We start from the raw sequence: 72,089 nt of genomic DNA on the forward strand, positions 1-72,089 counted from the left end.
TATATCTGTCTGTCTGTCTGAGATAAACAAAAACAGAGGGTTCGTGTAATCGTGATCTTTCCATGGTGGCTGGGAAGGTGAGAATGGCAATGGGGCTACAAAAGTCTCCGGCGAGTTCGAAACGGGAAACGCCACCGAAGCCGCCTCCATCGCCGTCGCCGAATCCGAGTCCGACTAATAAAGCTCCTCCGAAAGCTGTGTTCTCACGCTCCTTCGGCGTGTACTTTCCACGCTCCTCCGCTCAGGTTCAACCTCGCCCACCCGACGTCACCGAGTTGCTTCGCGTCGTCGAAGATCTGCGCGAGCGAGAGTCGCTGTTGAAAACCGAACTCTTGGGGCACAAGCTTTTGAAAGAGTCGGTGGCTATTGTTCCTGTCCTGGAGAGCGAGATCTCATCCAAGAACGCAGAGATTGATAGAGCTTCGAAGCGAGTGGATGCGTTGGAGATTGAGAACCAAAAGCTGAGAATGGAACTGGAGGAGTTGAGGACGAAGATTGAGTACGAAAGAGAAGAAAGCGAGAAAAAGTTGAAGGCAATGGAGGCTGAAATCTCAGAGTTGAAGAAAACGGCGTCGGATCGTAGTAGTAGTAGTATTAGTAGTAGTATTCTAATAGAAAGTGAGGAGCTCTCGTCTTCGCAAAGGTTTCAAGGCTTAATGGAAGTCGCTGTGAAATCAAATCTCATCAAGAACTTGAAAAAGCAACACGGCGCCGTTTCGAACTTCGAGAATAATAACAACCAGAAACTTGAAGTGCAAGATTCGAAGAAAGACGAGGCTGATCAACACGAGAGACCAAGGCACTCGAGGTGTAACTCGGAGGAACTCGCCGAGTCAACTCTGTCCAGTCTCAGATCTCGCCCTCCTAGGGTTCCAAAACCACCACCTCCAAGGCCATCTTCAACATCATCATCATCATCCTCATCATCATGTTCATCCAACGGTTCTTGTGGTTTGATGACAGAGCAAGCGAATATTCCTCTTCCTCCACCGCCGCCGCCTCAGCCTAAGATGGCTGCTCCACCGCCGCCACCACCTCCGCCGCCGAAGGGGATGAAGATGGGGGCAGCGAAGGTGAGGAGAGTGCCGGAAGTGGTTGAGTTTTACCATTCTTTAATGCGGAGAGAGTCTCGCCGTGACTCCGCCACCTCTGACGTGGCACCGGCAACCGCCAATGCCCGTGACATGATCGGCGAGATCGAGAACCGGTCTGCTCACTTGCTCGCGGTAAGAGTTCCCGGTAACCGGTTATTATATTATTTATGGGTTGTAATTACGGCTTTGACACTGACTGGAGTATACTTTATGTCAGTGAGTGAGTGACTGGTCCTAGTGTCTTTATTGTTTGCTTGCTAGATAAGACAGTGTTTGGATTCGATATGAGATTTCATTGGGGGGTGGGGTGGGGATTGTGTAATTTTGATCAAGTTCAGTGGCAATTTCGTACCTGACAGTCAAAAAGTCATATATCAAATTTCAATTTTTTACGGTGGTTTTCTTAATTTTATTACTGATATTGATTTGTCACAATGTTCCTTGTTTCTGTCTTTTAATTTTTGTTGACTGACTTATGTTTTGTAGTCCTACATTGTTGAATTTGACTTGAGTTTTTTATTGGAATCGTGGTTGTACAGATAAAATCAGATGTAGAAACTCAAGGAGACTTCATAAGGTTTCTGATAAAAGAGATCGAGAATGCTGCATTTGCAAACATTGTGGATGTTGTGCCTTTTGTTAAATGGCTAGACGACGAGCTCTCTTACTTGGTACATTTTTTTATTTTTGTATTTTATGTTCTTTACAAATCTCAGAGAATCTGTTACTTTAATTTTGGCCTAAACTTTTAGTATTTTTTTAAGGGGGTAAAATGTTGTACTGAGCGAGGATGTTTTTGTATTCTTTTCAGGTGGATGAAAGAGCAGTGCTGAAACACTTCAATTGGCCAGAGCAGAAAGCGGATGCACTGCGCGAGGCAGCATTCGGGTATTGTGATCTCAAGAAGCTCGAATCCGAGGCTTCAACCTTTCGTGACGATGCCCGCCAGCACTGTGGACCTGCTCTCAAGAAAATGCAGGCTCTGCTCGAAAAGTATGCAAATTTTCTGTAGTCTTGCACTTTGCACATTACCATTTATATCATTAAAGAAAATACATATTAGATTCTATTGTGTTGTGCTTTAATTTTTTAGTATATTTTATGTTCACTAATTTTGCCACAAATATGGTTATTACAGGTTAGAGCATGGTTTGTACAATCTCTCACGAATTAGAGAATCTGCAACTAAGAGATATAAAGTTTTTCAGATTCCAACGGATTGGATGCTGGATACTGGTTTTGTAGCCCAGGTAACTTCATTGCTTTGATATGCTTAGGATTGATGTAGAAGCAAGAAATATAGTTCCACATTTGTCTTAATAATTTTGGAAAGCAAGAAGCAACACATGCCTATTTGGTAATAAGAAATTCACATTATCGCATATGCCTAATGCTTACAAATATTGAATGGTCCACTTTAATGGGTCATACTTTAGAAATTGCGGAGACAATGGAAAGGTTTTGACAGAGTCTACAATGTCTATGTACATAACTATGTGTAGTGGTTGCTAGCTGACAAAAGAGTGGTTAGATTTTTGCCTCAATTTCTATGTGCATGCCCGCATGCGCACATGTGAACTCCCAGATTTCTTATTGCATCAGCTTGTCTACTTCCTTTTTTATTTTCTTAAATGGGGGATTTATGATTAGAGAAGAGAATCAGATTCTCCATGTTGACCTTTTCAGACATTGCCAAATTGTTTAAACTATTTATGGGAAGATGCAATAAATTCTTTAATAATGCGAAGAAAGACCTGGAGCTTCCTCAATCCAACTGATAAATTAAATTAATTAAAAAATGGAAAGTAGGTTCTCCCTTTCTTTTTAATTGGATATTTAAGCTATATGGATATTGACCTATTGTTACTAGTTCTCATTATTGTTACTTGCAATAGTTTTATAAGTTGGGGGGTTATGCCAGTTGCCACATAAATGTTTACCTTTACTACTTACAATACCTCCACAACTTTTTTTTCTTTTTAATGTCGAAGTTGGGTTATGAATTTAATTTAGTGTACGCCCAATGCTACAGATCAAGCTGGCTTCTGTGAAATTGGCCATGAAGTATATGAAGAGAGTATCTGCAGAGCTTGAAACAGTTGGCGGTGGTCCCGAAGAAGAAGAGCTGATAGTACAAGGTGTTAGATTTGCATTCAGAGTACACCAGGTAAAATTCAAACTCCAAAACTTAAAACTTTATGGTCAAGTATTTTGATCTGTTTTTTTAGGTGCTGATGAGTAACCTGCTTGTTCTATTTTCCAGTTTGCAGGTGGTTTTGATGTTGAAACTATGAGGGCCTTCCAGGAGCTTAGAGATAAAGCCAGAGCATGCCATGTACAATGCCAAAGCCAGCAACAACAGAAATTTGTGTGCAGGTCTACAGCTTGTTAATCTGTAGCAAACTCAGCTGCAGAATTGCTAGTTTTTGTTGTAAAGATACAGCTTGTTTGTGAATATTATGGCGGCGTCAGCTTTTTATTAATTCATTAATTACTTGGAAACAAGATTGCAATACTGTATGGTTTAGTTCTTTCATCAAAGACTTTGAGGAATTATTTCATTTTTCTACTCATCTTTTAATTAGTGTCGTGTCATTTTTCTTTGAAAAGAAGTAGCGCTAATATTCATTTAAAGTACCACCCAAACATCTAAGCAAAAAAAAAAAAAGTTCCACCCAAACAAAGATTTTAATGAATTATTTGTATTCAATTTAAATTTTAATAAAAAGTTTGGGCAGCAAACTTAGGTCTTATTATACTGTAGCAAAAAAAAATCCAAAATGGTTTTGCCAAAATCTAAATATACTAATTGTGTTGATTAAATTTTCAAAATAAAATGTTTAGAGTGCGTTTGGATATTACTTATATTATTAAAAACAACAATAAAAAAATAATTTCTGATTCTTCTCAAAAAAAAATTTTGGTTACTGTTTACAAATGAAAATACTGGTCATTTGTCTTAATGCACTGTTCACAAATGAAAATACTGGTCATTTGCCTTAACGATGTTCATGGAACATGATCAGTGTAAAAGGAGCTAGTAAAAAAAAAAAAAGGGCAAAACGTTAAAACGTGGACGTGTAGACGCAATCCAAACGTTATCTTAATATATGTTATTCTAAATGTCAGTGCAAGAGGTGCTAGTAAAAAAAGAAGAAAGGCAAAACGTTAAAACGTGGATGTGTAGACGCAATCCAAACGGTACCTTAATATATGTTATTTTAAATGCATAATATTTTGTCATGTGAATGTATTCCTTGAGAACGAAGTAAAATAAGTTTTATTTCATCCATATTATCGGGTAGAAATATGTGTTGCATATATAACAATTTTAAGCGGGAAATATTATACAAAAGTATTGTGAAGGGAGGAGTGTCATCTAAAATCTCAAAAAAAAAAAAAAAAAAAATTGTGTACTTGTAAAACCACCCCAATTGCAAAATTTTGACGTGCAAAAATTAGACTACCAAAGTGTAAACCTAAAAAGAGTTCAGAAGCAAGTATCTTGAAATTGAATAGTTTATCAATAATTTCTACGAGCAGATTATATTGCCTACCCAAAAAGTAATATTTTCTATTATTTTTTTTGCTAGGTAATTATGGGGGATAGAACTCCCGAGCTCAAAGATACACATGGTACCGGATACTACCAGGCTACAAGGCTCAGTGGTTAATATTTTCTATTATTAAAACAAGTGCCCCACTCATGTAGTTTTGCCGGTTGAAAAATATAGTGTTTTACTAACGTGTGCCATTTTAGAAAACTTTTTACAAAAAAATAAAAAAGTGATTTATAGAATTGTCAATTTTTTCAATTCCTTATAAAAGCTTTTTCAAAATGAGTGAGGACATACATTAACCGACTCATACATATATAATAAGAGGAACATTGACCAATCAAAGTGGTTAGTGAGTATTCATTTGCTTGAAAACTTTAAATTCTTAATTATCTTTTTAATTGTTTTTTTTCCCTCTACAAATGGATTTTCCTAATTGTAATTTGACGTTTCTCTTTTAAATTGGAATCATTGAACGATTGGGAATAATAGGTCCATGATGCATAGTTAAGTTTGGTTGTTGAGAGAGAGAGAGAGAGAGAGAGAGAGAGAGAGAGAGAGAGAGAGAGAGAGAGAGAGAGAGAGAGAGAGAGAGAGAGAGAGAGAGAGAGAGAGAGAGAGATTCAAATTCTATAATAAGTTTTAGCTTTCTCCTTTTCTCAATCTTCTTTAGCTCTATTTAGTCATCAAATGCACGAAGAAAGCATAGAAAACTACTTGTAATGATTCTTTTAAAACACTTGTGGAAAGTATAACATAAAGAGATGAGATGAATTCAAGTTACACCATAATAAAGTTACACCTTTTTAAACCATTGATTTCCATTAAATCTAATGGTTAAAAAGACACTTGTGCCATGTCATTACTTTTTAGAAATTAATGAGTAAGAGCATTAAATGATTATTAAGGGCTCGTTTGATAGAGGAGTTTGAGTAATATTATTTGGGTGTTTTTGATATACATGTGGGTGAAAAAGTGTGTAAAAACATGTGTAATGTTATTTAAAATGTGAAAATATGTGTTAGAACTTACTTGCCAAACAGGCCCTAAGCCTCTCCACCCCATCTCTCTCATCTCTCCCTCTCTCGGACAACACAATAAACCAAAACTATCATTGGACAAAGAGAATAAAATAAAATATCCTTATGTATGGACAAAGAGAATAAAATAAAATAAAAATGAAACTAATTATAAGGATATTTTTATTTTATCAAAATGATATTTTCATTCTTTAGTAGGCATGAAACATGCCTTTCTTCACCGGTCATTATATTATGCAATTTTCAAATTTGTAAACTTATATAGTATAATCAGATCACTACACCACTCTAATTATTTTTCTATTTTTTCTATAAAATAGAACACTAAGGAGTAAAGACTACAATTTTTTTTTAAAGATTATTAATATATTGAAGTATATTAATAAGAAGTTAGTAATATTTATGCCCTGAAAAGTTTTTCATAATCTTAGACAATACAACTTGAATATGAACCATCTAAGCACCATTTTCCAAATATCATCCCAAAAATATATCAGATTTATCTTCTTAGGTGTTGCTTGTTATTTTGGCCAATTCGCTGGTGGTTTTGATTTGGAAACAATGAGGGCCTTCCGGGAGTTGAAATATAAAGCTAGATAATGCCATGTACAGAGACAAATCCAGCAACAACAAAAATTTGTATGCAGGTCTACACCTTGCTAATTAACCTTTAGCAAACTTAGATTTAGAATTGCTACCTGTTTTTGTTGTAAAGATAGAGCGTCTTGTTTGTGAATATAATGGTGGTAGCCATCTTTACTTCAGCTTGTTCATTGATTATATCTTTTATTTTGAAACAAGATTGCAATACTGGGTAATTTTCTTGTGAATTATTCTAGTAGAATATGAACTAATTATGCAAGCTTAATTCCTATGCACTGGGGGGAAAAATATTCTTATGGACTCTTTGCTGCTCATAATAGACTAACTTAATGACAACTTTGGTCCTCATAAGAGCATTCACAACTCAAACTAAATCTTATCTCTTATTTTTCACATCAAAACCATGACTATTCATCTCTCTCTCTCTCTCTCTCTCTCTCATAATTCTACAATAGCAGCCACTACCCTCTGCAACCAAAATTGCAACCCAGCAACCACCAAACCCACTATTGCAGCACCACGCACCTCTGCCAACAACTACCATCATCACTCAAAGACCCAAATCCAAAACTTCCTCTCACTTCGATTCACCACTAATAGAAACCCATAACTCCACCACATCAACAACAAACCTACAAAACCAGGGACGGACCCACTAAGGGGTTGAGGGGGGCCATGGTGCCCCCCCCCCCCCCCCCCAAAATTTTTTTGAAAAATTTAAATAGTATATAGGATGAACAAAAAAAAAAAAAAAAAAAAAAAATCCCCAATTCACCAATATCATAATTCAATAATTCATAACCAAAAAAATCTCATAGAAAAAAAAATTCTCTTATGGGGGTTACAACAATTTATATGACTTTTTTAATTGATTTATAAACTACGAGAAAGTGAATTACAATATTTATATTTTTTTCAAAAGATAAAATGCCAAAATTCTTTAAGAAGCCAATATTGATGATGTAGCATTGCCAACTCTTAATATTGATATATCAATTTTTTTAAATCCTCAAACAAAGTTTTGAAAAACTTCATTAGTGTGATTTTCAGTTGCATCCAAAAGTATGGGATTATCATATTGGTGAGTTGGTCAACATGATAAAATCAACATATTAATTCCAATTACCCAAAATTTGGAGATCTGAAGTCCTCTTCTTCTTCGAAAAAGGTTAGAATATCATGTTATAACTTTCAACTTTTTTGTTTCATATTATATCCTTCTTGACTTAAATATTTAGATAATAAAGTGCAATTTTTTATCTACCATGATTTTTTTTTAATAAACCATGTCACATGAAATTTTTTTGGTTCATACTTTGGCCCTCCTTAGGTTCAAATCCTGGTTCCGTCCCTGCACAAAACCATTGCAAACCCATCAACAAACCCACAATCCTTCCAATTTCAAACCCTTCTCTTACACTAATCCACAACCACCACTATCATTGTCTTCTTTGTTATCATGAGACAAAGAAAGAGAGTTTGTTTAGGCTCTCGAGTTCCTTCCAATTTTTGGGTTATGGGGTTTTGAGAGAGAGAGAGAGAGAGACATATGTTGTAAACGTAGTATAAACTTTGTTCATAGATGCTCTCAACCTTGGAGTGTGGGTATGTGGATATGTCTACTATGGGTGTGGATATGTCTACTTTTCTGTGGATAGGTCTACTCTAGGTGTGGATATGTCTACTTTTTCACTCTCTGTGTTGATAAATTGTGCATGCTATGTATGTTGTAAAAGTAGTCATGCACTTTGGATGATGGATGTTCGTGGTTAGGAAGGCAACCCCTCCCTAATCATAAATTCTCTTGACCTTGGAGTGTGGATATGCATTCAAGGCTCAATATGATGTGGGCGCAAGTGCCCCCATCACATTGAGCGATAGTGGTTTCCTCATAGAAAGTACACCTGAGCCTAGGATGGACCGGGCGAAGGGTGTAAATGGAGTCACCACTTAGATTAGGTTTAGGAACCATATATATAGCTCTCTTGTGGAAGCACTGATCTTTACTAGAGCATGTGTCCAAAATTTAGGTATAGGGATGGGAAGGTATTAGGCACCCAACCCCACCCGACGCGTAGGTCGGCCTCCACTCATTGTGTTCCAAATCTTAATCCCATCAAAGGATCTTCTAATATGTTATTTTAAATTCACACACACTTTAACATGCATTTGAAGCAAACAACATGACATATAGTCCCCAAACCCTAGCATTCATCTATCAAATTATTCAAACATATTGTCCAAGGGTAGCAAACAACACATGCAAATAATCATAGGGCAGTAGCATCATGTAGGCATTAACATCAAGCATATTCATCATGTTCATCAAATAAACATATCCATCATCCAAACTAAGGACGCATGTTCAACAACCAAATCAAATGCATATTCATATGGCTTATGCATGATTTATCTCACAGCATCTATGCATCAATGCATGTTCATGGCATTCAACAAAGCGTAAACCCTAACCCATAATCTATCAATTAAACCACACAAAACATGTTATTCTACTGACTCTAGAATTTAAACATGTGAAACTAGAATAAACATAAGCCAAATACATGGAAAAAAAAAAAAAAAAAAAAACCTGAATTAGGGTTTCTAGGCATGAGTATGAGTGTGCATATATAAAGAATGCTTGTGCACCCCAACTGTATGTGTACACATACTACGATTACGCGTTCCCATGCATGAAGCATGCGCATGCATACACGCTCAGAAACTCAAACCCAGTAACATAAAACAGAAAGAAACAAAACAAGAAATCTAGCAACCTATCATGCTTTAAATACAAGCAAATAAGCAAAGAAGTGAAGAACCAAGTTTGAACCTTTACTTCAACACAAGAACTCTTTAGAGCTTTGATTTGACTGTTCCCTTTAGTCAATCTAATCAAGAACAAAACCAAGAAGGTTAGTAAACTTTAGAACTCAAAGGCCAATACCAAAATAGGTCCCAACCAAGTAAAATTTGACTTTAGGATGTTTTAGTGTAAAAACCTCCCTCTTTGATTCACTATTTTCTAGTTAATTTTCTGTATTGCATCCCACTTTGTAAAAGTGCATTTTTGGGCTTTTCATAGTGGTCATAGAAACACCAATTTTATTTTATTATAAACTTTCCTCTACTAATTTATCACTTTTAAGATTAATAAAGAATTTTCCTTTACTAATTTATCAATTTTTTTTATCAATACAAAAGCTTATCATTATTGAAGCTAAAACTAAGATGAGCTTGGTTGTTAGAAATCCTGGGCACCAAGGAATGAATAACACCCGCTGCCACCAAAAATAGGTGGTCCCCGCGGGGAGGGGGGGGGGGGGGGGGTGGGTAGGGGGGTGGTTGAAACCATCTCATCTATTCATGAGAAAGCCCTAAATTCAATAATTAATAAATAAATGAAAAATCAAAAGTTGAGTAGGGAACAGAGAGAGACGTTGATATTGATTTCCTTGTAAAAAAAAAAAAAAAAGCAAATAATTTTTTTGACCAAATATTGTATATAAGTTTGAGCTGGAAAATATTTATAGCATATGAGCTGGATCAAAAAAACAAAAAAAGTATACCTTACTTGTAAAAAAAACAAATAATTTTTTTTGACCAAATATTGTATATAAGTAAGTTTGTGCTGGAAAATATTTATAGCATATGAGCTGATTAAAAAAACAAAAAAAGTATATCTTACTCTTCTAACAACAGTTAAATGCTTCTAATCTTTGTTGGACAACCTTTTCTATTAATCTATGTTGATGCCCATTTTTGGCAAAAGGGCCCAATGGCTGAAAAAGCTTAACAATATGAAAAATGTGGAGAAAGAAAACAACAAAGTAAAGATCATTGGGTCAGAATGGCAGAAATAATGGTCCACAGGCCTACAAAATAGTAAAGTGGCCCCAAAGAAAGCAAACGGGCTAAGCAAGCCCCAAAGAATGAAGTAGTAAGCCCATGAGAATAGTAAGAAATAGAAAGAAAGCAAAAAGGGGCCGGAGGTGCTCAAAGAAAGGAATTGGTAAATGAGATTGGTTCGAAGGCCAATAAACTCAAAGGTAAAGGATGTGGTAATTGGGCTAGGGGAGCCTAAAAGATTTAGCAAAAGCCCATGAGAATGTAAGAAGTAGGAAAGAATGAAATAAGCCAAGGATGCTCAAAGAATGAAACGGGCCGAGGATGCCCAAGGAATAAAATGGGTCGGGGAAGCCTGAGATGTTATATGAACTGGCCCAATAAGAATGATGGGCAGTAGAAACTAAAGGAAGGAATAACATATGAAACTGGCATGATAGGCACTTCAGCTAGCAAGCCCAGTAGTAAAGCAAACAAGGGTAAAGGATATTATAGCAGGAACAATGCAGTGGCATGGCAAGAGCACCAATTAGCCCATGAACAAGTGATGAAAGAAGACATGGGCCGAATTAAAGAAGAGAAAGCCTACACCCAAGCAATGCTCAGCCCAAAGAAGAAATGAGGTGGTCTTTGTGGTGGCAGTTTGTTGAAGAAAGTTGGGTTTTGGAATAGATTAGTGTAAGAAAGGCGAAGACGTGTTAGGTCTTTTAATTGCATTTTTTTCATTGTTGTTGGAAATAGGAAGGGGAGAAATCTCTAACTAATCGGTCAAGAAAAATAGAATGAGGAAGGAGATTGAACAACAACAAAGATTAACACTTAATAAACCCATTTTGAAAGCCTCTAAGCAAGATCAAGACTGATCAATCTCCAAATCAAAACAAATCATGCCGAAAAAATTTCTGATTCACTTTCACTTCCTGGGTCTTTTGCAAACCTTCGATATTTGTGTGTTTGGATTGTTTTTTTTTTACGTGGCTTTTTATTAATTATTAAAATACTGATTTGGTAATTTTTAATATTATTTTATATGCCACATAAGTTTTAAGTGTGCCAACAGTGCACACTGTTTGCCATGTAGGCATTTTTTGTTAATAAATTAACGATAGAGACTAAATTGACTGTAAGTTGAAAATAACAGGGACCAAATTAACTGTTACAAAAATATAAGGACCAAATTCACTTTGACTTCAAAATGTAAGGACTAAAATGGTGTTTTTGCCTTTCTTTTATGAAAAGGATTTCCTTGGTTTTTATCCAACTTTCAAAAGTAACTTAACTTTGTGTGTGTGTGTGTGTGTGTGTGTGTTTTTTTTTTTTTTTTTTAATAAAAAAGGGGTAGCCAAAAAGTTTTCATGAAAACAAAGTTTAAGCTTGATAATCATTTGTAAAGAAAGTTCAAATCAAAGGAAAATAAACTTATTTTTTGAAAAAGGATTTTTAGAACCATAGTTAAAATATGAGAAAATTTTTTAATTTAAAGAAAATGGTTTCCATGGGTTTTCTAACAAAAAAAAAAGGAGTTTTAGGGTTTAAAATCTGTGATTTTTATTCATCTTGAAGAACATAATGTAGGAAGGTTGTTTTAAGAATTTTTTTAAAAGGAAATTTCTCTTAAATAAGTCTTAAACCTTATAACATTCAAAGCTTATGGATTCTTGTTCATGTTGGGGAATGGGAATCTTGGAGACTTCTACCATTTTTCCAGAAACATATCCATATTGTTTGAGTAAACTCAAAAGGGATTTCCATATTGTTTAAAACCCATTTAAAAGAAACTCAAATGGGATTTCCATATATTTTTTTAAAGAAGATGCCCAAAACTTTAGGTTGAAAATCATTTTGAAGAAAAGAAAGGTTTTGAAGGGTTTGAAAAATACTAATTTGGAAGGCTTTTATGAATTTAAGAGGAAAACTTATTTTTTGAAAAGGTTTACTTCTAAGAAAATGGATGGCCATTGGAACCATTTTTTTATCTTTTGGAAAACACATTTTTAGAGGTTTGTTTACCCAAGATTTTTACTATTTGGTAACCAAGGGTTTATGGTGCTAGCAAGAGAGCTAGCACCCTTAAATCCTTTAACACACGAGAAAGAGAATATGGAAAATAAAGCAAGCATAAAGATAAAGTGCATAAATTAAAGGAGCAAAATATTTAAAGGCTTGAATGTAAAAGCAAGAATTTAAAGAATTTAAAGGCAAGACATAATGTAGAAGCTTGTATTTAAAGGAATTTAAGAACAAGACAATAATGTAAAAGCTTGAATATAAAGGAATTTAAAGATAAGACAATAATGTAAATGGGTTTATTTGAAAGCCCTAATCTTGTCACATCAAAGCCTATGAGTTCTTTTGCAAGTTGGGAAATGGAAGTCAAGGAGACCTCCACCATTTTCCCTGAAACATACTCATATTATGCTTAGGAATAAGGTTTAGAACCCATTTATGAGAAACCCATCTATGGTAAATTGCCATCTTTCCACTAAGGTTAGTCGTGCATGAGGAAAAATCCTCCACAAACCTTCTAGTTAGGAAGATGAGGATTTATCAAAGATATTGGGTTGTTTTCTCTTTTTAGATCCAAGGGATTTAAAGAGAGAAGACAACAAAGAGAAAAGGGTAGAAAACAAATTTTTTTACAAGTGTAGATAAAGCTTTAAGGAATAAAGAGCATGAACAATAAACATACATAAGTAGAGAGATATAGAATAATATGTAAAGAGCAAAAAAAAATAGATGAACAACATAAAAAAAGAGAGCATTTCAATATATATATAGAATGACGTATTTACAAAGAGTGAAGGAAAGAGAATGGTGTAGCTATGAACAAAGCTACCCATTTCTATTACAAGGCTTACCAAGCTTACCTAAGAGCTTTGGAGGTGTGTAAATGGTGGAAACCAAGGCTAAAGTTTCTGTTTAAATGAGGGGTTTTCTACAGAAAAAGAGAGAGAAACTAAAACTAGAGAAATTCCACACAGAGAGAGGAGAGAGAGATTTTGGGATTTTGTTGCATGATTTGGCCAAGAGGGTGAGGTGTTGCATGCAACATATCATGCAACACCTCACCCAAAATGCCTTGATGCACACACAATTTCACTTTTTGTCTTTTTCCTCTTTTTGACCCTATTTCGAGTTGCTGTTTGAAGGCCTTCTTGAGCTCGGATTTCTTCAAACTTGGTGTCCTTGAAAAGGTCTTGATGTCTGGTTTCCATAGGTTTTGACTTTGTATGATTTGGAGCTAAGCTCGTTTAGATATCACGTTTGGAAGAAGGGTGACATAGTATAGGAAATTTAATAGCACTATTTTTGGAAAATTTATTTCTCCAAATCCGGAGTAGATATCGCTGAACCCTTTTTATGGAAACCATACAACTCATCATACTTCAATCTGGTTCAAACGGATTGCACCAATTGTGGCTGAATCGGTACAGTTTATTGCGCGAAAATGCCCCAAAAATAGCTCTTTTGACTTGAAAATAATAATACATTTATGGGTAAATTACATATTTGGTCCCTAACTTTTATGTTATTTGTCAATTTGGTCCTTAACATTTCAAATATGTTAATTTAGTCCCTAACCTTTTGGTATTGTGTCAAAAAGGTCCTTACCTTTAAGTGGTTGATAGAAATATATGACGTGGCTAACGGTGTTATTAAAATATTGTTTTTTTGTCACATAACCTACCACGTCATGGTCACCAACTAGATCTATTTATATTTCTCTTTCATTTACCCGTAGTATTTTTCTTTTCTTTCTCCATTTTTGTTTCAAGCTCACAATCTTTGGTGTAGCCTCTCTCTCTGACTTATGTTTTTTATTTTTATTTTTTTGGGGGCCTTTTCATTTCTTTGATCCTGAATAATGCAACAGAGCTTCACCATTTTTGACAACCAAAATTTTCGCTAATTTCTAGATAAAAATTAAAAGAACTCCACAACGTTTGAAAGATAAAATAAAGACTTGGTTGCCCACTACACCCCTAAGTGAAAGACCTAATAGAAATCAAATTGAAAAAAAAAGAAAAAATACTGAAACTAACTAAACACTTCTAGCGAATAAGCTTGATTCACGATACCAACCTTGAGCCAATCCCACTATATGTATGTTATTCTTTTGTCAAGATATTCAGTTAAATATGTTGACAAGAATAACATAAATATTTCAAGTTTGGAACGATGAGTCGATGACAGTGCGCCTCCCGTTAAGACTCAAAACTATTGACGAGCTTCACTCGCTATAGAAGAAGTTTGCACCCACCACCTGAAATTTTACAAAATCTTCTCAAACTCACCGATCTCCACCAGTGGCGGCTCCAAAAATTTTGTTTATGAGGTTTATTAAAAAAAATTAATAAAAAGAAAATTTGAATATATCAAGTTATCGACAAAAAATATAAAAATAATACGTGAAGTTTTACAATTTTATTCTACAAGTTTTCAAATTTTGAATGTTACATGATAGTTTATTATTAGTATTTATTGCCAATGTAGGTAGCTATGAGCCTAATAACTATTTTATTTTGTTAAATCTGTCTAACATTTTTATCTTTATAAAGTTGTTATTATCTATTTGACTTTGTTTTAATAAAAAGATTTTAGACTAAATGACTAATCTCAATTCATTGGCTCCATATTAATTATTGACGCACACAATCACACTCATTTATACATAAAATTATACACTATGTGTCTACTTAACTAATCAAATGCTTGAACAATCATTAACTTTACAATTTTTTTTCTTGAATTTTACCAACTTTATAACAAAAAGTTATTATAACATGATAACAATACACACATATGTAAAAAAAAACCCTCTTTATTTCCTAATCATTAAATTATATAAAGTTATATTATATTTATATTGTACACACAAACATTCACACAAGTCATTAAACTAACAAATAAAATATTATATATATATATATATATATAATTTTTTTTTGAAGTCAGGGGTTCATTTGAACCCCCTGAATATGCTACAGTGCCGCCCCTGATCTCTACCTTTCAATCTTCTTGCCGTCATTGCTAAGTTTGCTGCTAGCCCATTGTTGGCTAAGTGGGTCTGTCAGTGTCAAGACTATCTCCCTCTTTGTGCTCTCAATGGGACTAGGGATTTCAAATTTTCAATCCCATACATGTGTAACAATTTCATTTGTGAGTTAGGGATTTTGGTCCCATAAATTACTCACTTATCTTCTTCTTCTTCTTCTTCTCTTTTTATTTATTTATTTATTTTTTATTTTTTTAATATAATAAAAAAATTAAGATTATGCTGCATGTTAGTCCACTTGGCAGTAAATGTGGCAATAAACTATATTTTTATTTTAACCATTTGCCATGCCAGTAATTTTCATCCAAGAGATAACAGTAGGGACTAAATTGATTCTGCACTGAAACATTAGGGACCAAATTGATACAATTGAAAGATTATGGATCAAATTGAAATATGATGTAAAGAATATGAACCAAATATGTAGTTTAGCCTACATTTAATAAGGATTTTGGTATTTTCTTCATATCTCATTCATTTTAACTTTGATTTTGGCCCGTGAACTGTCATTTCGAAGGAAATTCTATGATCTTCAAGATGGTTCAAAATTAACCTTGATTGGACTGTCATATCCAAAAGTCAACATTTTAACCACTCCTAGTTAGGGTTTTGTCAGCGTTGGTCAAATTTTGCCAAAAATGGCAAGTTAGATTTTGGATTGGTTGTTTCATTATCCAATTAGGGTAAGTAGGATTTTTTTCACATTGTTTCTAACTCTTGGTTTTCAAAATTCATGGCTTTCACCCTTTTTGAGATTTAAATCACTATTTTGGTATGTTAATCGAGATCAGAAAAAATATGATATCGGCACCCCTTCTTGGGTCTTTCTTTGCTCCTTAGTGAGTATTCAACTGACCACTTTGTTGTGGGTATCTTCTGTTATGTGTGGATTCCATTTGGCCATGTGAGTGTCGCACCATTTGAATAGTCATCAACCATTGTCCTCTACTTTGGTGTCAATCCTTGAGAATTGGGTTAAGGTGTAGTTGGTCTCCCTTACGACAACGGGTTTAGGTCATTAGTTATAAACTAGTCGCAAACCCGTGCTACGCACGGGAACCTACTTACCTATTTGTGTAGTAGGCTAAAATAATTTTATAAAATCCTAACTTGATTATGAAACTATATCATCACATAAATTACTCCAGTCTTTTATGTTTAAATTTTATAAAGAATTCATTGCTTGAATGTGCAATGACTTGCAAAAAAATTTCTAGACGTTTTCAGATATTGTAAAAATAAAAAATAAAAAATTCAGATATAAAAACTTCCAAAATGCCAAAAAATATTAAAGAATCAAAAGATTCACTATCTAGAAATTATTGAAACAAAACAAAATATATATGTGACTGCACAATAGAGAAACATAAGAGAAAGATGTGTTATCTTTAAAAGAATGGTCTATGATTATACTACCAAATTGTTTTAGATATTACAAAAAAAAAAAAAAAAAACCCAAAAATATCGATATTAAAACTTCCAAAATGACAAAAAAATAAAGAATCAAAATAGTCAAAACCTACAAATTAATTTTGAGATAACAATGTGACTATAGTGTTACCTTTAAAAGAAATAATTTATCACTATAGTCATGGAAATCTATCAAATAATTTCAATATTGCAAAATAATATCTAAAAAATTCATATGTTAAAACTTCTAAAATACCAAAAAATATTAAGGAATTTAACTGAAAATAATTAAATAAATGTTCTAAGGCATCCCTATAAAGGAAGAGACAATCTTATGCTGATGTAGCCTGTAATAAGATTCACAAGTAATAGAGATAACAATGATTTATAACATGATCCCACAAAGAGCTTTTGAACCTTCCACTGCAAAGAGCTTTTGAGCCATTGTGTTTTCAGCTAATAAAATTAGTTTATTAGCTGAAAACAAAACCATACAACGAACGCACCTTCAACTTATTTGTATTAATAAGAATCTTGAAATTAATGTTTGATATGTCAAAACTCAAAGAGTCCAGCAAAAGATGGATTTCAGTAAGAGGAAGAACTACCCCTCCATAGCTTTGTATATTTTCCGTTGACAATACAATGTAGCTAAACAATAAGTTAACAGAAAACGGCCAGACATATAAATATAAGATATTGACCAACCTTTATAAAAAGATGTCAGTTTCAATATTCACTTTGTGGTGAAGGTCCTCAAACATCATCTTCTCCACGAATAGTTTTTGGGGCTTAGGTTTTCTACGCAAACAATTCTTAAATAGGAGAGAGTAGAGGCGGGGGGAGAGTGTCCTTATTTGGCTAGAAGTCTAATTTGCATTGGAAAAAGAAAACAGTGATGAGGTGGAAAATTTAATTTAATTTAAATAAAATGATAATTTTATTTAAATATTGTGCTGACGTGTAAATTTATGAGAGTTTCAAAAGTTTCGGTTTTATATATATATATATATATAGATTATGTTTTAATTCCTTTGCGGTTAATTCTGACTAGACCTGTACACGCGCAATGGGAGGAATTTATATCATTCATTTTTATTTACCACTTTTTATAAAGGTTAATATTTCCATTTCCTTAAAAAAAAAAGGGGTTAATATTTGTAGTAAAATTCTCAATTTTATTCTGCTTACCCTGACTGTCGTATTATCTGATCCCTAGAGGAGCAAATAAAACAGCTCACTCTTTGGCCAAATGGTCCTTTTTGAACAATATTTTTAGGTCTTTTGACGTAGGTTTGAGCCCTACTTATTTTGAGTTTATTATTAAGATTGAGGATATTAATCCCTCTCCGTAATTTTGTTGGTGTTTTGTGAATAAAATTTTACAGTTCATAACAAAAAAAAAAGGGTTAATATTTCCATTTCAACAAAATTAAGTCTCCAAGTCTAAAATAAATCAAATTAATAAATTTGAAATAAAAATAAATTTTAATTAGAGAAATGATATGACCACAATATTTTTACAACAAGTCCTAAGTGGCAGTTTGTTACTGATTGTTATTGTTGAGACAAAAAAATAATCTTAGTGTTAGGTTCAAATTTGAACCACTAACAACTAATCACTTATAATTTGTTGTGAAAATATTACTTATAATTTATTGTGAAAATATTATAAAAATATTGTGAATCTTAGCAACTCACTTTTAATTGTCAATGGAATGAATTTGAAATTATAATATACTAATATGCACATCCCAAATTCTACCTATAGTTGGCCAAGGAGATGACTTCCAACTCCTGCTGCTTACTCCTAAATTTCCCAGTTCAAGTTCGTTCGCTCACTAATTACACTTCCAATAATAAGAATTTCCCATTTCTACGTCTCACAAACCCATCCTCTCTCCGACTCCAACCTCCTCCAATTTCAGCTCCTCAATCCAAAGCCACATCGGCAGCCATGGAAGCCGACCAAAGTACCACCACCAACACCAGCACAAGCACAAGCAGCAGCGGCTCTTGCCCACCCATGAATCTCTTGTTCGTGGAAATGGGTGTGGGCTACGATCAACATGGGTACGTACTCCGTGCCCATTTGGCCTTTTCTCTATTACTCTGCTAGTTTTTTATGAACACCCATTTGTCAAATTTTAATATTGAATCGTAGGATTGGTGAGTTTTTATGTGGAAAAAGAGTTAACAAGATGAATTTTGTGATGCCCATTTGACTCTTTCTCAATTACTATCCCAGTTAATGATGAACACCCAGTTGCCAAAATTTCATATTGAATGGTAGGATTGGTGTATTTTCTATGAAAAAAAGAGAGTTAACAAGTTGATGAATTGTAATGTCACAGGCAAGACATTACGGCTGCGGCTATGCGGGCATGCAGGGATGCCATCTCTTCCAACTCGATTCCGGCTTTTCGAAGAGGTATTAATCCTTGGGTTTTCAGAGATTTTAGTGCCTATGTATATCTGTGGTGGTTATTATGGTTGTGGTATGGATTTGATAGATTTGAGGTTTTTGTGCTATTGTGGAAATTTTGACATTTGATAGAGTGGGGTTATGAAACAAGATTAATGTTTTCCATCTTGATGTAGTTTGCATTCTGCATTCTTGAAATTCTATTACTTTTGCTTATTTTGTGATTTTTTTATATAGATATCTGTTCTTGTTTCTTTGTATTTTGGTTAGATTTCTATCTATGTTGTTATAGTTTGGAAAAATTTGGCTAGCTTCAATGAGAAAACTGCGAATACGAGAGAGAGAGAGAGAGAGAGAGAGAGAGGTGTTTTCTGGTCCTATTGAAATGTGAGGACTTTATTTTTACTTGTTGCTAAGGATATGCATTTAACTATTTCTTTGCGGAAATTGTCTCATTTTCTGAGATGGAATTGGTGCAGGGTCCATTCCAGGTGTTACATTCGATCAGATGAAACTACAGATTAAGCTGGGAGTCCCTCATTCTCTCCAGCAATCCTTGGATATTGAGAGGGTCAAGTCTGTCTTTCCTTAGTGAGTATCTGGCTGTCTGTCTATATCATTGCATCTTAATTGTTATACACAGAATGTTCATACACCTCTCTTTGAAATAAGGGTAAATATATAATTAATTAAATGAAACGAAAGGTCTGTCTACCATCAATATTGCTTCCAGACACTGCAAATTCTCTTTTCTGTCCACTATCAAGGTCTATCTACCTCTCTTTGAGAAAATGCTTGTTCTATTTTCATTTCAAGTATATCCATTTTTTCCTACTTGTCTCTGTAATTTGAATTTGTATATGAGCAGAATATAATGAAGATGCTCCAATTAAGAAGGCAACCATACTTTTTGACATAATAAAAGTTGAAACAAAAATGTACTGATTGATGTGACATAATATACGCCAAGCTTAAAGATAATCTGCACCTCTTAGATGAAGTCAGTGATTAGTTGCAGCACCGATCTTGGATACAAAAATCTCATCACAAACTAGGATAAGAACTAGTTTATCCGTCATTGAGTTTATCTGTGGCACAGTTTCTGGTTACAGTGCAGTGACGTTGACCTAAGTTGCACCAGTACCAACACGGGTATGGGTATGGGTATGGAGGTATGGCATTTTAATTTTTTTTTTTAGGTATATTTTAAATGTTTTTGGACATAATATGTTTATTTTAGCTTTTAAAATTAATTAACAATAATAAAATGCTTGAAAACATATCTAAAATTAATTTGAAGGCAACAATAAATAGCAAAGAAGTACAATGACGCCCATAAAATGTTGTCTAAAGTACAAACCAAGAGTTCAAATAAACTGAATGCCTAAGTTGGACGGGTACCCACACAAGTACAGGTACAGGTATGAGGCCATTTTAGCCATGTCCGTCCAACATAGACATTAACACTGGTTAAATAAAAGATCATTTTTTGAAAAATTTATTCTCTTTCGACTTCCTATCTTATTTTCTCATGTAATTCCAGTGGGAAAATTGTGAAATTTGAAGTTGTGGATGGTGGACTTATATGCTCAAGTGGTGTTCATGTGGAAGAAATGGGCGACAAGAATGATGACTGTTACATAGTGAATGCTGCAGTATATGTTGGCTACTAGTTTCTTGTTTCCTCTGTTCCCTCTTTGAAGTGTTTGAAGGTTAGGTCTCAGTTCTCACTACCCACCATAGGATGCAAATTCCAATTATTGGAGTTCTTTCTTTTGTTGTTATGCAGAACAAACTTTCAAATAAAAAACAATTGACCATAATTTCAGTGCCCTGAGTCTGTCAAAATTTATCTTTCTGTCATGATTCAATCCCCTGCATGCATTTGTCTTTGCTTATTTATCATTTATATCAAATAATCTTTCTTGTTATTATCTCCGAGCATTCTTTGCTTCTGCATGCCTTTTGGTGTATGTCTGAGTATTGCATTATGTGTAATTAAATGGAATCACGGAAAATTATTTGAAGCATACCCAGTCTCTGGAATCAAATTCCTTCATTGTGGCTGAATTGGTTGATACCATACCTACAGGAAATTTAGGATCAGGAGATGATATATTTTGTAGTTGAGATGATTTATTCTAGGGAAATGGGTCTGGTTGATTCTTTGAATTGAGCTATTTTCAAACCAAAAAAATCACAGGCTAGGTCTGGTAAACCATTTGAACCCAGCCTAAACTACTAGTTGGTACACAATGGGTGGCCTTTCTATCGTTCGAACTACTTATTGATAGATGTGGGGGTGGGATAGGAATAATTATCTCTCTCCCAACCAGAAAAGAAAATTTGTTAAAGGTATCAGTAAATAGAGCTTGCCCTTGGTTGGGGGTTGTGATGAATGAGAAGTATTGGCTGAAGGTCCAGCTTTTGGAGGTCTAGGTTGAGAATGTGTAAGCAATTGGTGACATTTTGGAACATGAGTTTAATTAGTCGGATGGGGAAGCCCTACTTTTCCCTAAGGGAGGGACCCATATTCCTATCCAAAGAAATATACTTCTCTTTAAGGGGAGAACTACTATCAAATTTTGCAATGTAATGCAAAAAATTTGATTCATCCTCCAATCAAATCCGAGTGAATGAGATTCCCAAAATAGAAGTTATTTCACTTGTCACAAGATAGCGAGCTGGAACACATATGAATCTGCGAATAGTTACATTGCTTTGTGGCAAAGCAACAGCAGTCAGGTTGAAGGGCTCCAGCTTCTTCACCATCCTGGTTCAAACATAAATTCTCGTAGTGTTTCCAGGTCAAAACATGATAAGTGGGGCAGGTGAAGTCATATGTAGCTCTCATTACTTAAGTGGCTTTGCTTGTGAACTCAGTCCATTTAGAATTCTTTTTATTTTATTTTTTATTTTTTTATAAGTAATAACTTCATTGAAAGAAGAAGAGAAGGTACAGAGGGAAAAAAAGCACACAGGCCGTGTGCTAGAAGCAACAGGGGAAAAAAAACAAGTAACAATGAAAGTAAAAAAATCAAGCATATCAAGTAAAGAAATAAAAGTGGAAAAACCCGTAGCATTTGCCCAATCAAACAAAGTCTGAAAAAAGAGAAGCATCAACTTATGAATTGATCTTTCATTCCAGTCAAAGGTACCTGTATTCCTTTCCCTCCAAATGACCCACATAAAACAATGAGGGATCATTCTCCAAAGTGCCTTAGATCTGAGTCAGTTGAACTTGTTTGACCAACATGCCAAAAGTTCCACGACACTACGTGGCATGACCCAATGAACCCCAAATAGTGAACACATCATATTCCACAACTCTTGAGATACTGGACAGTGTAGGAGTAAGTGATCAGTAGTCTCCCCATTCCTCTTGCACATACAACACCAATCCTCCTCCACCACATTTTGCCTCCTTAAATTATTAGTGGTTAAAATTTCCCCAAAGCTATTGTCCAAATGAAGAAACTAACCTTTGGAGGCACTTTTGATTTCCACAACGGTTTCCATTGAAAAGAATCTGGATTTGGGGTTTGTAAGGCCCTATAGTAAGAACAAACATAAAAAACACCCCTAGGAGAGAGGTTCCAACAAATTTTATCCACCCCATTCCTTCTCCAAGATCCAGAATAAATAAGGTTCATAAATGATACAACTGGCTCCAGCTTCCAATCTTGAACCAGTCAATTAAATCTGATATTCCAATGGTAGTTTGCCTCTGAGGACAACAACAACTCAGCCACTGAAGCATCCTTGTTAATAGCAATATTGTAAAGTTCTGGAAAGATATTTTTCAAAGGAAGCCCCTTGCACGATGGATCACGCCAAAATTTAATACAAGAACCATCCCTCACCTTAAAGATGATAAAAGGATAAAAGTCATCCCACCCCTTTCTGATATAATTCAATAAACCAACCCCGTATGGCCCCTCCATGCTACAAGAACACCCCCCTTCCCCCCTCCACATGCTACCATATTTTGTTTCTATTGCCCTTCTCCACAAGGCAGTCCTTTCCCTAGCATATCTCCACAATCATTTCCCAAAGGAGACTTATTAAACAAAACCAAATTACTCACACCCAATCCCCCATATTGAACTAGTACACAAATAGGTGCGGTTTGGATAGGAATTATTGCGTCTGCATTTTGTGTTCTGCGTTTTTCTCTCTTTTTTTTTTTTTTTTTTCCTCGTGTCAGCTTTTTTAGGAGACAAGAATCGCTGTTCACGCACTAAAAAATATTAAAAATGGGTCCCACTGTACTATTCGCACATTTAAAAATTATTTTACTATAGTGTTTTCAATTTTCAGTTTCAGCAAAAATAAGTTGTATCCAAACGGACCCATAGTCTTCCACTTAACCAAATGATACTTAAACTCATCTCCTAATCCGCCCCACAGAAAATCCCTTTGTAATTTTTCAATACATCTAGTAACACTTACCGGGATAGGAAACAGAGATAGGTAGAATGTAAGCAGGCTGGGTAAGGTGCTTTTCAATAAATTGATTCAGCCCCCCTAGGAAGATACAATCTTTTCCACCCAGCCAACCGCTGCTCCATTTTCTCCATCACACTAGTCCAAATAGGTTTCGCCTTGAAAGTAGCACCTAAAGGAAGCCCCAAATAAGTCATGTGTAACGATGCCACTTTACATCTTAAAATACCAGCCAAGTTTCAACATTCTGTACATTTCCAACCGGAACCAGTTTAGATTTCCCCAAATTTTTTTTTAAACCATATACAATCTGAAACCAGACAAACACTGCTTTCAAATGCCAAATTTGCTCTGAATCCGCTCCACAAGAAAAAATCAAAGTATCATCTGCGAAGAGAAGATGAGGGATCTCAAACTGGCCCCTAGAATTTCCACCCACTGAAAAACCTGAGACAAAGTTTCCAATTCTATCTCTCTCAAACATCCGGCTGACGGCCTCCATAACAATCACAAACAAGGGAGGGGATAAAGGGTCCCCCTATCTCAAACCTCGTGAACTATGAAAGAAACCAGCTGGACTACCGTTAACAAGCACAGAAAAACGAACTGTGGAAATACATGAAAAAATCCACTGCCTCCATCTAGAACCAAGCCTACACCTTCGAAGCACATACAACAGGAAATTCCAATGCACATGATCATATGCTTTCTCCAAATCCAACTTACACAAAACCCCAGGAATTCCAGATTTAAGGTGGCTGTCTAAACATTCATTTGCAATCAGCACTGAATCCAATATTTGTCGCTCTTTGACAAAGACATTTTGAGGTTCAAGCACCACTTTATGAAGTACCTTTTCAAGCCTATTAGCCAAAACTTTTGCCAGGATCTTGTAGACCCCAGAAATCAAATTAATTGGCTGGAAATCCTTTATCTCCACTGCCCCAGGCTTTTTTGGAATGAGGGTAATGAATGTAGCATTAAGACTCTTTTCAAAATTACTGTGAGCATGGAGATAATGAAATACCTTCATAACATCTTCCTTTAGAATACCCCAACAGGATTGAAAAATAGACATCGTGAACCCATCCAGACCCGGAGCTTTATCCCCATTCATATTGGGTACCGCCTCAAACACCTCATCCTCTGAAAAACACCTTTCCAGCTAGCAAGACATTTCTTCTTCCAAAATAGAAAATTCCATCCCATCCAGCAAGGGCCTACGGATACTTGATTCCGAATGCAGAGCCTTATAAAACTCCACTATCTTTTCCTTGATGGTATTCCGATTGTTTATCTCCTCCCCATCCACCACTAATCGCCCTATGGGGTAGTTGCAGCGATGAGAGTTTGCAAGCCTATGAAAGAACTTCATATTTTTTTTCCCCTTCCTTCAAACAAAGCAGCCTAGATTTTTGTCTCCAACTAATTTCCTCCATCAACATAATTCTCTCAAGATCCGCTTTAGCCTGATCACGTTCACACTGTTCCCCTTCTAGCAAGGTTCTAGTCTCTTCAGTCTCATCCACAGCCGAAATACATCCTAGTAGAGAAACTCTGTTGAGCTGTATCACCAAAAACTGTTTCATTCCACTTCTTCAAATCTAATTTGAGGGCCTTGAGTTTATTAGCCAAAACAAAGCTCGGCGTACCATGAAACTGATAAGAATCCCACCAATTTTTTACCAAGTCAGTAACCCATCTAGTATTCTGGAAAAATGCAGCACTTAGTGTTGTCTGTTTCAGTGTTTCTTGCTGTGTTATTGGGATTAGATATCATGTGGTGTAAACTAAAGCAGAATTCGTTATTTGCATGATCTGAAAAGCAAACATACCTAAGTGAGTTCAATGCTGTCATTGATTCCAGGATTCTTGTTAAAAGACCATGGCCAACTGGTGGTTCACCAAACCTACCAGGATAGCAACGGCTCTGCTGATTCATTTAGTAGGACAGTGGGGGGAAAAAAAAAGACATGAAATATATGTGAGCTGCCTCTAAGTCTTGCTGTGAATGGTCAATAATATTGTTTTTGACACAGGTTTCTTTATATGCCTTGCCTTTTGCTGTTTTAACAAGCACTATAGATGTTTAGTGATGACTCTTTTAGGATGATAATATGATAGTATTTCTGTTTGGCATCTTGGGGACTATAAAATCAGAAAATTGCTAGAGATGATTGTTATGATTTTGGGAGTAGCATACTAGTGATAACGGCAAAGCTGAAACTTGAGAATTGGATAACTCAAAACCTGCCTGGGCAAAAATTGACAGTAAATACGAAGATACTTTAGCAGAAAAGTAAGATTTCTTGAAGTTGTGGTGTTGTAAGTCTCTGCTTATGGTGGAAGGCCTTGGGATGCTTCTTAGCTTATCATAGTCTTGGTCTTATGTAATTAAGACTTGGTAGCATGGTTTCTGCAACTGTAGAGCTCATACACAGCAATATGAATGTATCTTAAGTTTTTTTGCAATGTCAGAGTGAACTCCTTTCAATTAGCTTAATTAGAATTCACCCACTTCAACTTACTGCAAACTCATCTCAATTAAAAGGCTGTGTTTAAACTGCAAACAAATTAAACAGATTTAAAAGCAAACCTTGAAACTTGGCCTTTTGGGCTGATGTTTGTACTGAAAAGGACTTCAAAAAGATCTATAAACTTTTGCAATATTTATTAAATTGTACAATTACAATAGCGGATAGCTAATACTCAATGAACAGCGCTAGATATCAATTGTAAACAATAGAACATAACTTTAACTGAACAAATTTAAGTCTTTTCAGCTTTGAGCTCCTGCTTTCCTAGTCACATGCAATGCCATCTTCATCTCTATGTCAGACCCTTTTTTTTATATCATTGCACAATGTTTGTGTTTTAAATAATCAATTAATTTACAATTGATCATTGCCCTGCTTATTATGATCCACCAATGAACTAAAATGAGATGTTCAAATACCTCACCAATTTTACAAAACAATAATTTGGAAAAAAAAATTAAAATTTTTTCTTTTTGTTGGCAATCACATGCTGAGAGCTGTGTATAGGAGCTGGTTCCAGGTATCAGGCAATCCAGGAAGGCACCAGTGGCTACAGTCATTGCCTGGATGCTCACCGCTATAAGCTGAGGGGTGCGCATCTTTTCTCAATTGTGAGAGAGTTGTTATGTCAAGCAAATAAACAGGTTTCTTAATCTTACTTAACACATTGTTCACCACAGCAGTAGCTGGCGGTGGACCTGCTGGATAGGTTGACCCGGATAGAGGTTCAACTTCTCCAGAACAAGTATTTTTGGGTTGATTCCACTCCTGGCCCCTGTTTCAACAAAAAGCAATCAATATTTTTGTTACTCATTTGTTTTCCATTAGACTCTTTTAACTGACTCCACCCCTGGTTCTAAACTTGACTATAGACAAGTATTTAATAATTCAAAATTTAGTAACTATTAGTGCTGCTAGATTGCTAGTACAACTCTGATTTTGGTACCCTTTATTTATTTATTTTTTATTGCACATATATTGCCAACCAATCAAATAGGTTGGGTGACCCAGACCCTCCCAAGTTCCCATGTACAATGCTACTTCCAGGCTCGAAAATTGGACACCTCATTGCTGCAATTGATGCCATTAGGCCATTGATCTATTGGGACTACTACTAAGCATATTTTGCAATTAAAGAATTTGATGAACAATGCACCTCGGTTTGGGCTTTGAAGCACAATAACTAAGTTTCTATTGAACTTCTACTTTGTAAGCATTGTTGTTAACTTTTTGGTCTATACTATAATAATAGTAATTAATGGAATAGCTCGGGATTTTCACTTACTGATAATGGGTGGGAGAAATCCCCTGAAAGAAGACCTTGGTTTGAGTAGGATCAACATTTTGATCAACCCAGCTAGCCCATGTGTTGAGCCCCTTATTAAATGCTGTTAGACGGTCCATATCTTTGTACAAATTACTCCCATCTCGGATATAATCCCACCTGCATTCCACAAGCATCCGCAGCCACAACATTATAAAAGTGTAAATAAAACGCAATATAAATTTTACTACATAGAATTTGTTAACAGATGTGAGGATTGTGGTACGTTTGCATAACGCAATTGTAAGAGTAAAAAGTTGAGAAGGTAAAATGGTAAAAATGTTGAAACTTACAAGTTTTAATCTAAAGGTCGAGATTAAAAGTAAGTTTTATAACTTTTAATCATAGCCATCAAAAGTGTTATCGCATGATGCAATTAGCCCTAGCTATAGCATGCCTTCTCATTTGGAATGTTGTTTACACACTCTAGGTCCAATAATATAGATATTACAGACATCTATAGGAACCCAAATCTGTATTGTCTAAGGGCACCAAGCTAGCAGACTTATCAAGCACATTTTCAAGTCATACAAAACTCATCTTTTATGCTTCATCAAAATTTATTTCAGTACTTTAACTTTCAAGTTTATTCAATTAAGATTTTTTCATTAACTTTTGTTGTATTTTGTGGTTAATTTTTCAAAATTTTTTAATTTTTCTTCAAAATTTTTAAATTAAAAAATTCTAATTAATGATTGAAAAATATTTTTCAAATTTTCTTTTTCAAAAAATGTTAACAAAAATTGTCGGAAATGTCATAATTGAATAAATCTAAATTTCAAAAATTGAAATAAACGAAAGTAAAATTAGAAAATTGAAATAAATTCCGAAAAAACTTAAAAGGCGAATTTTACATTTTAACCCTAAAATTATTATTGAAAACGAGACAAAATCTAATCTACTGTATGAGCATAAGTCCCAGAATGCAAAACAAAAGAATGAATTGCAAATGAGATAGGTAAACGTACGGCTGAGAGTCTCCTGTGTGGGTCCACCAATGCCACGAGTTGAAGATCAGCATGTCCATCCCTTTCCATGAATTTCCACCCTGGATTGAGTCTAGGTTTAGCACGCGGCCCACGTCTTCTTTCACTATATCCACAAGGTATGGCGTTCTATGTAGAAGCAAACTAACCCCATACTCCTGCACCCATACATATACATTTGTTCTTTTCATTTAACTCTTACCCTTTTTTTTAAGGTCTTACCCTTCATTTAAAATCAATAAGTTTAGCATACAAAAATGACATCAAAATGAAAAGGACATCAATATAAGAGGATATATTGTAAACCATAAAAATGACATCAATTATATATAATTTTAAAAATAATGTTATATCAACCATAACTTGTTACAAGAAAAAAAAAAATATATATATATATATATACTTCTAACATTTTTCATCTTCTTTACTTTCAGTTTTCGGAACATGCTTTGATTTTAAGAACATGAAATTTCAAAAGAAGGAAAATGCAGATCAAAATTATAATTTTCTCTTATTCTTAATTTTTTTTTTTCATAAAAAATGTTGGTGCGGACATTAAAAAGTCAGTCACGACTCACAGATTCACAAGACAAGTTTATTCACGATTTAAGACAGTGACTTCTTGTACTGTATGAATATTCACGTGGACCAGAGTGGCCAATAATTTCATTTGTTTGGATTAGCTCACAACTTGCAATCATAATTTATAGTTAGGGGCCAAAGTGTATGAGTGTTTGACTATCTTGGTTCGACTGGTAGCTCCTTTTTCTTTTTGCCTCGATTGGTAGCAGGGGCGGCGTCATCCTAAGGCCAGGGTGGTCCTAGGACCATCCTGACCTAATTTATATATATATATATATATAATGATAATAATAATAATAATTTAAAATTTTTTGTTTGTTTACCTTTCAAAAAAAATTTGGGAACACCTTCAGTTTTTTATGCCAATAAAATTAAATTTTGCTCTATAATTTGTTCTACATTCAGTAGATGAATGATTGTTTGGTTGTGTATATTGAAAGAGATATAACTTGTAGCATTGATAATGAGACTATCATGCACCGATTTCAAAATATGAAAACTCATAAGAGGTAATTGTAAACTTTATATATTTGCGTATTTTTATTATTGTTGTTGTTGTCAATATATGAATTTCTCTTTTTAATAGATTATATAATTTATATTTATTAAGGAAACATCATGAGAAAAATTTCTAGAACCGCCACTGAATTGAAGAGAATGGTTTCAAATCTTAACGACTTTTAATCTCCTTAAAAGACTTTATGTAAGAAAAAACTAAAACCGATGTTCAAAGTTTGTAAACATGAAAAATACAATAAAAGCATGCTATTTAATAATAAAATTTTCAAAATTCACATTTAATAAAATGATTTAGAAAAAGTTTAAATGATTTATTTTGTAACTAATTTGTAGGGAGACTATTTCCCTTTTATTAAATTTAAGCTGGTACATATATGAACCAAGGATCCAAATGTAATTTGACCTACCACGTGTGTTTTTTTTTTTTTTTTTTTTTTTTTTTGAAACACCTACCACGTGTTATTATACCTATTCCTACAATAATGACCATAGAGAAAGAAAAAAATAATAATAAGCGCGTATAAGAGGGAAGGTTGCGTATGGCTTCATGATGATCGAGCGATCACAGACTGTCAAATGGTATGGGTGACTCATCATTCTTGTCCTAACCTTGTACATGAAAAAGTGGAAGAATAAAACATTCTAAATAATGATTAAAAAAAAAAAGAAAAGAAGAAAGATATAAATTCTAATTAGTTTAACTGGTAAAATTTTTAAAAATTAAATAAAAAATTTGGGATTTATTTCTCATTTATACTAAAAGTTGATTAGTTGAATGATAAAAAATTATCAAAATCTATAGGAAAATTAAATAAAAAATCTGGGATTTACTTCTTATTTATACTAAAAATTGATTAATTTAATAATAAAGAGTTATCATCATAAAAAAACAGAGAAAGAGAAAGATATGAAGTGAATCACTAAATAAAATTGATTTGATAATAAATAAATAAATAAAAAAAAGGCGAAATTGAGCTCACCGGAAAGGTCACGGACTCTTTACTCATCACAGAGTTGTATTTGGCACTGGGCACTGACGCGTAAATCATACATGACAATGATTCAAACATGTTCAGACTCAGTGAGTCACCCACAAACATTATCTTCTTTCCTCTCCACCTCCTCAGAAATCCCATCCCATCAAACCTACAACGAAAACAATAAACCATACTTCAAAATTAATAATTGGTTTCTCAGTGAAACAATATTCAAAAAACATGTTCCGAAACATTTGTGTTCTGTCATAGTATTTTCTAAACAAACATATTATTACTTTTGCTATTTGCCACTCCAAACTTGGTTAACGTAAACAAAAGTTGATGAGCAAGTCGTGAGTTTATATATATACTTGATTATATTACCTGGGCAAGTCACAGGAATCAGGTTTCCAAGCATACTTAAGGTACTGCTTATCAGGTCTACCATACTTTTGGCAATTAAACTCAGGGTCTATGTATGGACAGCTTGAATCATAGAGAGGATATGAAGGATCAATAACCCATTTGCCTTTGAACAAATTGCAATCACTCGCTTGCTTCCTACCTCTTGTTAACCTGGTCACATTGTAGAACTGTCCAGCTCTTGCTTGCTCCAGAGACAACAACAAGAGCAGAACCTGAAGAAAGCAAGAGATTAAGGCCTGGAAACGAAATCCCATCTCGGTTTTTAGGTCTTGATTATGAAAGTATGTGATTAAATTCAGAACCGTGAATAAAAGAAATCCGTGATATAGAATTTATAGGGAAAGAATGACATGGGTTTATAGTGTATTGTGTCTATGATGAAGACATGGCCATCCAGACAATTGTGGGCTCTTTTTATAGCTTGCCAAATCGCTGGTTGCACTTATCTGAGTTGTCTCAAGAGTCAAGACGTTTGTCTCACTTCATTTGGTAAAGTATTAATTGGTGGTACCCGTGACCTACGTTTCACGAACCATTCAATCTAGATAGAGTTTATACCATGGTTTTGAAAAAACGACTGAAAGCAAAATTGGATTTGTCTTCAGTTCACGGTTTTTACTGGTTTTGGGATTTATACTAGGCCGAACTGGGGAGCGGCTGATTCCATCTAGTTTTTAAAACCATGGTTTACACTTCATTCATTGTTGGTACTGCGACCTATCATTTATCTATAATCTATAATTTATTTATAATATATACTATAATATAAAAGTTGGATTTAGCTTGTAGATGCATACAACGATGATAAATGGAGCTATCTTTTTCCTCAGAAAAAAAAATAAATAAATGGTGCTATCTTCTATTTATTTAGAATGATGTGGACATAGGATGACATGTGGCAAGTAGCAATTTGTCTATAACATCTCACATTTGACATATGATAATACATTTAATTATAAAATTAATGGTACCTTGCATTTAATATTCTTAAAGTCTCACATATATGGCAATACATTTAATTATAAAATTAATGTTACCTTACATTTAAGGGAAATGTTAACGAATGTCCTTAGGACACTGGTTAATAGAAAATTATTAGGTACTCCCGAAATACCATAAATGCGTACTCCCTCTTCTCACATGAATGGTGGGTCCCACTAATTAGTGGGACCCACCATTCATGTGAGAATAGGGAGTACGCATTTATGATACTTCAGGAGTACACAATAATTTCCTCTGGTTAATAATTCATTTAAAGAAAGTTTTTATGGAAAATGGAAAAAAAAAGTAATTAATATTTTGACAGCTTTTTTCATTTCCCATAAAAGTGGTATCAAAATTTTCCTAAAATGAATTATTAACCCGTGCTTTAAGGGTATCAAAACTTTCCTAAAATGGATTATTAACCAGTGTTTTAAGGACACTCGTTAGCATTTCCCTACATTTAATACTCTTTAATACTCTTAAAGTCTCACATATGCCATATGACAATACATTTAATTATAAAATTAATGGTACCTTACATTTAATACTCTTAAAGTGATGATGCATGTCAATTGTTAATAATTCATTTAAATAGAGTTTTTATGGGAAATGAAAAAAAAAATTAATATTTTGATAACTTTTTTCATTTTCCATAAAAATGGTATCAAAATTTTCCTAAAATAGATTATTAACCAGTGTCCTAAAAGCATTTAATTATAAAATTAATGGTACCTTACATTTAATACTCTTAAAGTCTCACATATATGGCAATACATTTAATTATAAAATTAATGTTACCTTACATTTAAGGGAAATGCTAACGAATGTCCTTAGGGTATTGGTTAATGGAAAAGTTTTTATGGAAAATAAAAAATAAAAAAAAGTAATTAATATTTTGACAGCTTTTTTCATTTCCCATAAAAGTGGTATCAAAATTTTCCTAAAATGAATTATTAACTAGTGCTTTAAGGGTATCAAAACTTTCCTAAAATGAATTATTAACCAGTGCTCTAAGGGCACTCGTTAGCATTTCCCTACATTTAATACTCTTTAATACTCTTAAAGTCTCACATATGCCATATGACAATACATTTAATTATAAAATTAATGGTACCTTACATTTAATACTCTTAAAGTGATGATGCATGTCAATTGTTAATAATTCATTTAAATAAATTTTTTATGGGAAATTAAAAAAAAGCAATTAATATTTTGATAACTTTTTTCATTTTCCATAAAAATGGTATCAAAATTTTCCTAAAATGGATTATTAACCAGTGTCCTAAAAACACTTGTTAGTATTTCCCTACATTTAATACTCTTAAAGTCTCACATATGCCATATGACAATACATTTAATTATAAAATTAATGGTACCTTACATTTAATACTCTTAAAGTGATGATGCATGTCCATTGTTATTAAACTTGGACTGGACATTGACCCAGTCTACGAGTCGGGTCATTGGTTCAACCGATAACCCACTGGTTGAACCGTAAGGTCAAATAAATTTTTTTTAATATATATATATATTTATATAATTTTGTGAAATCCTAACATTAATATGTAATTTTTTTTTAAAAAAAGGCATGTGCCTAAAATAAACGCGCCATTATAATTAAAAATTAAGGTTTTACAAGTAATAGCATTAGAAATTCGATAAATTCACAAGCAAAATAAAGGAATGCCATAAGATTGCAACAAAATTTTTGCTAAATAAAATCTTGTTACATATCTTAAAATTTTTAATATTAAAAAAAAAGAAAAATCAAATTACGTAAACAAAAGAAGAGAACAAAAAGGGTTTAAGACTTAAACTTAAAGCAACAAACAAATAAAGGGCAAAAAACGCAAACAAAAGAAGAGAAAATAAAGTTCAAGTATTGAACAATGTAACATATTTTGATATACTCTTACATATGAGTCCAAATTTTCTGTCCCACTTTTCCTGCTCCACTCTATGCTCCACCAATAAAAACTTGCCACATGTTCACCTAATTAATTAATTACTACCATTAATTAATAATGGTAGTATTAATAAGTCAATAATGGTAGTAATTAATTAATTAGGTGAACTTGTGGCAAGTTTTTATTGGTGGAGTATAGAGTGGAGCAGGAAAAGTAGGACAGAAAATTTGGACTCCATACATATCTACGTGCTAACTGGCTACGTGAAACTGAAAAATAATATGTTATTAAATTATCATATTATCATACATTAAACAGTAAATAAGTGAGAGATCACTTTTATTTATTTATTTTTTTCCTTTGGGTTTTCTTTTATTTAAATTACCATATTATCAACTGTGGGTACTTTTTTGGAGTTACTTGGTAGCCTTTTTGGCTTTTTGTACTCTCCTTTGGTATCCCACATCGAAGAAATCTCCCTCCCCCCCGGGCCTTATAAGCGCAAGCCTTAGACGAGAGAGTACCATCAGTTAAACTTAAAGCAACAAACAAATAAAGGGCAAAAAACGCAAACAAAAGAAGAGAAAATAAAGTTCAAGTATTGAACAATGTAACATATTTTGATATACTCATATGTATCTATGTGCTAACTGGCTACGTGAAACTGAAAAATAATATGTTATTAAATTATCATATTATCATACATTAAATAGTAAATAAGTGAGAGATCATTTTTTTTTTTTTCCTTTGGGTTTTCTCTTATTTAAATTACCATATTATCAACTGTGGGTACTTTTTTGGAGTTACTTGGTAGCCTTTTTGGCTTTCTGTACTCTCCTTTGGTATCTCACATCGAAGAAATCTCCCTCCCTCCTAGGCCTTATAAGCATAAGCTTTAGACGAGAGAGTACCATCAGTTATCTGGGTTATTAAAATCTAGCCAGGTCACACGGTTTGCTTAAAACTCACCAGGTTTTCCTAGTTTTGATCGGGTCTAATATACATCCGATCCAATTAATGACCCAAACCGGTCTATGTGTTGGGTCACCAAGTTACAGGTCCGACCGGTCGGGCCGGGCTGAGTTTAATAACACTGTGCATAGCTATATTATTTACTAATATATATTTTTCCCTATTTACAATTCACATTTAACCATTTGATAAAAAATAATATAATTATAAAATAAAATTAATTCTTTTTATTATAATAAAGAATTGAAGTACCCTTCCTAAATAAATAAATAAAGAAGAAGAAGAAAAGAATTGAAGCACCATATAGTCGCATAAAATCTTTTAAAAAAACATTTAATAATTAAATTTTTTATAAATATCTAATTATATATATACTAATTTAAAGAAAAAAAAGTGAGTACTTTCTAAAATTATTTTCCAGCCAAAAAAAAAAATGAAAAGATTAAACTTTTTATCAAACTATCTTTAATTAAAAAAAAAAATGTTGCATACAATCTTTGAAAAAAAAAAACGATTTAAAAAAACGATTTAAATATTTTATCTAATTATATGCACTATTATTTTATATATAATAAAATGGGTCTCCATAAATTACTCCTAAAAAAAAAACCTTCCCTATAAAGATAATGTCTTCTCTTGATTTTTTTTTTCTTTTTTTGTCTTCTATTCCAATTTCCATTCTCCTTTGACCTACCTATTATATTAATGAAAAAAACAATAATTATTTTCTATTAGAGCCCATTATGATTTATGATGACATTAAAAAAAAGTTGTAAAAGTTAAATGTGTGAAAATATCTAATAATTATTAGAATTAATTAAAATTTTAAATTAAAAGAAAAATAAAAATTAAGGAAAGAGGGAGATATGGACGTTTGGGTGTAGAAACTGAACAGGAAACAAAATTGCCATACTTAAATCATTATTTTCAGTTACAAACCTAAATTATATTATTATTACCATAATTATACTCATTACGTAATAAATTTATAATAAATATTACAATAGAAGTCCTCAAGTCTTAAAGCACAGTCTAACACATTAAAGTGATTACCATTTGCCTTTTAAGTTTACCATATTTGAATTTTCAATCAATACACAATAAAATATTCCCTAATGAGAAAATCATGTCATTCATGCATACAATATCATTACAACTCCCCAAAAAAAGGGACAAATAAGAGAAATAAACAACTTATTCAAATGTGATATAAAATAATTATTAAAAAAAAAATCACCAATTCTGATTCACTTAACCCATGCCTATTGAGTTGTCCTATGAACTTTAGGAGCTGTTTGGATTCATTTTTTTGATCACTCAATTTCCATCACTCATCACTCATCACTCAATTTTCCACACTCGTTTGACATCATCACCCAATTTCCATCATTCAATATTTTTCACACTATATGTGGGCCCATACCTGTCAGCCGGTGCAGCTTTTTCTTAATTTTTTTTTTTAGTACCCAAACTCTTCGAAGCTTTAAAAAAAAAAAAAAAAAAAAAAAAAAAAAAAAACCAGAACTAAAGACCGAACAAGTGGAAAAAGAAAGAAAGTCAAAAGGTGGTCATAAGTTGTGGCTGTGGGTCCCCTATGTGTGTTTAATTACAATATTACCATTGAGTTATGAGTTATGAAAACTGAAAACAGTCTTTGGTTGTTTTCAGTTTCCATAACTCATAACTCAAAAATTAGAGAATTGAGTGATGGAAACAGAGTTATCGTTTGCCAAACAACCTTTTTTGCTATGGGTCTCACCATTTTTGAGTTATGAGTTATGGAAACTGAGAATTGAGTTATAGAAATTGTCAATCCAAACAGCCCCTTAGTAACTAATGCGTTTTCATCTCCAGCAACAACAAAAACATTTTTTTTTTTAGAATACTAAATATTTTAACAAATATACAGGAGAGAAGAGAAAGTCTTAAAGAAATTGACAGTAGTATATATTCAAAAATGGCTTAACTTTTGGATATACAACACAGACTTTCTACCTCTTTAACTCGCACTCATTTTTTTTTTTTTTTTTTGAGAAAGAAGTAAGCGAGTTTTATTGAATAATTTCAGAATGAAATATATCATCCACATCATTGGGTAGCTCTTCTACCCAAATATCAGTATCTGCAGTTAGAACTGCTCTTCTAGCTAGGGCATGGGCTATTTTATTACCCTCCCTACGAACGTGCACAAAACAACTAGTAACCAGAGTAGAACTAAGACAACGGATCTCATCTATAATATGGCCGAATAGAGTATGGCATGCTCCTGTCGAGTTTATGGCTGCAATAACCTTTGGCAATCTCCTTCAAAAACCATCTGAGACAGACACAGCTCCCTAGCCAGTGTAACGGCTCGACTTGCCGCTAGAGCTTCAGCGTGCTCTACTGAATGTGGTAGCGCGATTCTTTGGCTCAAAGTTGCTATCACATCGCCGTTATAGTCCCTTACCACCACTCCAAGTTTGGCACAGTTGCAATGCTTAAACAATGCCGCGTCAAAATTTTCTTTGTAAACACCCTCTGGTGGTGGGGATCAGCTAGCCCAAGGTGATCGTGAAACTGGACTAGGGACCTGTTTATGGACGTCCAAAAATTCCATCACCATCTCCTTCACTCGTTTGTGGACCTCATGAAGGGGCCACATTGGCTGGTGCTCGCAAAGCCTATTCCGACACTGCCATAGACTCTATGCGGTTGTGGCAAAAACAGCCACGTTGAAGGCAGAACCCAGCTCCAAAACAGCCTCAAAGAGATCCAAGAAAGATCTAAACACCCTTTGATACAGTTTAGTGAAGCAGAAACACAATTTCCAAACCGCCTTCGCATGGTCACAAAGCCATAGCACGTGTAGAATTGTTTCCTGGTGTTCTTCACAAAATGAACAAGTCTCGTCCACTGGGATTTGCCGACGTACCAGGATTTGCTTTGTGGGTTGTGAGTCCTTTGCCGCTCTCCAAATGAAGTGCTTGATTTTTTGGGAAGTTCTAATCTTCCAAATTCCTTTCCACACATTCCCAGCCATCCCACCAGAGGAAGAAGGAGAAGAATGAAGCACCTCAGATGCAAGCATGTGGTAAGCTGTTTTGACCGTGTAGCTTCCATCAGGCGACAAAGGCCATACAAGATAGTCCACTTGATGCAACTTGCTCACGTAAATCCTCCTTATTGTCTCCACCTCCCAAGGATAAAAGGAGCTCTCCAGCAACTCAATATTCCAATCCCTAGTATTAGGATAGAAAAGATCAGAGACTTTCTCGACACTTGCATCCACCCTTGGTGAAACTATCTTGCCTCTTCCAGGTTCCGGAAGCCATTTATGCTCCCATATATTAATAGAACGCCCATCCCTAACTCTCCAGACAGCACCTTTTAGGATCACCTCTCTAGATTGTAAAATACTTTTCCACGCATACGACCCATTCAAAGATATAGGGACCTCCAAAATGCTACCCTCCGGAAAATATTTTACACTTAGGACTTTGTATAATAAAGTGTCCCTTTTGTGGTACAGCCGCCAAACCTGCTTTGCTAGCATTGCCTTATTAAAGTTTTGGATATCACGAAAGCCCATACCACCAACCGATTGGATGAGCACAAAGTACTCCATTTCACCCAATGAATCTTCTTTGTCTCTCCTTGCCCCCACTAAAACTTCTGAATCATTGCCTCAATGTCTTTACATAGGCTAACCGGAAGTTTAAATACATTCATTGAGTATGCCGAAATTGATTGGATAACGGTCTTTATCATAATCTCCCTACCGGCTTGGGAAAGAAACTTTTTTTTCCATCCTTGCATTTTGGACCAAAGGCATTCTTTAATTTGGGTAAAGCATGCCTTCTTATTTCTTCCTACAAATGAAGGTAATCCCAAATATTTATCATAATGCTAGATTGCTAGAAGGCCTAGAGACTCCTTGATTGCTTCTTGGGTAGCTTCACCTGTGTTTTTGCTGAAGAAAAGAGTAGTCTTTTCCTTATTCACTACTTGACCTAATGCCGCTTCATAGGTGGCTAGGAGTTCTTTTATTTCTCATATTCCTCCAAGGTGGACCCACAAAATAAAAGGCAATCATCTACAAAAAAGAGATGGGTTAGCTTCGGTCCCTTTTTGTAAATTGAGAAGCCATGAATCTCCCTATTATCTGCGGCTCTTCTTAGAATAGAGTTTAGACCTTCTGCACAAAAAAGAAATAGATAAGGAGACAAAGGGTCCCCTTGTCTAATTCCTTGAGTTGGTGAAATCATTCCTTGTGGCTCCTCATTCACCAAGATGGAATAGGACACCGTAGAGATGCACTCCATAATTAGCGTCACCCAAGATCTATGAAAACCCAACTTCAACAGAATTTTCTCCAAGAAAACCCATTCCACCCTGTCATACGCCTTGCTCATGTCGAGTTTTAGAGCCATGAAACTTGTTTTTCCTGTACAGCTTGTCTTCATATGATGCAATGATTCATAAGCAATCAAAATGTTATCAGTAATCAACCTCTCAGCAATAAAAGCACTTTGAGTTTCTGAGATGATGTTATTTAGCATAGGTTTTAACCTATTTGCTATAACCTTACTGACAATTTTGTAAATCACATGCATAAACTTATAGGTCTAAACTTTGACACTTTTTCTGGATTTTTAACTTTTGGAATCAAAGAAATAAAAGTGTGATTAATTGATTTTAAGATAGATCCAGAATTAAGGCAAGATAACATAGCTTGAGTAATATCCATTCCCACATTTGACCAATAAGTTTGATAAAAGAGTGGAGGCATACCATCCGGTCCAGGGGCTTTTAGGGGAGCCATTTCTTTTATGGCACATTCCACTTCTTCTCCTATGTATGGGGTTGTAAGTTTGGCATTCATCTCTGACGTTACCACCTCTTGGAAACCTTCTAAAATGCTCTCTAAATTATGCGGATTTGATGTTGTGAATAAACCTGCATAGAAATCAACAAGCATCTTTGAAATCACTCCTTCCTCTGTTTGCCAAACTACACAATTGTCCCTGAGTCCCTTGATGAAATTCCTTTGTTTTCTTTGAGTGGCTATTCCATGGAAGAACTTGGTGTTCCTATCTCCACTCTTAATCCATTGAACTCTAGACCTTTGATGCCATATCAGTTCTTCTTTGTCATAAAGCTTGCTTAGCTCTACCTTCAGTGTTACCACTTCCTGATGATTTCCATCATTGACCAATTTAGCTTTTGCCTGCCACAAAAGTTCCTTTGTTTCCTTTATCTGTTTCTTCACATTACCAAAATGGAGTCGACTCCACTTTTTCAACTTCTTCTTGCATTTTTTGAGCTTCACAGTTGCTATGTGCATAGGAGTGCCTACCGCATGAGTTGCCCATGCTCTAGCCACCGTGTTGCTGCACCTCGGGTCCGCTGTCCACATCGCTTCGAACCTAAACGGCTTACGCTTCCATCTTTGACTCTCCCCATTTGGATCAAGGTTAAGTAGCAAAGGTTTATGATCAGACGTGAAGCAATGGAGGTGTTCAACTCTGCCCGTGGGGAATCAATCTAACCATTCGTAGTTGGCAACACCTCTGTTTAGCCACTCCCATACCAACTCACCCCTCCATCTTCCATGCCACGTAAAGTTTGGACCTGTGTACCCTAAGTCAACGAAGCCACCTTCGTCTAACATTTCTCGAAAAGATTGCGTGAGATTATGGGACCGTGGCACCCCTATACTCTTATCACTCACCTCCAATAGTTCATTAAAATCGCCGAAAACACACCACGGTAGTTTTGGTTTTGAACAAAGCATGCGTAACATATTCCACCCTTCACTTCTTCTAGATGTCTCAGGCTCCCCATAGAATCCCGACAAGCGCCATGCATTCTCGATACACCCATGCACAATGACGTCAATGTGATCATTAGAGAAGCTGTCAATCCATACTACATCTTCATCCCTCCATAACATAGCCAATCCTCCCCCTCTTCCATCACTAGGGACTGTAAAACACCCATCAAACTTCAATTGACATCAAACCCAGTCCATATGTTCTCTATCCGACCATGTTTCAGATAAAAACACTATCGCAGGACCTTTTGCTTGCACTAAGTCTACAAGCTGACCAACTGCTCGGCGATTCCCAAGCCCCCGGCAGTTCCATGCTAAAAGAATCATTGGTGTCGGCGAGGCTGGGAACCAGTCTCCACCGTTGTCATTGTATTTTCCTTGGCCACCTTCTTCTTACTCACATCCAGTACACTATCTTCGTCTTCCTCGTCTATGTGTGTTCTCTTTGTTAACAGAGATAAACTTTGCACTATGGGCTCACTAATAATTCTATCTCTACGGACCTAGCCTCTAGATTTTATTTTTCTTTCATCGTGGGCTGTAACTGAGCTTAAGTCCAAGCCCAAAGACTTGAGCCCACATAAAGTCTGCTTCGTTGATTGCCCTGAGCCTTCCTCTAAACTTTTTTCAACCTGTGTTTCCTTAAATCCCTCTACATTATCATATTTCTTCAACTCATCATCAATGCCCTTTAACTGCTCTTGAAATTCCGCTTCCTGCATGTTATTGACCAAATTTGAAACCGTTGAATTATTCAAATTTGTTTCCATATTTGTATTGGTCCCATTACTGCCCTCCGGATTTTGCGGAATATCATTAATGACAGGGAGATCACCCATCGGACCAGCACCGGACTCCACTCCTTGTTCCGTATCCTCATCTCCATCTCTCTCCGGCACTAATTCCAGTCCCTTAGTGTCTCCATTAAGGTCATCACCCTCTCTGCGTTCATCATCCTCTATCCCCACCACTCGGATCACTGTTCACCACGACAGGTTTGGTGTTGAAGCACGCAGCCACGCCCCAAACTACTGGTCCCTTCCTCTCAAAGATCCTCTACTTTGTTCCCATAGTGGACAGTCTCTGTCACTGCGCGTCAACTTGCCGCACCAGTAACATATATTAGGTAGCCTCTCATACTTGAAGCTTACCATTCTTCCTTGCCATTTGCCATAGCAATCTTGCGACCTCGACACAGGGGTTTGGTCGTATCCACTGCAACCCTAAGTCGTATGAAATTAAAGGCATTCCCACTCCCTTCCTCCGATGCTCTTGAATCTACATTGTTGGCTATTGAAATGATCTCCTTCGCTACTGTCAATGAAAAGCTTCGTAAGGGTAAATCATGAATCTGCACCCAAAAGTGAGTCACACTAAAATCCAGCTCTCTAATATCTTCATTCGTATCCATCCTTTTCAGAGCAACCAAATGTTTGTCGAACGTTCATGGCTCCCCCGATAGAATCCTCTTAATATCTGATGCCTTAGGAAAGACAAACAACACCATGTGATCCCCCATATCCCTAATTTCAAACCCCTTTTTGGTCTTCCATAACAAGGTGAAGGTTTTTGCTATAGCCTCCATGTTCAGAACTCGCTTAGTATAGAATTTCGCTGCCAACAAGAATTCACCCACTCCTAGTTCATCTCGGACTACAAACTTATTCCCCTTAGAATCCGAGAGTGACAGCTTCTCCCATGAACCTAACAACTTCTCCATAACTCTCGAAAGAAAACTAGCACTTACTCTCCTCACTGCTCACAAAGTACGATAGGAATAAACTAGAAACAGCCTCCCTCCCGAGTAGGCACTAAAACATTCTACTGAAAGCTAGGGTTTTGGCATGCCGTGCCTTCTTCCAAAGAAACTGTTTTCCCATGGAACCTTTCTCCTTGTTAAGTTTGGATTAACTCGCACTCATTTTGATTAAAGAAAACCTCTTTAATCAAAATAGTAAATGAAAAATTAATAAACCTTAAACTCTATATTAAGTACTTACACAGTGGGTTCCATTTGAACCAAACCTGATTTACTTTTTTATTAATACAATATTTCATAAGATTTCATTTTTATTAGTTTACCGTGCATCATAGTTAGCAACTATAGAACATTATATTTGAATAAAACCTTACTTTTATTTGAAACTCGATTATATATACGCGTGTGTTTTTTTAACTGCAAACAAAAAATAAGCAGATTTAAAGCAGCCTTGAAACATGGCCTGTTGGGCTAACGTTAGTACTGAAGAGGATCTAAAAACTTTGCAATATTTATTAAATTGTACTATTACAGTAGTACATAGTTGATACTAGATGAACAACACTAGATTTCAATTTTGAAAACAATAGATTAGAACTCTTAACTGAACAAATTTAAGGTTTCTCAGTGTTGAGTTCTTGCTTTCCTAATCACAATATGCAATGCCGTCTTCTTCTGCATGCCCAATAATTTATTCTGTTTGAAATAATCAATTACTTTACAATTGATCTTTGCCCCACTTTTTATAATCCACCAATGAACTAAAATGAGATATTTAAGTCCCCCCTCCTAAATTTACTAAACAATGATTTGGAAAAATTTTGAAATTGTTTCTTTGAGTTAGCAATCACTTGCTGAGAGCTGCGTATAGGAGCTGATTCCAGGTATCAGGTAATCCAGGAAGGCACCAGTGGCTGCAGTCATTGCCTGAATGCTCACCACTATAAGATGAGGGATGAGCATCTTTTCTCAACTGTGAGAGTGTTGTTATGTCAAGCAAATAAACTGTTTTCTTAATTGTGCTTAACACATTGTTCACCACTGCAACAGCCGGAGGGGCACCTGCCGGATAGGTTGACCCGGTTAGGGGTCCAACTTGTCCAGAACAAGTCTTTTTGGGTTGATTCCACTCCTTGCCCCTGTTTTGACAAAACACAATCAATTAGACTCTTTTAACAGACTCCACTCCTGGTTCTAAACTAGATTACAGATAAACAAGTTTAATACTTCAAAATTTGGTAATTACACCTAGTGGTTAGAGGCTTGGGATGGTTTGTAGACCCCGACATCCTAGGTTTGATCCCTAATAGGAGTTTCCATGGGTAACCTAATACATGATTTTGAAAGGTAGGGTTGTGTATCCATAGTTTACTCTCCAGAGATGGGTCCAAAGGGCCCTGCTTTGATGAGATTCCACGTCATCTAAAAAAATTTAGTAACTAAGCCAGACATGGTGCTCTGCCAGTACAACTACAACTACTGATTTTGGTACCTTTTTTATCCAAAAAATCACATAGATTTGGTGCCCCAGACCCCTCCCAAGTTCCCAACTATATACAATGCTCCTTCCAGGCTTGAAAACTGGTCACCCCATTGGTGTAATCAAAGCAATTTCGCCAAAAGGGCATTGATCCATTGAGATTTGAGACTACTACAAGCATCTCTTGCTATTACAAGAGGTTTTGAAGAAAAATGCAGCTCCCAAGTTTGGGCTAGCATAATAACTTTGTTAATTTTTTTTCTTTTTTTACTCTCTAAACCTATCAACAAATCCAAAACTATAATAATTGAAGGAAGAAGTGAAGAAGTGATAATTTAAACTTACAGATAATGGGTGGGAGAAATCCCTTGAAAGAAAACCTTGGTTTTGGAAGGATTAACATTTTGATTAACCCAACTAGCCCATGTGTTGAGACCCCTATTAAATGCTGTTATTCGGTCCATATCCTTATACAAACTGGTCCCCACTCTGATATAATCCCACCTGCAAACAATCAGCAGCCATCAGATCAATATTCCGTAGCTGAATCAGAACACAACATAAAAAGATGATGCCAAAAAGAAAAAGACAATTTTGTTAGTGCTGATTAATAAGAATGAGATCGATCTGTAAACGTACGGCTGAGAGTTTCCTGTGTGGGTCCACCAATGCCACGTGTTGAAGATCAGCATGTCCATCCCTGTCCATGAATTTCCACCTTGGATTGAGTCTAGGTTCAGCACTCGCCCCACGTCTTCTCTCACTATGTCTACAAGGTATGTTGTTTTGTAATAAATCAAACTCACTCCATAGTCCTGCACCCATAGGTATTAGAATTGTTATCTCCATTCCAATTCTTTTCTTACCCTAATCAATAAGTTTAGCAAACAAAAGATTTCACCTTTTTTCCCCCAACAGTTATTGAGATGATGATATATTATATAGAGAAAGTTTAGTTACAAAAATAAAGATCAATAAAATTAAAAATCAATAGTAATATCATCAATAAATTTTTTAAATTGCAAGTTTTTGTAATTTAAAATTATGCATAAAATATAAACTTATAAATCATATAGTAAATAATATCTGATTAACACAAAATTTAACATGTGTATTAAGAGCGTAAAGAACATGCAATTCAACGGTTAGATTTTTAAAATATGTTGTAATATTTATTTTATTGAGTGAGTTTGTAACCTTAAGTTACAACCAATTTATAGATCATATAGTAAATAATATTTGATTGATACAAAATTTAACATGTGTATTAAAAACGTAAAGAACATGCAATTCAACGGTTAAATTTTCAAAATATGTTGTAATATTTATTTTATTGAGTGAGTTTGTAACCTTAAGTTACAACCAATTTTGTAACTAAACTTTATCCATATAATGTATTATAATTGGTTTATAATAAAAGTCATGTTAACAATCTTGTAACTCAATTAATTAGTTGACAGTTCTTAATGTTTTTTTTTTTTGTTTTTTGTTTTGAGAAACAATGTTTTAACAAAGACAGTTTCAAATCTCCAATACCAATTACAACTATTGAATTATCAATAAAATATAGACACACAACAACATTTGTGCCGTCGTTAGAAAGTCAGGTGGCGGCATTAGAAAGTAAGTCACAAGACAAGTTTATTTGCCGTCATTAGAAAGTCAGTCACAAAGACAAGTCTATTCATGATTTAAGAGACAAGGACTTCTTGTATTGCATCATTGTATGAATATTCACGTGGGCCATAGCGGCCAATAATTTCATTTTGTTTGGATGAGTTCACAACTTGTGATCATAATTCATAGGTAGGGGCAAGTGTTTGATTGTTTGACTATTGTGGTTCGAGTGGTACCCCTATTTTTTCTTTTTGGCTCGAAATGGTATCTTCCTCTCTCCGTAAGGGTGTGTGGTTTCAAATCTGGTTTCAAATCTTAACTACTGTAATGACTAATGAGTGATCTCAAAGACTTCACGTCACCAAAAAAGAAAAATGTTTATATGATGACAGTATGAGGATAATTTTCTCCTTTTTGAATATTTCTTGGATTATTATACCAATTGTTTTTAGGTTTAATGATTTTTATTATTATTATTATCTTTAATAAATTCAGGGTTGTACATGAATCATGGATCTAAATCTCATTAGATATTTAATGTAAGGGTAAAGCTTCCGTTTGTACTCTAGTATATCGACGAGACACGATACAAACATATATCTGAATTATGTCGTATTCAGTACACTAGAATTCTAGATGCAAGTCAAGTTCATAGATCAATTATCAAGAAACAAAAATTGAGGGTATTTAGGTTATGGGCCTACCCAACTCTGATTAATTGATTATGCTTATTTATAAAAAAGATTTAGGTCACATTCAAATTCTCTTTGTTAAAACCAGAAGGATAATACATTATTTAAGGACAATATACTGTATAACACGATTGATGGTTGTGTTTTAGACTATGTCATCAACACATATCTAGTATTTGTCTACTGGTCAAAAAAATCATACTAGGAAGATTCGACCTACCACATGTTATTAAACTCATTAGCTAGTCATTTATGAAAATGTAAGTGTGTAAGTAAGTGTAAAGCCATCGTATAAATTACAGGTTGGCAGGCTTCCTAAGCAGTGATCACAGCCTGTCAAAGTGGTGTGGGGTGACTCATGTCCTAAACTTGTACATGGAAAACTAAACAGTCTTTCTTATGGAATTGGAGCAGGCTGGACTGGAGCCCCATGTTAATGACTTTCTTTTTACTTGCCAAGTCAAAATAATAATAGATTAGGTGGTGTAGATGAAGCACCCCCCTAAGCCCCCAACTCAATTATTCACCAACAAGCCCCCTTCAAATCTGAATGAGAGATTTCAGATTTGATTATAGATCTTACAATCTCTTCTCTACCTATCATAAAAGGCTTTTTTTTTTTTAATCGATGCATTAAGTAGCTGTTATAATATTCACGTGTAAATAGTGTGGTTGGTTAAGTATTGAAGTACAATATTAAATACTTTTTTTAGAAAGTTTTAATTCATGACATTCACTCATAATGATAGTTCTTTATTATTAAAATCAAAACATCAATTAGTATTAACTATTAGAGACTTTATCAGTTAAGCTAATTGAACTCACAATTCAATATAAAATACTAATGATAAGAATGAACGGTGAATATATAATAATTAAATCTAAACCTGGACTTAAACTTTGGTGGTCAATATTTTTGCCTAATATCTACTAAAATCTCAGTACCAATAATTTTATGAAATTGGAGAAAAAGGATGAAAAAGTTCATGACGCTTCATTTCATGCCATGTTTTACTAATTTCATTATTGTTGTTGTTTTCACAGGCCCGGGCAAGAGGAACTTTCCGCGGCCCCATGAACTGTCCAAAATCCTAGTAACATGGGTCTACTTGGGGTTTCCCGTCCTTAGTACAACTGTCTTACATTCATGCACTCATAAAATAATAATAAAAAAAAGTAAGATTTTCAGTCGATAAATTATTTGAACATAATAGTTCATCATATTCATAACTGTACAATAAGAAACGGGAATATAAAATGCAATTAAAATGAAAAAAATTTGGAAGCAGCAAAATAGGGTGAGATTTTTTTTTTTTTTTTTTTTTTAAATGGGTCAGATCCACGAAATTTTTTATAAATTTCTGTCAATTAAAAATAATTAGTAATAATTAAAAAATAATAATGTTAGTGATATGATACTATATCATAATATGTAAGTATTATGAAAAAGATTTTAAAATTTGGCTGTGTCGGTATAACATTGTTGATTTTCAAACAAAACATTCTAATAAAAAGGAATGGAAAGTAATAAAAGTAGTAAAAATGAGTGGTAGAGAGAGAAACATGCGCAATCATTCACCAGTTAATAAAATTGATTCAAGGAGAGCAATGGAATAAAATAGTTGAAAAGAGAAAGAAACATGCACTCAATAAAATTGATTTAAGAGAGTCTATGTATGGACACAAGTTTTTTAATTTTTTCCTTAGGTTGTCAAGTTTAAGTGGGAGAGTAAAAGTTCAATCGTAAAAAAAATAATGAATTCATATAAAAATAATGGTATACAAGTCTAAATAAACGACTTCATCAAATTAGGACAAAGTTATAGTCAGTAATTGAACAACGGTGTCAAGCAAGCTAGGAATAAAATAGTAAGATAGAAAAGAGACAAAGATGCAGTCATTTACTTAATAGAATTGATTTCATTTTGAAATAGAAAAAATAAAATAAAATAAAAGTAAAATTGACCTCACCTGGAAAGTCACGGAGGACTGTAACTCTTTCCTCACAAAGCTGTTTTTTGCACTGGGTACCGACGCACGAATCATACATGATAACGATTCCCACATGTTCAGACTCAGTGAGTCACCCACAAACATTATCTTCTTCCCTCTCCACTTACTCAAAATTCCAATCCCATCAAACCTACAGAGAGAAAAAAAAAAAAAAAAGGTATAAATCTATTTTCCTTGCACAATAGAAAGGGAAACTAAAAGTAATGGGGTCTTGACTCTGTTCACTGTTCATGGAAAAAATAAAGAAAGGGACCCGAAAATAAATTGTCCGAAAATGACAGTACAACAGTGTCTAGTATGCAGTGGTTGAACATTAAGCATCAAAATTAATTGGTTTCTTAATGAAAAATTTTTCACAGAACATGCTCCAATCTTTTTCTAAACCAATAGTACTTTTTAATGTTATTTACCACTGCAGAAATGGTTTTTGTAAACAAAAGCCAAAAGGGTGCTTTTTTTTTTTAGCTCTAAAACAAGGAGACCATTTGAACTTGAAAGTCATTAGCTAAAGATTATTTTTGCTAAGAGAATGAGGCAGATTATATATTACCTGGGTAAGTCACAGGAGTCAGGTTTCCAAGCATACTTAAGGTACTGCTTATCAGGTCTACCATACTTCTGGCAATTAAACTCAGGGTCTATGTATGGACAGCTTGAATCATAGAGAGGATATGAAGGATCAATAACCCATTTGCCTCGGAACAAATTGCAACCACTCACTTGCTTCTTTCCTCTTGTTAAGCTGGTCACATTGTTGAACTGTACAGCTTTTGCTTGCTCCAAAGACAACAACAAGAGCAGAACTTGAGGAAGCCAAGAGATTAAGGCCTGGGAACGAAATCCCATCTCGGTTTTTGGGTCTTTGATTATGAAAGTATGTGACACAAAGACAGAACTGTGAATTAAAGAAGTCCGTGACATGGGATTTTATAGGGAAAAGAAGACATGGGATTATACTTGGGAGAGAAAGCTATGATGAAGTCATGCTCATTTGGCTATTTGTAGGCTCTTTTTTTTAGCTTGCCAAATCGTTGCTTTTATCTCACTGCGTGTGTCACGCTTTATTTGGGAAAGTGTTTAGTAATATAATGAATCATTGGCTCCTTGCTCAATCTGGATTGAGTTTATACTTCATATCATTGTTGGAACCATTACCTATTTTTTGTCGAACCATTGAATATCATGTGGATTTTGGAATGAACATAGAGGAAAAAAAAGGGGGAAAAAACATTAAATCAAAAAACTCTAGTTCTTTGGTGACAAATAATCTCTTCCTCAAAAAACAGAAAAAATAAATTTAAAAAGTGGAAAATATTCATTTATGTGTTAGTTTGAGTGATTATTTTTATAAACAAGTCATATGATTAATTAAATAATTAATGTGTTAAAAAACTATAATTAATTGATGTTAATTTGAGTCATCATGCGGTGGGTGAGAGAAAACAGTATTTTAGCACTTATATCTTTCAATATTTCATTCTTATCAAAATAGATTTCCTTTAATTTGAGACATTGAAATGACTAGCCAAAACATCTATTTAATATTTTTTTTATATGAATAGGGAAATTTTGAATCCCAGTTCTCCTAATAAATTAATTAGAGTAGATTATGCTATTGAACTATAGGCTTTTGGTCAAAATATCAATCTTTATTGTTTTTGTTGTCATCGTCATGTTTAAATCTAATGAACTCAATCAATGAATTTAATGACACAAAAAATTTCACAATTTTTTTTATAAGATAACATATTATGATTATTACATAATAAAAGTTAAAAGTTGTACAAGTGATGGGGATCGAATTCCACCTGTACCATAAAGTGATTGATGTTTAACTTTTTTTATTTTATTTTTATTTTTTATAATACAAAGTATTTAACACACACACACAGGGAGAGAGGAGAAGGGAGAAGGTTTTAAAGAAATTGACAGTGGTGTATATCTAAAATGACTTAACTCTTGGATACACAGTATAGTGCTGTATAAATTGATTGATGTTTTTACTTAATAATAAAGAGCATTAATCATTATATAGTAGACATCATAGATTAAAATTCTATTGTATTTATATATAAAAATTAAAAAAAAAAAGTTGTGTAAGTGATGGGTCAATGTAAAAGTGGTGTTGTATTAATTGCAACTTGCTACCTCAATAAATTCAAAAAAAAAAAAATGAAATTTTTGTATCTCTAGTATTACTCAAATTTAATATTAATTAGTGCTCAATTTTTTCTAAAAAAAAATTGCATCTTTTGTATTTTTATAATTTAAATTACTTAGATACTTTTTAAATAAATTAATTATTGAACCTCAACCACTAATTGAACTAATAACTCAATGGTTGATTTAAGATATATAAAAAATACTAATAAAAAAACACTCAAAGATTGAACCAACAATTCATTTCTAATATGGTTCTAAAAAGCCAGGGTTTTAATATTCTACTTTTTTACATTCAAATGTAACGAATATAAAGAGTTTGATGGAACTAATTTACTGATGAATTTGATTATTTTGTGTGAATTAGTATGAAATTTTACTAATGAGGGCCTCATTAGTAAAATTTCAAAATCAAAATTAATGTGAGAAATAATTAAGAAGGAGGAAATCGTGATAATTGTGAGCTTTCATGTTGTGGCAGAGGAGAGCACACGGTTTGACGAAGGAGAGAGAGCTTTTTGGTTATGGGGGAGAGATGAATCTTTTCTAGGAAGGAAAGGTCCACATGACTTGTGCTAGAAAACAATGATTCTTATTTCGTGACATAAGCTGTAAATCTTGGATGGATTCGTCATAGTGTAATGTGAAAGCTTTATATAATTATTATATTACATTGATCTGCATGTCACGGGACATTTGAATTTTGCACTATGAAACTCTTTGTTTATGGTCAAACCCTATGTTAGCAATGTAAATATGAAATATATACATTATTTGGTCCGGCGTGCATTAGATTTTTTTTATTTTTTTTTAAAGAATTTTAACTTATGATATCCACGTCTGATGATAGCACTTTATCATCAATCCAAAATACTAATTGATTTTTTGGGATAGACAGTGATTGAACTCTAAATTTCTTATTCAATCATAAGAGATTTTAACAATTGAGTTAACTAGAATTCACTAGCATACATTAGATTAGACATGCATTATAGATGATTGAAATTATGGAGAGATTTATTTTAAAATGACTAAGTGATGATACCATTTTTTGGCATCAAGTATAAGAAGTGAATGAAATTTAAAAAGCACATTATGGGCTAGGTCAATTTAGAGAATCAATTGAATTTTATTTTACCAACCAATTTACCATCATCTGAGCATGAGGTTGTAACCCAAGTTTGAGAAGGTTGATTTGTCGTTTTAAAATGGAAAATCTAATTTTCAATGAATATTAAGAAAAACAAACTTCTTTAATAAATGTGTCTTTTTGTCGGTACAAAAAAAAGAAAAGAAAAAAGAGCATTACAATTAATAATTAAATTTTAATATTCTTAACATATGCAGTCAAAGAACCTATTAACTAGATTGATAGTGATCCACTAAAATATTATTATCATCATTATTATAGTTTGAGAGGCCATAAAACTTTAGATGAGAATCTTTTTTTTTCTTCATAAAAAGGATAATTTTGAAAATTAGACTACTAACATTTCAGAAAACTACTTCTAATAAATGCTCTTTTATCATCAAATTAAGATACTAATTGGTTTTTGTACAGGCATGATTGAACTTTAAATCTCTTATTCAATCACAAGAAATTTTACAAATTAATCTAACTGAAACCCACACTATGTTTTGTTTTTTGGGATAATGCAGAAATGAAAGTTATCATTGAAGAAAATATTTATGGTGTTTGTACTTTGTAACACTTCAAGGCAATGAATGTGAATATCAAAACCACATATCTTATGAGCACATTGAACTGTGAAACCGCCAAGGAAGAATAACAAAGGTGGGCTCCGCTAGTTGCTCATGGTGAGCAACAACTAGATCGTTTAGTGGTTCAGTTGATGGGTATTTTTTCAAACTTGACATTGACTCCAAGCTAGATATATAAGGATGTAATTCATTTTGGTGGTGATGATTGGTGAAATTGTAAAAGGAAAAAATCCAAGGCACCTTTTGAGCCATCCGGCCCACCACCATACATATTGGCAGAGAGGTTTTCAGGCAACGGGCTAAATGACACTCTGTCAAAGATCACTAGGTCCAGTGCGCCACCATATATTGGTCCCATCTCTAGGGTTGGTGAACCGTCGGTCCATTAGTGTTCATACTCTGTACATTTTGAAGAGCTAATCATAGTAATCACTAATAATTAATGAAATTTATAGTGAGTTTTAGTTAGTTTAATAAATATCTGATAGTCAAATAAGTGATCTGAGATTTAATTTTTGCCTACACCAAAAACTGATTAGTATCTTGATTGGATAATAAAGAGCTATCATTAGGAGTGGATACCATAGGTTGAAAATTTTTCAAAATAAAAATTGAACTTATATGGACCACAAGAAAAAAAAAATTTTGGGATGCTTGCAATTCACAACAAAACCTTTTTGTGAAGTGTTTTTATTTATTTATTTATTTTGAAACTGAAAATCTTATCATACGCTCGCAATTGCATAATTAGTACGCGAACTTTGTATAGGTCCAGTGCATCTAGTGCACAGGACCCGGTCAGATGGTAACATGTGTCCAAAAGTGGACACATGTTATCATCTCAACGGATCCAGTATTACTGAACACTAGACCTAAGCCTGACCTTTAGTATGCAATCTTTTTTAAAATCCTTGTATAGCATTAATGTATGATGAATAGTAATGAGTGTATAATAAAGAGTGTGAGACTATCATTACTCATTTTAAAAGGATATTCCTTATTAATTGGACTCTTTCCCCTCAAGGAATCTCATTTGCTAATCAACGTAACTGAACTTCTTTGGTGTTACGTTGTATGGTAACCCACTTTTGCCTAATGTCGCTTTAGTAGTTTGGCCTTTGAAAATTGCGTTTCATATACATTTAAGGGTAATAAGAAGACCAATGGTGATCACAACTCACAAGCATATGCAAACAGAAACTGCTTTTAATTTTTATGCTGTTTTTCATTCTTGAAAGAGTACATAGAGCACATATCGACGTCAATGACAAGTCATTTGCATTTGTTTGCATTATTGAAGAATTATTATTCTGAAAACTACTTTTTTTCAATAAATATCATAAATTACTAAATTAGCTGTCCAATCTCTAAAATTAGGTATTCACTAACCATGGGAAATGACAAGTAAACAATAAATTCTTGAAATTTGAAAATGAAAGAAGATTCATGTTCAACGGTTTTTATAATTGTGTTACGTTGTATGGTAACCCACTTTTGCCTAATGTCGCTTTAGTAGTTTGGCCTTTGAAAATTGCGTTTCATATACATTTAAGGGTATTAAGAAGATCAATGGTGATCACAACTCACCAGCATATGCAAAAAGAAACTGCTTTTAATTTTTGGGCTGCTTTTCATTCTTGAAAGAGTACATAGAGGATAGAGCACATATCGACGTCAATGACAAGTCATTTGCATTTGTTTGCATTATTGAAGAATTATTATTCTGAAAACTACTTTTTTTTCAATAAATATCATAAATTACCAAATTAGCTGTCCAAAATGCTATTTTCACAATATTTTTATAACAAATTTAAGTGATAGGTTATAATTGGTTGTTATGGATGGACAAAAAAGTAATTTAAAGGTATAGTTTACAATTTAGTCTAATGTTTTTATGATACACACTCATGTTAAATTTCAAAGGCTAGTAATTCTTTTTGCTACTTGCCTTAGAATGAGGCATAACATCAAAAAGTTGGAAATTTGAACCAAACATATTCCCAATTCTTAAATTTTTAGATAAGAAATGTCTTGAGAGTTGAGAGAGTGATCAATTTGATGATCATGATAGTGATTTAGCAAAGATGAACATGCAATACAACAAAATCAAAATGTATTTTTGGTGACGAAAATTAGTAACAATTTTTTTTTTTTAGTCACCAAAGAGTTATTTATAAATTTCATCGCTATTTATAAAAATAAAATGATAATAATAATAACATTTGGCAACAAAAATAAAATTTCATCGCACTTCTTAGTTGTGCTGAAAGTAAAGCGGTAAAACTTAAACAAGTTGCTGGAGATGATAATGATGGCAATATTGTTGGTCATGATGACGTGTGTCTGCATCACATTATCTACTTAAACAAAAAGTGTCTACATCATCTATAATTAGAGATTGCTTAGTTCCATCTAAAGGCAACTTAACTTAGCTAAATCATACCGTTTTTAATTTAAAAGATGATATATAGGTACTCCTTGTCCTTGGATTGGGACCCCAAACTTTTAGAAGAGGCAATGTGGGGGTTCTATTTTATGAGAGAATTCTAAATGAGAAACAAAATGATTGGGCATTGGAATTTCTAGCCTTCACTTTCTTTCTGTTCTTTCAATCCTGCACCACAGTACAGCTCACTACTACAAAAAGTCAATCAATGTGGCTTGTGTTTCTGCACTTTGTTTTTATTCATTAATAATTTTCCGAGTGATCTCAATTTTAATACCAAATATACATGTAACCTTTTTAACACTTTAATAGCCACCTCACCATTCACCAAAAGAAATAGTATAGGAAGAGGAAGGTATAACATATATATATATATATATATATATATATATTAGATATATCTCACTCATATATAATAAGGTTGCCCCTAGCTAGCAAGAACTTAATTTTTCACCAAATAATTTAGCAGAATAGAAAGGGAAAAACAATACGTCTCTTTTCCACTTTATTGGTGCATCTAATTATTTTGTGAAATCGACTTGTATAAGCAGCATTAGGGGGCCCCTAAGAGCATCTTTTAATGACAATCGAAAATGTGCAAATTTTGCAAAACATCATTAGTATGATTTACACTGTTTCTATCCACAACCTCAATTTTTAGCTGAATATTGTCGGCAAGTGGGATCCTTCCAAAAAATTTAAAAAAAGAAAAAAGAAAAAGAAGCTAATTAAGGTGTACATTGTCAAAATCCAAATTGCTCTACTAATGAGCATGTCTTTCAATAAACCTCTCTTTTAGTTTACTTTAATATGATGGGCTTCTGCAACTACCTACTAAATTAGTTCAATAATGATCATTCCAATATATTTTATCCACCAAAATTAAAGTTTAGGCTCTACACCAAGAGCCTAGGTGTTGACCCTGTGTGATAACGTAGTTTGCTTTTGTTTATTATTTTCCTTTCAATCTATTATGTTTGTTCTATGATAATTGAATTATACTTTATCAAAAAGTCAAAACATTTATTGATTTTTAAGTAAACGGAGTTCAAATTCTAGATCTCTTATTTGATAATAAAAAATTTCACTAGTTGATTTATTTTAACCCATAAATTGTGATAATAATCGTAATATAGTTTATTTTGGAGAATTTTTTATTTTGGAAGAGTGAGGGTGAGCTACAGTTAACAATGGGCTAATATATTGGGCTGCAGCTAGAGAGTAACCCACTTGCTTTGCTTTTTCATAAATGTGGTCACTTACACGTGGGATCTAGCACGTAGTCTTTATCAATAATGATACCCAACTTTCGTTAGTTCGATATCTTAGCTAGGGAACAAAAAAGAAAGGAGAAACACTCATTTAATTATTGAATTGGATGCATTTCCTTGACTTCAACCTCACGACATGCAAGATATATCGCAACCCCAAATGTATCTTATCATGAACTAATTAGTGGATCACTACAATGCAAACCATAGCATCAAGGTATTGGTTCAACCATATTTCTATCTTATTGGAGTGGTGTCAGTTCCTTTAATTTGTTGCTAAAGATTGCACCTTGATAACATAGATCTAAGACACTTGAGCTCAAACTATACAGTCAATCTTAAACAATTATTTCAGATTCCAAAAGATTTCCATCATAAGTAGTAAATTTTATGGGTCTAAAACTTACCATTTGTAGATAACAAACATTGTGATTGCAAACCTTTATGGTCTAATATGAAACCCTTTTGAATGAAACGATGTTATAGATATAAATAAAATTTACAACTTTTTCCATACCTTGACGAGGTGACAAATTATAATTAATGTAACATCACTTTCACTAGGGTTATCAGGGGCGACCCAACATAATTTGGAACCTAAGGCAAAAAATTTATGCGGAGCCTTTAATATGTAAATATTAATTAAACAAAATTATTTAATACTAATCAAATTAAGGTTAATTTGATACATTAAATACATAAATAATACCAACTAGACTAATGTTAATTTCATATAGATAATTGAATATCATAGTTGAATTATAAATATTAATAAAAAGAAATAAAAATATATTGCGATTGAAAAAAATACTTTATTTTGGATATAAGACGATGCATAGTTAAATAAAGTTGTAATCTAATTTTTAATTTTATATTTTGATTTTAAGAGAGAGAGATAGATATTATTTGGTGTGTGGTTTTGTAGGATATTAGTTTACAAAAATTAAAGTCTCAAACTATCAGGAGAGATTAATCTATAATTAATGATTTAACACATTTGCAACATCTTTTTGAAATATTTTAGGGTTTCAATTGAGTTAAGGTTCTATTGGTCTCGTAATTTGAGAGTCTTAATAGAAATGAAAAAGAAAAATGCGCTAATTAAAAGCACTATAAAATGTTCAAAATATAATGTGACATTGTCTCTCATTGATGAACTTCATCAATTTAACTAATGAATGTTTATATCAATTTTTTGTGATTAATAACATGACAATTTGTAAGCTAATAATAAAATTTGTAGTATCTTTAACATCACTAATAAAAAAAATGTACAATCTTTAGAAAATATATATAGTTTTATAAAAATTTGAGATTTTAACTATTAAAAGTGGGGCCTTTTTTCCTAAGAAAATTTTTGTTTTTTGGTGGGGCCTAAGGCCTAGGCCTAACTTGCCTAGGCCTTGAGCCGGCCCTGAGGGTTATCATTCCATTACCTTAATTTTACATTGACTATAAATTGCCATTTTATTGCTTTGAATCTGCAGAGCTTTTAATTCAGTCATATAGCATTCAAAGATTCATTCTTCTATGGACATTACTTGCTGAAGTGATTGATTATGATTAGGGTAAATAATCACTTTCACATCACATTATTAACAAAAGAAAAAGAAAAATTATGTATTCTATATTGTGTCTAAAACTATACAAGAGTGTCATTATATATATATATATATATATATATATAAGCATACTGAATGTAGTATAAGCATGCATAAGGTGGAGATGGACAAGGGCACTTGCTTTCCCTTTAAACTCATAGGCACTAGAGAGTTGATACAAATTTTTGCATCCCCTTCCACAATAAGTTGATCCCATTTTTTTTTTCTCAAGAGCAATTTGAAGAGCCTATAGAATTGCTGCAACCTTAGCTTGTAAGGGAGAGCAAAACTCATGAAGTTTAAGCCCATATCTGAATGATTTCTCCATTATCATCTCTAGCTACTACATCCAAAGTGGAAAAGTCATGAGCGATTGCAGCATCTGCACTCAACTTGATCCAACCTATTGCAAAAGCAAATTCTTAGAACCTATTTTCAATGTTCCTAGCAATAGGAATAATGTTAGCTTGGTTACCATTGTGTAGAATTCAATTTCTCAAGTTCCAAATAGCATCCAAAGTGAAGGTCATATATAAGGATAGCATGAGAATTTCTTCTTTAAAACATGGGAGGTATGGACAACAATGTAACACACACACACAAAAAAAAAAAAAAAAATGGAAGAGTGATTTTATGTAAACAACAATATTTGGAGATACAAGGGATCAAACCTTGTACAGAGCATGCAAAGTGAGCACTCTACCATTTGAGCTATGATGATGCAAAAAAAAATCGTCAATGAGTTGATCGTCCACACGCATGTCAATCGATTACCTGAAAAACAAAAGGGTGAAGAACCTACAAAGAGCACCAATGAGGTGCTGGCTAAAGACCCTCCGAAGGCTAAGTTAATGATAGAAGAATCTCCAATAACTCAAAAGTGTGAGAGCTAGGGAATTTTTATGTACCTTGAAGAAGAGGAGACTTGGTGCTTATATAGTAGTGTAGGGCTGACCAAGATCCCATTAACATAGGATTTTTCCTTGTATGAAAGATATGAAGTTAACGTTCTGAGATCTTAGGGCTCTACGTCTCATACTAGGAGGATACAAATATGTAAAAGGATCTTTGGATGTAATGTGCAAGTTCTTTCCATATAAAGATGCATAAGTGGGGAACACGTAAATGGTGTGGGACTTAGTGTAATCCATTATCAGTATTAGGTAACTCAACAGGTACTTTCCTACCCGATAGTGAATGTGGGTGGAGAGCATGGCCGATGTCGTGTTATAATCATCTCGAAGGGTAAATGGACCTGACAGATACTTTCCAACCTGAAGGGTAAATGGATCCAAAAGGCATTTCTAACTTGAAGGGTAAATAGAACCCGAAGGGCAAATGGACTCGACGGGCACTTCCATCTTGAAGGGTAAATGGATTTGAAGGGCATTTCCATCCCGAGGGGTAGATGGAACCTGAAGGGTAAATGGACCCGACGGGCACTTCCATTCTGAAGGGTAAATGGATCCGACGGGTACTTTCCAACCAATGGACCCAAGGGGCATTTTCATCCCAAAGGGTAAATGGGCCCAACGGTTTCTTTCCAACCCAAATGGTAAATGGACTCGACAGGCACTTTCCAACCTGAAGGGTAAATGTACCCGAGGGGCATTTCCATTCCAAATGGTAAATGGACCTGAAGGGTAAATGGAACTTGAAAGGTAAATGGACTAGACGGGTACTTCCATCCTAAATGGTAAATGGACCTAACAGACACTTCTATCTCAAAGGGTAAATGGACTCGACGGGTACTTTCCAACCCGACGGGTAAATGGACTCGAGGGGCATTTCCATCCCAAAAGGTAAATGGACCCGATGGTTACTTTCCATCCTGAAGGGTAAATGTACTTGATGGGTACTTTCCAACCTAAAGGGTAAATGGACTTGAGGGGCATTTCCAACCCAAAAGGTAAATGAAACCTGAAGGGTAAATGGACCCAAATTACTTTCCATCTCGAAAGGTAAATGGATTTGAAGGGCATTTCCATCTTGAAGAGTAAATGGAACTTGAAGGATAAATGGAACCTGAAGGGTAAATGGACCTGATGGTTACTTTCCAACTTGAAGGGTAAATGGACCTGTGGATGAGTTAGGCCCGGGCGACCATGTTTGCCCACGATGACCATGTTTGCCCACTTAATCAAAACCCAACATAAAGCCCAAGGCCCATTAGACAAATTAAACTTGGTATGTAGAGAGATAATCAGGCTTGGGCCTTGTTACGATGGGTCCAATCCCGAGGTTAGGACCTTGGCCAAGGAGATGACAACTAGGGAGGTTTTGAATGGTCGGCTAAACTGTGATTGATAATGCCATAGTCAGGGTGAGACACGAATCTAGTGAGGTTGGTAACTGAGGGTTGGTAGTGCTATTGGGAAACCATTCTTGAACACCATTCGACATCTAGAACAAGTTCCAAGAGAATCCTCTAAAGTCGTGAGGATCCCTTAGGATTCTAATGAACGTAGGAATGTGTGCGAAGTACGGTAACAATGATGATCATCCCATTAAATGGAGACTATAAAAAGGGGAAGTGGGTAAATGCTAGGGGGTGGGGAAAAAAATCGAGGGGAGGGGTGGGGGGGAGTGTGAGAGAGAGGGAAAATATTGGGAAACACTGGAGGAAACACAGAGGAATTAAGGCATGTTTTGGGCCTAAGTTATAGGATTGAGAGTTAACCCACTAATAAATAAATTGTGACCCCATTACTTTGGTGGAGACCGTTCTAGGTACACACAGGACCTGATGGGCACTTCCATCCTGAAGGGTAAATGGATCTAATGAGTACTTTCCAACTCAAAGGGTAAATGAATTTGACGAGCATTTCCATCCCGAAGGATAAATGGACCTCGATAGGTAAAAGGAGTTATAATTTGGATTTCTATGTTTCCATCACTCATCATTAAAAAATGATGGGACCTACATAGCATCAACTTGTTTGGCTTTGTTTTCTAAATTTGTTTTCATCACTCAATTCTCACATATTTTAGTAATAAGTTACAAAAACTGGAAACAAGTTTTAGGTGTTTTTGAGTTATGGAAATAAAGTTATGGTGGCATTTTCGTAATTTCACTCAACTAATGGGTCCCACGTTTGTGTGTTGTCAAATCCAGCCCACTCCCTAATAGCTCTCTTCTCTCTCATTACTAGACTTCTTTTTTTCTTTGTTCTTTGATTTTTCTTTTTGCTCTTCTTCTTCCCAAGCAACTCATCATAACTTAGTCCTTATTTTTTTTATTTTTTATTATTATTATTATTTTTTTCACGTTAGGTCTAGGCTTGGTTTCTCTATTCTTTTTTTCCCCTCTTTTCTTTCCTTTTCATATTGGGTTTCTAGGTTTGGTTTCTATTCTTTTTCTTTTTTTTTTTTTCCCTCTTTTCTTTCCTTTTCACATTGGGTTTTTGGGTTTGGTTTCATTTTTTTTTTTTTTTTCATATTAGATTTCTGGGTTTGGTTTCTATTAATTTTTTTTTTCCTTTTCACATTGGGTTTTTGGGTTTGGTTTCGGTTTTCTGAGTTTCTTATGTGGATGTTTGGCCATGTAGCTTTATTCCCAAACTCTAGAAGTGCAGATTGACAAATTGACCAAATAGATGGACGCAGGGAATAAAAGGTGAACATATGAGTGTTTAATGCATATTTGGATCATCCATGGTACACAAAAAACTAGGGTGAAAAAATTAGATGGACGCAGGTAGACATGGCAAAACGGGCGGGTCGGGTCGAGTCAATCGGGTTGCGGGTCAAATGGGTTGTGAGTCAAAAAGGGCCATTTTAAGCGGGTTAAAAAGGGATTCTATTCAATCAGGTTGCGGGTCAGGTTGGATCGGGTTAGGTTGACCCGTATTTTTCACATGATTTTTTTTTTTTTAATTTTTTTTTATAAATAAAACAACATGTATTTGCCATTTGGAAAGTCATGCAACAAATTACTTGATGTAAAATGCATTGCTTTGAATTTTGAATTCACCACTTATATAAAAAATGAACTCAGTTAAACTTATTAATACTTATTCAATAATTTTAAAATTATACAAATCCCAACATTGCTATCTAAAACAAAATGACACAAAGATAAGTAAAACAAATACACAAGTTTTATTTCTACATAATATCAACATCCCAAAATATAAAACAAAATTACAAATGACTTATTGTATAACTCATTTGAAAAAGAATAAAAACATATAAGAAATTTACAATTTTGAAAATTAATTTTATAATCTATTATCAATTGTGGTTGACACTCTATTTCAATTTGATATATGCATTAAAATTTGATTGTTTACTTATTTATACATGATTTCTTTTATGAATATCATATCATTGTTAAGCAACACACATTCTAGAAAATATCATAATTTATTTTGAAATGCCGTTTATTTTGGACATAAATTGTTAAAAAATAGGTATAAGCATTCATAATTTATACTAATTTGATACTTTGGTTTCACTATTTTCACACTTGTGAATGTTTCTCACACATGTCTACAATTTTAAATCTATATTTTTAATTCTATTGTAACTAGATTATCTTGATATGTACTTTGCTATTTGATATCTAAAAATATTTACTCATTACAGAATGCTCAACCATTCATCTTTCAATTAATTTGCATGTAGTTATGTAAATGTATCAATTGTTTCCTTAAAACTCACAACAAACAATTAAACCAATATTATTTTAATTTTTTTTTTTTACCAACAAAAAAAAGTTAAAAAATGGTTCAAGTTCGGGTCGGGTCGGGTTGACCTGCAAAAAACACGGGTTGGGTCACGGGTCAACCCGTTTTTGCTTCGGGTCAAAAAAATCGGGTCTGACCCGTTTTGCCACGTCTAGACGTAGGGAATAAAAGAGGTGAAATGGGTCTGGGGTTCTTCCATCATGTGGGTAGCCTAACTGTGAGTAGACACAATGCTCAGTTAGTGGGTCTCACATAAAGGTGAGTATTTTGAGTTTTGAGAATGAAAACTCTAACTAGGTTGTAGTGCCGAACATGCTTAGGGTGTAACTTGGGGATTTTTAAGTGATAAGTGATGAATGATTGAGTGATAAGTGATGGTATTTGAGTGATGAGTGATAGTGTTTCCACCCTTCAAACAAGGCCAAAATTTCCCATTTTTGTCTTACATGGCTCAGTATTAAATAAACCATTTTGTTTTGGTTGGGTTGGGTGTATTGGGTCTCCATCTTCAGGTCTTTAAGGTTGGCTTATGGGCCTAAAATGTGAGACTGAGGGTCTGAATGTTGATTGGCTTCTAAGCCCACTTTGTCCCACTGTCTCTCTAACTCCGACCCAAAAAGGGATCCGTGACGTGTTTGTAAACTGACTCGATAAGGTAACCTCATCATCTTCAAACAAAACTAGAGAAAGAGAGGGCAGAGGCAGTGAAGAAAAATTGGAGAATGGCTTCGATGACAGTGCTATCATCGTACTCCTCACCTGGGCTTTCATGTGTAGGAGTAGGAGTAGGAGGGAGACAAACTTGTATTCCTTCAGCTTCACTCACATTCCTTGCCGGGTCAAGTTCAACAACTAGGACCTCAGTCAGAGTGTCCCATAATTCCTCCTCTCATTCTGGGCTTCTTCACTGCTCCTTTCTACCCTCCTGCTCCCCCTCTTTCCCTTCTTCCTTCTCAGGTAAATTTCACTGTCACTTTAATTATCAAATTTCAGTGATGTATACTATTTGGTGATTCTGGGATATGGCCTTTTCTTCGTTTGTCCTATAAATGGTATTGTGATGGGTTTTGTCCAAATGTGGCGTAGTTTACGTGTTTTTATATGAAATTTAGGCTTAAACTCATTTTGTATTTTTTTTTGTTTTTGTTTTTGTTGTTGTTGTTGGTTTTTGTGTGTGTGTGTGTGTGTGTGTGTGCGCGCGTGTGTGTGTGGTGGGTGTGGTTATATTTGTCAAATATTTGTTCTTGAATTTGATGGGGTTGTATTTTCTGTTATGAAGAGGAAATCTTTACTTGATTGGAAAAGATAAAAAACTGCACTTCCGCTGTCAAATGTAACAAAGACACTTCCTTTTCTAAGTCATAACAAGTAGATTTCCCCCTCCTTTTTGTAGTTGAACATAATTTTATAAATGGAATCATGGAAAAACATGTAGAGAGTGTAGAGCTATTGGAAACTCTTTTAACTTTTGCGTGTGCAGCAGAAAAATTTGGAGAGAGAGTAATGCTTGTCTTATTCTCTTGAAATCGCTTCTTTTAGCCATCATTTACAGTGTCAAATGTTGATTTAAGAATGCTGCTGGGCATGAGCATAAACAGCTTAGCATGTCAAGGGTGAATGCCCCTAGATTACCTAGCAACTTGTTCTCACAGGTGGAGTTAGTTGCCCATAGGTTATATTGTCTAGAGGCGAGTCCAATGGGCTCTTCTTTAGAAGTGTTCCCTATGTTATCAAAAAGCAAAAACATGAATTGGGAAGCCTTAATGAATTTTCTTCAGGAGTGAAAATTGTTTTGGTTTTTGATTAACAGGTTTATCTTTGGGTTTGGATTTGATTCCCAATATTGGGGTCAGAAGAGTGAGACGCCACAGCCTTGTTGTGAGGGCTGGGAAGTATGCTCTTTGTCAGACAAAGAGGAACAGGTCACGTAAGTCTCTAGCTCGTACTCATGGCTTCCGTAGACGGATGAGAACCACCAGTGGTAGAGCAGTTTTGAAGCGCAGACGTGCCAAGGGACGGAAGGTCCTCTGCACAAAGTCCAATCCCAACAGTGGGAAGTGAGCCTAACTGTTTCTCTTTCCGATTCAGTTTTAGTAGGTAAATGAGATGATATGCAATGGTGTCTAGTAGTTCATACATGTGGACTTGGTCAAATTTCAAGCTTATATGTAATGATGCCTATTGTAATTTCTCATTTGTAAAATTTGTTGTAACTGGAATCATTTTCTTTGTCATCATTGTCTTCTCCTGTTATTGTGTGATTCATCTTTAGTTGTTTCCATTAATATTTTTCAATGCAAAATATTTTCTTGTAACAAATCTTGTTAGACTTGTGGTGCTTCAACCTCTGTAATGTAACTACACATAATTTAACATAAAGCTCACATTGAGTAATACTGTGCCCAATTGCTTACCCTGTTGGACTAAAGATATCTCCTATCTGCGATGATGATGATATTGCTATTTTTTTTTTGGTGTTTTATCTTAATTCCTTCTTAAGAGATGTAAGGCAATATACATACATGCCTGTTTCCTTTTCATAGTATTGCAATCGATGGCTTCACTCTTAAAATGTCCCCGATATGAACGGTGATATTTCTGCTTTCCCGTTTGTTTATGCAATGATTTCTGCCTGAATTCATATAATTAGTAAAAATGCAGGGTACTGTAGAAGAAACTGTTTTGTTGATGTGTATTTGACTTATAGACTTGCTTATCTATTCTATCAACATACTTAAGAGGCACATTTATGGATGAAATGTATTGGTGCATGTAAACGAGGCACTAGTAGTCCATTTATAAGATAACTGTAGCTTAGGTAGTTACGTAAGACACTTTCATGGTAATGGCACAATGCCCTTTGAAGATCTTATCTTGTTATCTTATTAGGAAGGTTGTGATGTCAGGTTTTATCAATTCTTTTGTTGGGGTTTTAATGGTTAGGGGTTAGGGCATAGCTTTGCACCATTACAAGCTGCAATTATTGCAATTGCACCAGCATGCCAATTGAAGAAAAGGATACCTACCAACAAATCTTGTTCGGTGAAGCTTTGACAAATTTGGGGAATCTTACACTCCTAAAATTGCAAAAGTTTTTCTATTTTTTTACCTTGTTTTGTGTGAAGTAATTGTGCTATATGATTTATGTTTTTGTTAGATATTTAACTTCTTAAGGTCATCAAAAAAACAATAAAAACAGTAGCTGTAGGCAACATGTCCTACCTATTCTACTCTGATTCTATAAACACAAATAAACACCAGACACAAAATAAATCCAAAGGAAAGAGGCTTCCGAATGGTGTGCAGAATTTGATTTAATTTTTATAATTGTTTATTTTTATTTTATTAATATTTTTTATTTACTTGCAATTTTTCTGGATACATATACATGCATTTGTATCATACGTATATAAGTGATAGGTAGTAGTTAGCTAGATACTTATATAACTGCTTAGTTCAAATCGTCATTCAAATGTAATACTTAAATGCTGGGAATATAAATAAGAGGTCATTTCTCTTTGAAGTTATTAAACACTTTTCATTGCATTGGAGCTTATGATAGAATTATCATGATCGCATGCTCCGCTGTGGACTTCTACTCTTTTTCTTAGAAATGTATTGGCCTTCTTTGTACCTTCTATAGATTCTAGACGCACATGCAATTCTTATGTACAAACTACAATCTAATTAGAATAGGTTTATGACTACATTGACTCGTAACCAACATTCGGGTGGTCTAGTTGGTAAGATACTGGGCTAATAAGTCTTAGGACTTGGGTTCAAGCCTCAAACAACTAGCTGTGTGTTGATGTTTCTTATATCACATCTCCATTCCAAACAGTCGAAAAATAAATGAGTTTCTCACACAAATCGAGAGTATGGGGTCTCGTCCGGAAGTAGGTAGGATGTTACTATGGTCATGCCCATGTAGAGAAGCCACAATGGTCGTCCCCTTCTACCCATTTTTTATTCACCAAAAAAAAAAAAAAAGACTACATTGACTAATATGGAAAAGTTATTAGTAGCTCCACCATTTAAAAATGAAGAAAACAAAATAGATGTTCTTAATGCTGTTATAATGTTTTTTGCTCTTAAAAGTTTTTTGAAACCTCACTTGTATCATTCCTAGCTCAGATTAGGTTGTCTTGTCAATACTTCAGACCTAACTTAGGCCTATGACTACTTTAACGTGCCAAATTCTGAAGAAAATACTATCTATTTATGGGAAAAATAGCTATTAGGCTTATTTATTATTAACTTTAGAATTTGATATTACAAGTATTGTGTGTTTTTAGTGTGGTGATTACTCCACAAGTATAAGAGTTTGTAGGGTGTGGGAGTAAGAGTTAGGGGTTCAAGTATTTAAGAAGAAATTTAAAATTAAATATTATTATTTAGTTCACCTATCTAAAAAAGATGTTACAAGTAGCAATACATGCATTTTTACGGTCTTTACAAATGCAACATACATATAGGCTATAGCGAAAGAGAGCAATACTTTTTTTGATAAGTAAAACAGAGCTTTACTTATAGGTGACGTGATCTGTCAACCATTGGACTACTTTTTTTTTTGAGTTATTTTACTATTTTTTATAGGAAGCCTTCCTGTTAAGGCGATAGAGACCTTTTGGAGCTCCAGTACCTCTGTGAATCTTCATGTAGCCGCTCTCACCCCAGTTGGTTCCCCATGAATTCTTCAATAACCAATACTTGGTACCATCATCACTTGTTCCATACCCAATTGCAATAACAAAATGGTTTAAATTGGTCCACACTCTCCTGTGAAAACACTGCTGGTGTAGAACTTATAGTCATGACTATAAGCCTCGATGGCAATTGAAACTGGCTGGGTGGCCACTGCTTGTAGTAATGCCTTCTCATTATTAGAAGGTACGTCTTCAAATGCACTTATGTAAGCTGCATAAATAGATTTCTTTTCTTGGTCACAAGTTTTACTTATAGCCTCATATGGTAATTTTCTTCAGTGGCTAGTCCTATGTTTTGTATTATATACGAAAAGGCATTATCCATGGGGCCACCATGGCAGCCATGATTGCCTTCCACAGCACAGTCCAATAGTCAGACATAGAGATTAAGTTGTCAGTTTTGATTTGGATGATCCCTTCTACTGCTGCCACTGCTGAAAAGGCCCAGCAACATTCTGCATGCATAAAAATCAACCATAACAGAAATCTTGTTAGGACAACAAGAAGTGCGGGAGTTGAAAATAAAATTTTGAGTTTCAGATAATGCGATCCTCTTACCCTAGTGGTCTTGTTTCCTAATGGATGTAATATGTTAAGAATAATAAGGAAACAATTCATTCTAACTGTAAGGAGCCACTGCCAGCACCAGATTGGGATCAATATGGCAAGACATAGTCAACGGCACTATTGCATATTTTGCCTCTATATAGTTTATCATTATTTTAGGGATTTGATATAGTAGACTTGCCGTGTATAGATTCAATTGCCTTGTACAGGTTCTTCTTGCATTATATAAAAGTCAGTGAACCCTTCCCAACAATTCAAGTTGAGTGTTTCTCCATTATCTCTCTCAAGGTTTTAACAAACCATTTCATAATAGCTCCTTTCTCTCTCCAATCCATAGTCATTGGAATTCTGGTCAGGTCTTTGTACTTGAATGTTATTGTTTCGAGAGAATTTGTTTGGTTGGAAATCTTGTTTCCAGCAGGAGAGGAAACGGATTCTTCATTTGTTAAGTCTGCAAATTCATTGGCACATAGCTTGAAAGTCTGATTCCCTTCATTATTGAGTTTGTCTATGTATTCTATGTTGTCCTTGAAATACTTTTCTCTCTGTATTGTCTAGATGGTTGCATCCATACTGAGCCATCCATTGCTCATGTCTCTCAACAAGGGAAGCTTCAAGCAATGTGCGGGACATGGCTTGAGATATCAGTCCCCAGAATAAATAATGACTGTGATAAGTTTGTTTCCGCGTTTTAAAGCCATTAATTTACAAGAAGAGGGTTCTTTGGCAATAACTTTGGAAGATTGATAAATGGTAAGGAAGACAGCATACATTTTCCCAACATATAGGAGATGAGCATCCTCTCATTGGCTTTCATTAGATGCATCTAACATTTCAAACTGGACTGTTGCAATAATGTTGACAGTGGCTGGCTATTGTTCTTTCTGCAGAATACACATGAACTTGAGAGTTCTGGCAAGACATCAATCTATAAATTTAGTATTGCTGTCAATGCATCCAAGTTGTATCCATTAATTTATTCCGGAGTGTTCTGGACTGATGTTGATGAGTGATGACTAGCGATTCTTGCAGTTGTTCTTTCCTAGTTTTTCATTTTCAATTCATGTAGTTGCTCATATGTTTGTCAGGTTATAGGATTAATACCCTCTTTTAAGTTCTTAGGTGACTTTAACAGTTAATTTGGCTTTCATTGGATGCACTTGTCAAACTGGACTGTTGCTATACCTCTGACTGTAACTGGGGCTGGCTATTGTTCTTTGTGGAGAACAATAATGAATTCTCAAGTTCTGGAAACCAACTTTCTAGCAAGACCTATCATCAATGAATGTGGTGTTGCGGTCAATCCCTTCAGCTATGTTGTTTCCATACAGGCTTTCTGACCATATGCACAGGAGTGTTCTGGACTGATGATGGTGACCAGAGATTCTTGCAGTTGTTTCTTTCCTAGTTTTCCAATTTTCACTTCAACATTTAATTGCTCGTATGGTTGTCATCAAGTGATAATTGTCAAAAGTATTTCAAGTAATAGCTAGAACTAAGAATGTTGACATTAAGTTTAACCATTTCAGTGATCAAAGATGCAATTCAACAGCATCTAGTTATTAATCAATAAGGAATTAGACTACCACAATGCATGAATCATTCTTTAAGGCATGAATCATTCTTTAAGTTTTAAGGTAAATAAAAGAGATTGACCTCTGCCAATCAAGCATGAAAGAACTAAGCACAAACCAATGACTTGTCTCGTCCTGCCCTTTCAGTTATATGCAATTTGCTTGATTTTTGATGCCGGTTCTTAGTTCTTACTAATCCAACGAAAAAGGTGCTAGCTCACTGAGCTAGACTACGACTATTAGATTGGATATAATGACTGTTGGGAAGATTGTAAAGTTGTGATTTCCAACTATGTTGTGTTGGCTTTAATTTCATGTCAAATTTGATTGTAATTTCTTAAATCATTTTCCCTGTATGTATGTGGGATTAATTGTAAGGGCTGAGTATGAGAGATTAGTAAAAACTCAAGCTTCAAAGGATGAGCAAGTTGGATTTCGCGACTGGCTTGCGACTGTCTCGCAAGAAACTTACCCGCGAAAAGAGCCTCGTGTAAAGCACATGACTGGAAGATGAAAAGTCGTGCCAGGCTGGATATTTCGTGAGTGTCTCGTGAGTAAGTCCAACCTGCGAAGGACCCATGCAACTCTCTATTTGGCAAAAGGTTATGTTTTGCTTTATCATGTCTTTACCCACACTATATATACTCTCATTATCTACAATCATCTACACAATTTCTTGTGGTTTTCCTCAACTTCTACCTCTCCGTCTCTATATCTTTAAGAGGTTGCTAGCTCAAACACTTACCACATCCATTCTGAGTGTAAAGTGAGATTTTGGTGCTACTAGGAAGTATTGGAAGGAGCCATTCATTGGTTGATGCAATTGGGTTGAATTGTGGGATCTGAAAAGTTAGAGAAGATAAGGTTCTGAGAAGTCAGTTGGTAGTAGGAGTTTGGAGGGCTCAATTACATGGGGTAGACTAGGTTTGGAGGGTCTTTTGTTATTTGTGTGCTCCAATTTTATTCTCTAGTGGATCGATTTCGACTTGGAGGGTCACGAAAAGGTTTTTCGCTGAGTTCTTCGGTTTCCTTTTCGATAACACGTCTCAGTGTTATATTGTGTTTGCATCTCTCTTCCTTACTCTTTAAGCTTTCATTTTATTGTTGACAATGGATGAATATGGCTTAGGGTAGTGATAACGGTTCTTTATGCGTATTTACTCTTGTTCCGCACTTAGTATAAGTTAGAGTAAAAGCTATCTAGCCGTAATTTTTAATTGGGGGTTTGAACAAGCTCTTGTGTTTTTGCAGAAATTCGAGCTTTCAATTGGTATCAGAGCGGGTACACTTATTAGATTTTATTATCCTAGTGTGATCTTAAACCCCAAGTGAGATGGATAAATCTCAATCCCTTAATGTTCCTTCCTACTTTAATGGGAGTAACTATGATTTTTGGAGTACATATGCATGCTTTTCTTTGTGCCATTGACGAGACGGTGTGGGATTCAGTTGAGAATGGATATGTAAGACCCACTACGACCAAATCTGAATGGGATAAGGCTGCTTTTGCTTTGGTAAACACTAATAACAAAGTGATTAAAGCTATTTTTTGTGGTGTTTTTACTAATGAGTTTTACAAGACACCAAGTTTCAAATGCTCACTACTCGGTTTAGAGAAGTAAAGATGAGCGACAAGGTGTTGTTTGATTCCTTTTATGGGAGATTCAATGAGATAGTGATTGCCAAGCTCAATCTTGGGGAGAAGATTGAAGATGCCAAGGTGGTGAGGAAGATCTTGAGATTCTTTACCCGAAAGCTTCCGCACTAAGGTCACAGCCATAGAGGAGAGTAAATATTTGGATGAGATAAAGATTCAAGAACTCATTAGATCTCTCTAAACTTACGAGCTCGGACTGCCCTCTCACAAGTCCAGCAAATCACTTGTTCTTAAAACTATAAATGAGAGAATGAGTGATTCCTCTGATGAAGATGATGTAGAGAAGGAGGTGGCGTTTCTTGTGAAGAACTTCTGAGAATTTCTCAAGATGAAGAATAATGGGAACTTGTTTGGCAAAGGAAAATTCTCATCCTCAAAAAATGACAAGAAGGAGTTTAAGAAGAAGGATGGGAAAGACTCGTCATCAATTCAAGGAATCGTGTGCTATGAATGTAATGGGCATGGATATCTCAAGAAAGAATGTTCAAACTATTTGAGATGGAAGGGTAAAGTGTTTGCAACCACCCTTAGTGATTTAGAAAGCTCAAATTCCGATGCGGAAGGAGAATGTGATAGTGAGGGAAACTATTTAGCTTTTGTGGCAATTATCGCAGTTGACTCTAGAGATGAGTTGAGCGACTTGGTTGATGAGCTAGGTGTACATTCTAAAGGAGAGGAAGTTGATGATTCGGAAGATAAGGATGTGTGCCTTAACGAAGGTGAGAAGAACCTTTAAGAAGTGTATGATGCCTTGAAGATTGTGGCAAATATGCCAAAGTTGCAAAGAACGCAGTTAAGAAGATGAAGAAAATTGAAGAAGAGCATAAGTCCATACTTGTGCAACTCAAGGATGCAAAATGTGAAGTTGAAGGGCTAAAGGAATAATTGTTGAATTCCTTCTTGAAAATCAAGTTCCTTGAACTTGAAATCATTCAAGCAAATGTCAAAGTGGAGCACATTTCTACCAAGAAACTTGACAGTGTGCTATCTTCTCAAAAACCTTCAAATGACAAGACCGGTCTAGGCTATACCGGGGAAGAAGGCTTAAGCAGGGAACTTAAGAAGGAAGTGAGGTTCGTTTTGGCCAAAAATGTAGAAAAGTCTAAAGTGGAGAAGCCCGAGATTGAGACCTCTGTTGTTGTAAAGAGAACCATTAGTGCAAAACCAAAGGAAAAAGGGAAGTCATTACCCAAAAGTCAAAGGGAGCCTCAAGTGAAGCATTTTTGTCACTATTGTGGTGTGTAAGGGCACATAAGACCAAATTGCTTCAAGCTTCAAGCTTTTAAGAGGGTTGACTCCTTGTGTGGCCAAGACAGCTCAAGAAGAATGTCGAAAGGAAACCAAACTAAACGAGAAAATGAGGGGCAACTCATTGGAGATGTTATGGAGATGTTGAAAAATATTTCATCATGCCTTGCTAGCTTCACCCCTAGGTTTAAGAGTTATGTCGGTCGTATCCCTCCATCTAAGGATTTCACCCAAAACACTCATACAGTGTGGGTAAAGAAGGGTACTTATGCATGATCACTCACTATGCCTATGTATTAATTCTTCCAATGCATTAGGGTTATAGTTTCATGCATCATAACATATGTGATCTTCTTTTGTCATTGCTTTCATTTTGAAGCAT

General features: G+C 34.5%; 5 protein-coding genes and 1 long non-coding RNA gene across 6 annotated transcripts in view; 4 read left to right on the forward strand and 2 right to left on the reverse strand.

Annotated features, from left to right (window-relative positions):
* The window catches only part of LOC115992257 (protein CHUP1, chloroplastic), a 3,824-nt gene extending 165 nt beyond the window's left edge, over positions 1–3,659 (forward strand). Inside the window, exons 1-6 of the mRNA XM_031116357.1 lie at positions 1–1,226; positions 1,634–1,765; positions 1,906–2,087; positions 2,233–2,344; positions 3,127–3,261; positions 3,358–3,659. The exon at positions 1–1,226 is cut by the window's left edge and continues 165 nt beyond it. Of these exons, the coding sequence (XP_030972217.1) occupies positions 63–1,226; positions 1,634–1,765; positions 1,906–2,087; positions 2,233–2,344; positions 3,127–3,261; positions 3,358–3,486 (1,854 nt within the window). The 5' untranslated portion in view covers positions 1–62 and the 3' untranslated portion in view covers positions 3,487–3,659. The remainder of the gene's footprint in view (positions 1,227–1,633; positions 1,766–1,905; positions 2,088–2,232; positions 2,345–3,126; positions 3,262–3,357) is intronic.
* Positions 3,660–18,357: 14,698 nt separating this feature from the next.
* LOC115989514 lies at positions 18,358–20,962 on the forward strand. Its single transcript, XM_031113208.1, is given in 4 exon segments — positions 18,358–18,679; positions 18,961–19,037; positions 19,511–19,602; positions 20,575–20,962. Coding segments are annotated over 4 exon segments (546 nt in total). The 5' UTR covers positions 18,358–18,389; the 3' UTR covers positions 20,662–20,962.
* On the reverse strand, positions 20,529–31,287 carry LOC115989513 (protein trichome birefringence-like 38). The gene is made up of 6 exons (XM_031113207.1): positions 30,787–31,287; positions 30,406–30,571; positions 28,307–28,482; positions 27,300–27,458; positions 26,504–26,789; positions 20,529–20,743 (listed from the first exon to the last, which is right to left on the reverse strand). Exons 1-6 carry the CDS (start codon positions 31,080–31,082, stop codon positions 20,621–20,623), a joined length of 1,206 nt encoding a protein of 401 aa, XP_030969067.1. The 5' UTR covers positions 31,083–31,287; the 3' UTR covers positions 20,529–20,620.
* An 11,467-nt stretch (positions 31,288–42,754) lies between these two features.
* On the reverse strand, positions 42,755–49,105 carry LOC115989718 (protein trichome birefringence-like 37). Its single transcript, XM_031113542.1, has 5 exons — positions 48,618–49,105; positions 48,026–48,197; positions 44,385–44,560; positions 44,091–44,249; positions 42,755–43,404 (listed from the first exon to the last, which is right to left on the reverse strand). The coding sequence occupies exons 1-5, from the start codon at positions 48,986–48,988 to the stop codon at positions 43,113–43,115; spliced, it is 1,170 nt and encodes a 389-aa protein (XP_030969402.1). The 5' UTR covers positions 48,989–49,105; the 3' UTR covers positions 42,755–43,112.
* A 13,486-nt stretch (positions 49,106–62,591) lies between these two features.
* Positions 62,592–64,334, forward strand: LOC115988487 (50S ribosomal protein L34, chloroplastic). Its single transcript, XM_031112056.1, has 2 exons — positions 62,592–62,912; positions 63,766–64,334. The coding sequence occupies exons 1-2, from the start codon at positions 62,678–62,680 to the stop codon at positions 64,014–64,016; spliced, it is 486 nt and encodes a 161-aa protein (XP_030967916.1). The 5' UTR covers positions 62,592–62,677; the 3' UTR covers positions 64,017–64,334.
* A 2,531-nt stretch (positions 64,335–66,865) lies between these two features.
* LOC115992236 lies at positions 66,866–68,367 on the forward strand. The gene is made up of 2 exons (XR_004092448.1): positions 66,866–67,981; positions 68,119–68,367. It is a non-coding gene; the product is annotated as an uncharacterized LOC115992236 (long non-coding RNA).
* The last annotated feature ends 3,722 nt before the right edge of the window (positions 68,368–72,089 follow it).

The sequence above is a fragment of the Quercus lobata genome, chromosome 5 (genome assembly GCF_001633185.2).
Source record: "Quercus lobata isolate SW786 chromosome 5, ValleyOak3.0 Primary Assembly, whole genome shotgun sequence".
NCBI lineage: Eukaryota > Viridiplantae > Streptophyta > Magnoliopsida > Fagales > Fagaceae > Quercus > Quercus lobata.

What these genes read in the sequence shown, in the direction of transcription:
- LOC115989513 (XM_031113207.1), bottom strand. Translation starts at nt 31,082, where the DNA reads ATGGGATTTCGTTTCCAGGCCTTAATCTCTTGCTTTCTTCAGGTTCTG. An exon ending in AAGAGTCCGTGACCTTTCCG is followed by an intron (nt 28,483 to 30,405) that starts GTGAGCTCAATT and finishes GTATGGGTGCAG; the next exon opens with GAGTATGGGGTTAGTTTGCT. An exon ending in TCCTATACACAGCTCTCAGC is followed by an intron (nt 20,744 to 26,503) that starts ATGTGATTGCCA and finishes CTGAGACCTAAC; the next exon opens with CTTCAAACACTTCAAAGAGG.
- LOC115989718 (XM_031113542.1), bottom strand. Translation starts at nt 48,988, where the DNA reads ATGTCACGGACTTCTTTAATTCACAGTTCTGTCTTTGTGTCACATACT. An exon ending in GACTCCTGTGACTTACCCAG is followed by an intron (nt 48,198 to 48,617) that starts GTAATATATAAT and finishes TTCTCTCTGTAG; the next exon opens with GTTTGATGGGATTGGAATTT. An exon ending in ATTTCTCCCACCCATTATCT is followed by an intron (nt 43,405 to 44,090) that starts GTAAGTTTAAAT and finishes TTGTCAAAACAG; the next exon opens with GGGCAAGGAGTGGAATCAAC.
- LOC115988487 (XM_031112056.1), top strand. Translation starts at nt 62,678, where the DNA reads ATGGCTTCGATGACAGTGCTATCATCGTACTCCTCACCTGGGCTTTCA. An exon ending in TTTCCCTTCTTCCTTCTCAG is followed by an intron (nt 62,913 to 63,765) that starts GTAAATTTCACT and finishes TTTGATTAACAG; the next exon opens with GTTTATCTTTGGGTTTGGAT.